Raw genomic sequence first — 72089 nt, 5'->3', positions numbered from 1 at the left:
TAAATGCATTTTTCGGGTAATAAATTGTGTCAACTGTTGTTATGGCAGATCAATTCAACATGTCATCAATTGTTGATGGCGAATCAACCCAATTAGGGAGCCAGCGCCGTACCGCGGCCACGGCTACGCCTACGGCTCCGGTGACTTTAATGGTGTTGCTGCTGTTTCCCTGCAAAATCAAACTCAAACTCAAACTCCAACTCCGACCACGGTAGTACTCGATGTCCCGGGGAATGAAACAGTGGCCGATGTTATTTCAGTTGTGGAGTATTGGAATCGACAGATTTCCGAGGTACAAGCCGACTATAACAACCGTGGCGATGCTATATACAAGACATTCACTATTTCTGTGGGTTTCCAGGGAGCGATTGTGAGTGCCATGTTTTCTTGTGCAAGGCAAATAAAGGAGTCACTTGGTTGTGATGGGTGGTGGAATAGGCTTATTCTGTCGGCCCTTCTTCTGTCAACCCTTGTTTCCTCGACAACGATTGTCGTTGTCGTTTTCGAGTTCGTGCAGCAATTCAAGCTGCTCGAACTTGAACGGCAGTATCAACAAGAACGCAATTCGGTACTAGACAACTGTCTTCAAGATGGAAGACAGACGAGGAGTGGGCGATTCGTGCTGTCCAACTATAGAAGAGGGTTCGCGGTATCTGGACATCGTACGGACTCGTCGTATTGGTGGCTACTACGATGTGCATTTATGCTCATCTTCTTCGTTTTCTCAGCATGCATCTTCGTCACCTGGACCCTTCTCCGATGCCCATCACACTTCCAGTTTTACTAGTTTTGTGGAGAATCACATTTCCAGTTTGTCTAGTTTTAAGGAGTCAACGTATACGTCTTGTCATTTATTGTTCGAGTCAGTATTAGGGTTTTTACTTATATGTGAAGTATGTGTCGGTATTAGAGTTTTACTACTTTGTAAATAAAAGTGGAGTTTTTACTTATATGTGAAGTATGTGTCGGTATTAGAGTTTTACTACTTTGTAAATAAAAGTGGGCTCCTGGATAGCTGAAATGGAAGTGGGCTCCTTGCTCGTTCGAGTCGGTATTAGGGTTTTTACTTCCAAATATATGTATAAATGTGAAGTAAAACCCTAAAATGATGGCCCCTCTTTGAAGACAAAGAGCCCTTCTTTTAAACTACGTCTAAAATAAATTCTATTTTGGATTTGATATGTACATACCTTTTCTGTTTTGTTTGAATTATAACGAAAATTGTATTCCATATGTATCTAAGTTTACTGGGATTTATTGCTTTAATAAATATTAAAATTTTATTTAATTTTCTATATATTTATATAATAATTAAAATTATAAAATTGAGAATTATAAAATAAAAATATATTTGTGTTTGTATAATAATTAAAATTATAAAATATAAATATAAAGCCGTAATTATGCGAGAACATTTTTTAATAAAATGTAGTTCAAGAAAACATAGTATTTATAAATAAGAAAATAAATTAATAAATAAAATAGTGTTTATAAATTTCAATTTTTTAAAACGTGTTTTTAAATATGTAAATAAATTTAATTCTTTTAAAAACTCTGCATTAATTAAATTTACAACTCCAAAAATGCAATCTCTACGAACAAAATTAAGTAGAAAAAACGTAAACAAGAAAACGATCGCTTGTCTGCCTCGCTCTGATCATTCCGCCGACAAAGTACACCCCCGCTGCTCTGGCCGTGAACGGTCTTTATCCGGCGGACGACCCCTGTTGTCCAAGATGCTGATGAAAATATAAGGAGTTGTTTTTTGAGATTCTTTAAAAGATTTTTTTTGGTTTTTTGGGTCTAATTTCTCTAAAATCTGACAGGAAATCACAAATTTGATAGATGAGTAACCCCTTCAAATAAAAATGTACTAGCGTTTTTCACAAGACTGAATTGACATATACAGTTTAAATAACACATAAAAATTTCACCTCAAATTTTTCAAAAAAATCCAAAAAATCTCACTAAATACAACTACATGGCAAAATAACAGTAACTTTGCGATTAGGTTGAATTCACGTAGTAGAATGAACACAAAACCCTAGAGATCTGCTGAAAGTGAAGCCGAGTGCAAGGTAGAAGAAGAGATTACTGAACCCGGATATGCCGTAAAGGAAATCGATGTCAACGGCAACGAAACGAACGGTTTCAGTGGAAGTCTTTTGAGCCACGAGGATGTGGAGGGAACGGAGTTAAGCGAAATGGTTTGGTGTGGCCGCTTCTTACATGGCATCCATAACTTGTCTCAGAAAGTTTCAAATTGTACGGCCTCTACAAAGTAGCCACCGAGGTTCCCTGCAACATTCCTCAACCCCTGCAACCCTCGCCTCTCAGGATCACCGCTTGTGCCCGATGGTTTTTAGTATTTACCCTAACCTCCTGTTTCTGAAGTTCTTTCTCTCTCTTTTTTCGATTTTGTAAGAGTTTCTTGTATCTACTCTTTTTTTCTCTTCGATATTGGGGATTTTGTATTTCTTTATGTTAAATTTATGCGAGAGAGGACTGGCTGTGGTCTGTTATTATTTGTTTGTAATATAGAGCCCGTGGGTATACATTTGGGATCAACTATTTGTTTCTGGCACAAAAGCAGGCGACAACAACAAAATCTGTATTAATAATTTAATTAGTTGTATTTTAAAATTAAATTTAAAAATTATTTTATAAAAATATATATATTAATGTGAATGAAAATATTTTTAATAAATTATATATTACTTATAAAAAAATAAAAAAATTTATAAATTTATTAAAAAAATTTAAAAACATTTGTAATAAATAAAAAATATCTTAATTTCAAAATAGAAAAAAATAGTTTTACTTTCAAAAAATTTAAAGATATCTATAATAAATAAATAAATAAAATCTTAACTTTATGAAAAAAAATAAAATATAGATAATTGCATTAAATATATTAATACTTAGAAATTTAAAAGAAACCATGTTATATAGATAATTACATTAAATATATTAATATTTAGAAGTTTAAAAGAAACCATGTTATAAATTAACTATGCGCCATAAAGATAGTTTCCTCTCAAGCCACTTGCTAACATTCAATGCCCTAAAAGTGCATTAAGGATAGTGGCCTCTTAGGGCAGGTGCATTCTTGGGTGATTGGGTCAATTCATATTTAATATACCAACATCTAGAACTATAAGTATTGAGTCATAGGGATTATGACTTCAAGTATCAATGACTAGGTTCAAAACAATAATTAAGAAATTAGTATGGAGGGGTTGTTGCTAGCAAGTTGAAATTACCAACTATGCAAAATAACAAGACAAATGATTTCATATTCCTCAACAAAGATGTATGGAATAAAATCACAAGAAAATTTATTTTTTTAAGTAGATTGATGGTTACTTACTTTTTTGAAGAACTTGTTATTTTTTGTGAAGATATGTCAAAAACAATATATGGTACTTCCTCTTTTGAAAAGGAACTTGTTAGTTTTTGTGCAGACATGTCCAAAAAAAGTAATCTATGTTTTCAAAATTAAAGACCCATTAATCTACCTATTATGTAAATTGAATGATAAATAATTCAAATGACAATCTTATTTCTAATTGTTGAAATCTTTCCAATGATATATTCATTGAAGTTATAAATGATAACGTTATATTTTCACTTACTAAATTTCAGTCAAATACATTTTTATATTCATATGTAATTATTGTGAAGATAGCTTTATGTTTTCAATGATGAAGAACAAGTTTTCAAGGAACATATGAAATGCACCATAATTAATTAAAATTTCAAAAGAAAATAAAGGTGTAATGTAATGGTCCACTCCATTAAGAATTAATGACAAATTCTATTAAAACCTGGCATTTTTTATTTAAAATTAGAAAGGAAAAGATGAAACATACTATTTAAATTAATGTGAAATAAAAGATGTAATATTAGATTATGTTCTAATATATATTATAAAGTGTACATCAATGAAATTGAATTTAACATATCAATCATTTCTAATATCTAAATAATTTAGCACAAATCAATATAACAATTACATCACATATTATTCATTCATAATAGAGTCTAATCTTTGTTGTTAATTTTTTTACAAATATTTATTTATTTGCAATAATTTCACCATCCTAATGCACCATTTTAAACAAATTAAAAGATAACCTCTCAATAAAATCTCTATATAAACTATACTTTCCCTTTCTTAAAGGTATAATACTACATAAATTCAACATATACCTAAACATTATTATCACTTAAGTCATTTAATTTTTTTAATGGAAATCATTTAATTAACCATAAAAATTAATATTATTAAAAATTTTAGACACTCCTCGATCAAGGTGTTGGAAGTAGTGTCAATCGAGGAGGAGGGGATGGGTGAGCCCACCACCTCACTTCCTTCCATCACATTTAAGAGGGGTGGATGGTGTGGCTATCCCACCCCATGTAGCTACACATGTTAACCAGTTTTCATTCCTTTCACATTAATATGGAAACTTGTATTTTGTTTGCAAGCTCTTGCTTGGGTAGCCTCAACTCTGTGCCCTTTTGTGGCCCCTGCGACATTCCCTTGCCACAGGTGGGATATTTCCTCCACAACATTCGCTTTATGGAGTCAAAATTTGTTTGTCACGACCCTATGTTCTACGGTAATATGTGTGCCTTGTCTCTGATACAAGGAGAAGATATCCCCCATGGCGCCAGTTCTGTGAGAAATTTATGACATGATGTTCTTGGCTCATGGGAAACTGGTCTTTAGTTCATGCACCTAGTGCCAACCATTCACGTGAGGAGCAAGGCAACAACGACCAAGGAGGTGATCCCTTAGACATTGGCAAAGACGATAACAGAGGAGAGAACAAGGGTGAGAGGTAGCTAACAAAGATTTATCCTTTGCTTAAAGCATTTTCAACCCTGGTAGGTCGGTCGTTACAGGGTAATTTGTTTTGTGTCCAAATTATATAGCCCTTTCTGTAGAAAATTGGATGTAGGTTAACATGATAATGCAATATAAATCAAAGCAGAATACTATAACCTACTTCTACTATCAATTTTGTGGAAGCTTAAAGATCGAGCTGAACAATATAACCAGAAGAAGAAGAATCAATGGCACAATACACATGAAAATACTTTGGGGAAAGCCTCAGCTAAAAACCCCACTATCTGTATTATCATACAAGGTGGAAATACATAGGAATTATACAAAGCCTTAGCTCTCACAACTAGTGTCATACATTGTGCTTATGTTTACATCTTGGGGATTGGTTCTTAGGATCCTTGGAGGATATGGGTTGGTATAGGATCCCTTGAGTTGTGTAACAAATTAGGTTCCCTGGAGACTGTGGGTTGGATCCCTATAGCATCTTGGGTTCCTTGGAATCTATGGGTGAGATGGTAGTCTGGGGAGCCCTGGACGACTTTTGAAGAGACCAATCTTGAGTCGTTTATATTGAGGGTAGAGGCACTTTAGTCTCTAGACACCCTTGTTGCTGATAGTGTGGATAGAGGTGGTTTACTCTATAGAAACCCTTATTGTTGATATTGAGGGTGGAGTTTGTTTGGTCTTTGGATGCCCTTGTTGTTGATATTGAGGGAGGAGGAGGTATAATATATGGATTCGCTTGTTGCTTTGGATGAGAAGAGAAGAGAAGGGACTGAGTGTTTTCCATGTTTGGGAATCGATCTAGTGTGTATGTGGAAAGGACAAAGGACAAAGGAAAAAGGTAGAAGAAAAGAATGATTTGAAAGATAAGTATCAATATTTTATTTCAATTTTAATTATGCACATAATCTAGGATTTTGATTTATGATGTTTGAGTTTTGAGCTAACTGGATATGATATGCGTATATATGATGATTTGATTAAGGATCTAATTTGACTTGTTGTGACAAGACGTAAACAAAATTGCAAGTGTACCTTGTTGAAGAGCTATCAATGAGGTGTGCTTTGAATTTATTTCAATTCCTTTTGAATCTAATGGAAATTATGTGCTTCACACAAGAAATCATAGAAAATGCCTAGTTTGGGTGGTTGGAACTAACTACAAAAGAGTTATAAACAACAACAAAAGGAATTGGAGCATGCAATAGTATGCTAGTAAATCACTTCAGGAACAGGGCCATTGTGGGACACTAGTACCCAATAGTGTCCATTGATTACCATAAGCATGTTATGACTGATATGATGGTTTTCAAGTAGGGGTATGCTTGGGTTTTGGACCTTCCAATGTGAGGAAACCTTGCAAAGGGATGGATTTTCCAAGGAACTAGAAAGCAAAGAAGGGGGTGTTGGGGAACTTTGAAGGTGAGTGACTGCACAGAAGGGGGTGACCAAATATCCCGAGAAACTAGAAGGCACAGAAGGGAAGGTTGAGGAATAAATTTTTTTTGGTCATTAGCATTGTCAGATGGAATCAAAAGCACATTGGGAATGTGCCCGTGAACAATGAGTCAATAACTGTTCACTGAGAGAAAATGTAGTGCAAGGATTTTAGTGCTAGACATTGTTGGAAGGCTTTGATTTTAGTAGTGCATTTTGGAATTCCTGGGAAGGAGGTGAATCCTAGTATTAATTTGGAGGCAGGAGGCATGAGCCTTTGGATTCCCTTGTTGATGATGCGGGCATTGTATCCTTTTATTTTTTGGTTAGAGAAAATGTGTATATGTATATATGTGTGTATATTATTGTAAATATTATATCAAGCTATGTTTATAAAGCTCCATAAGAAATATGTTTATTTGATGGTTGAAGCAAATGTGCATAAGTAGATATGTGTTTGTCATTGTAAATATTGCATCGAGTTGTGTTTATAAAGCTCCATAAGAAGTATGGTGATCATGTTTTCAACAACTTGGTACATTGTAAATATTGCATCAATTTGTGTTTATAAATCTCCATAAGTAGTATGTTTGTTTGGTCAGACATTAAGGACGATCTTCCCCCAAGGGGTAGGGGTTTCTAATAGCCTCAGGTTGATTTTCCATGTAAGTAAAATAAGACCAAGGTTATGGGACATGTATTCTAAGTTGAATGGTGGGAAACACTATAGTGGGCATCACTTGTGGTTTATTAATGGCTATGAAAATTGGCAAAGGAAGAGAGGTAATAATAGGCTTTTAATTATGAGAAATAAAGGAAAATAGGAGAAAAGGAAGGTGAAGAGACACAAATATGATGCAAGGGAAATTAGAGGAAAATTAAGAAAAATGAAGAAAAAGGAAACATCAATGATAAAAAGGCATTAGAGAAATAGATCACAATTTGGCTCTCATACACTCTAGCACACTTAGAGCATTATTGGAGACCTCTAGCATTCACTTGGATTTGGATAAAGGAAAGCAAGCAAGAAAAGGAATAGCAAAGGAAGGAAAAGGACAAGCAAAGGAAAGTAGGGGACCAAAAGGAGAAAGTCGGAGAAATGGCTTCAGCAATAACATTTTGTAGGTAACAAGTTTCACGTGTGATTTCCTTGTTGGGATGTGAATTCATGGTAAATGCATTTGATTTCTTGGTATATTTGTTGTCATTGGCATGGGTTTTGTCTGGTTTGATAGTGGTTTCAACCTTGCCTTTCAATTTTCTGGATAGCCAGGGTGTGATGGGATTCATTCTTGGTTGAGTTTTGTATTTTCAAAAGGTTTTGGATCAAGTTGAGGTGGTCTCAGGAAAATACCAAGAGTTGGGGAAGGATATGGTTTTCTCTAAGAATCCCTCAAAAAAGTGGGTGGAGACAAGAAAATTCCTCTAAGTATGGTGAAGAAATTTTGAGGCATCCAAGCTTGTTTTAGTTTTGTGATCTTGGTACTAGTTTAGGTGAGACCACGGTAGCTTGAGCTACGAGGTGGTTTAACTTTTGGAGTCCATGTTTGGTTATGTCTTGGTTTATGCCATGAGATCCTACATTCATTCTTGGAATATGGCACGGGGGTGATTGGTTGAAAGAGAGATTTGGTTCAGCCCAATCTAGGGTATGCTAGTACGTGGAAGTCCCTAACTTGGTTGGCTTTTTCATGTGTTAAAATATTTTATTTACCCTATTGTGATTTATGAGCACATGTAATGGTTACTATGTGATCTTATGGATGCTTTTTCATGGTTTCTATTCTAGTTATATACTGGTCATATGCATGGTTTTGTGATGTGCTCTAATTATGGCTCTTGTTTATGATGTGATAAGTTATTGAATGGTTGATGAATGCATATGATAATAAGTGTTGTTGTAGCTAGATTGAGAGGTAATATAGCCTTCTTGGTGGTTCTCTGATGAAGTTCAACAATTTATGATAATATATGCATTCATGACCTGTAGCTTCTATCTTTATCATATGTTTGATGAAATGAGTATCATGTATTAGGCATGTCTAGCTCAATATCTTGCTCAAGTTCTAAATGGTCAATATTTTTATCATCTTATTTATGTTTTTGGAAAGTTATATGTAGTTCTAGGTAGTGGTCTGGAGGCTAGCCAGAAAAAATGGCGCAAATCTCGTAACTGTTGGCATAAAATAAAGGAATTTGGGTCATAACCACTAGTAGGAATTCTTATGGGTATGGTTGGAGTCCCATAACCACATGCACGATGTTTCAAGGGTGTGTTTTGGGTGTTATGCTTGTGAAAAATTATTTCCAACTCAAGATCTGATCATTAGAGGTTGTGGACTGACTTTTGGGTGATCTAGTGCTATTGAGAGGTATCAATAAGTTTTCAGATTGTAGGTCCCACTTCCATAACTATAACTTGGAGGTTGGGTCATTTCATAGTAGCATTCAACTCATTTTTACCTTGAAGAGCTTGTGAAATAAGGTAAATGTGGGAAGGGTGTTCATAATCTCCCAGCAGCTAGGGCAGAGTATAAGGAAAAACATAAAAACCTCTACTCAAAACTTGTGCCACCTGAATGGTCACCTTCTCTAGCTCTTGTACATTCCTCCAAACCTCTACTATGCTCACTAACATCTCTAAAAATGGATCAAACACATATCCCAAGTGCTACTACCAAGTTGACCTAGAGGACAACAAACAAGAGTTGACATGACTGCCAACAAATCCTATACTCTCCTCTTACACCTGCAGAAGTTGCAACAAATATGAACAACACTAAAGCACCTCTACAACATCATCATCAAGCCAACACATTGCTGCAACAAGTCATCCTCTATTTCTTGCACTAGGTCATGAACAAGAACATAACCATCACTAGCACATGATAAACCATCAATCACATCAGTAGGTTGACATCATAAAGTTGACATTAATGCTAACATAACCATCTTAATTCCAACACAACCAGTTGCAACCATACTACAAGGTAATAATCAACATATCGACTAGATTGCCATAGAGTTGACATCTATGCCAACACAAGCTAGATGTCATGATACCAATGCCATCATGATCTAGTTGAACCATCAATACCATAATTCCAACAATATCCCCCTTTGGCATTGATGGAAACCACACACAATCTCCAAACCATCATCTCTTCTAACACTCCCCCTTTGAAAATAGTGACAAAGGGTCAACTCCATATAATAAGACAGCAAGAAATGAAGCATAAACACTAGAACATCTGATCTCTACATCCAACATCCATATGGCTGAAAACCTTATGCATATCAATGATCATCCATGCCTCTCAAATTAGTACAACAAGCATCAAATAAACCAATCATCAAGCAGTCTCCTATGAGAAGCACATCAAGACATCATCCCTAGCAGCAACAACAATAAGCTCATGAGTCAACCATAATCAGCATCAATGAAGAAAATTATAATAGCAACTATGAGTAGCATCAAGTATATGCAACAATATGCACATGAGGAATCAACCAACACTATCCATAGCAACCGCATAACAACAATACCAATAGGCACACATCCTCTCTACTCATATCATGAGGTCAAAGCACAACAATTAAGGCATAGCATGAGGAACATCATGAACTCATCCAAGCAGACCATAATTCCAACAATCAATGGTTCAAGTACATAGGAAAAGATAATGCTTCCCCTAAACATATGCCATCTCCAAATTCAGCTCCAGCCTGCAATGAACCACTTCCGCTGCAAACATTGCTTCCTTTCTAAGAAAGAAGCACCATATGGACAAAGAATCCAAATGACCATGAATCAAATGACATATATGTTGATAAATACATCGTTGTAGAAGCGACATAAGACCGCATACATGGATCACATATGACCATAATATGACCTCATGACTCATGACTAGATGATCCAAAGATACATATAATAAATCTACATGGGTTCATGAGCATTTTAGTTGGATATATCAATAAATGCATAGCTGCTATGAGCATCTCCTATGGACGAATGACTTAAATGCATTACAGATCATGACTGTTACATCAACATTAGCCCATACATTTTTCTGCAAAATAACTCGTAAAACTCCTCCAAAATAAGCCTATCACGATAATGACTCAATATACTAATGACTAGACCTTATACCAACATTGAAAGATGAATCAATAACAATACATGGATGTAATAATAACCATATAACAACCCATACATGGCTAGTCCATGTCTCAAGTCATCTCTATACATCTTGTATCGAGATCTCATTCTATTCATGATTGTACAACTTTTCAACCAAATGTTAGTGAAGACCAAAAGCATATATATGGTTGAACAATGTTCCCTTTTAACTCAATAAAAAAACATGTAAATATGCTACAAATAACTGAGTGAAAAACAATGATAAAAATATTTGAATGGAGGCTTCTGTGAGTAGAAACATTTAGATGATGGTTCAAAATGTGTTGGGAATTTTTTCAATTATGCAATGGATCCAGAATAAAATTATCTAAATGAAGGACATGTCAAATAACTCACGAAAACCTCATACCATGTATAGCTCCCCCTAAGCTCAATATACCTCCAATATGGGGGTTGATCCTCTAGACCTAAATGTGTATGATGCTCAAATTAACTCATCATAACTACTATACTTTTGTCATGCAATCCCCCTAAGGTTATGAACCTCTCATGAACTTTGAAATGTTCTAAAAATATGGGTGATGTAACCATGACCTACAGAGATGGCTTCTCTCCACTATTTAAAGAATTAATGCTCCTTCTTTCTCCACGTGGTCTTTGGTTGCTTATTTTCTTCCTTCATTGGTTTTCTACTACCTCCACTCTATTTTTCCCACTCTTACTGAATTTTCTTTGAATAAATAGGAAGCATGTAATCTCTCACCATATGGCCAAAATTGTGGCATGTATAACACTCCACATCGCTAAGATATGAGGCAAGATTATTAGTTCTCTTACTACTCATGCTAGATCTATACCTTGCCTACAATATACCTCTCCTCCATGGGTTAGATATATAATCAAATGCCTTGTGGCCAAATAGGTTACATGAGAAACAATAACCATAAAAGCCAAAATATACATGTTTTCCAATCTCCTTATCTGTTGATACTGCTGCAAACTTTTATGATTGAAGCTATACATTCGTCTCTTGTAGTTGGCTACAACATGTCCTAACGTATCAAAGTTGTAACATTCTACCGTATGCATGAAAGGAAAAAAGGTACTTTGATTCCTTTAAAATTTTACAAATCTACCACGATCCTCTCTTGGAACAAAGGATTTCTAAAAGCGAGTGCTCCTTGAGGTTTTCTTCTCGATTGTTGCTGGTTTTTTTATTTGATCTACTATTGATTTCTTTGATTTTTACTCTTGTAGATGGAAATTTTCACTACAAGATTCATTGGTTTTACTTTGCTAATTTTTCTTGCATGTGAACTGGACTCACCATTTTGAAATCCAAGGCCAGATCTATCGAATGGTGATATTTGGATATCAAGAAAATTTTCCAAGGCTATGATGCTCTTCACTTGATTTAGTTGTTTGTCCTCTTCTTCAAGTTTCTTTCTCAACTTAGCATTTACAGCCTCTAGTGCTTCAACATAATCCTTTTTCTCATTTTTCTTGTTGCACATAAATTCTTCATTCCTCTTCGAATCTATCAATTATGTCCTTAAGCTATTTATCTCCCCCTTGAGCTTAGCCTCCTTATCATCGCATATATGCAATAGTTTTTCTTAATCCTTGCATGTAGTTATTAGTCTACTAATCTCAGCTCTTAGAACCTTAATATCCTTCTCATCTTCACTAGGCACTTTAGCATGATCAAAATTTGAATCATCAAAATTGTAACTCAAAATAAAGTCATTAATATATATAGCTTTAGTTTCAAGATTTTCTGATTTCTTCTCATTATCAGCTGAGCTATTTTCATTAGGAAGATGGGACCCTTGTGGTTGGGCTTATCAATTTTGAAGGCCCTTCTTCTTGTTGCTCTTTTTCTCATTTTCTTTATTGTTGTTGGTACCATATCCAAATATCGAGTCTATCATCTCCCACATTTCCTTAGTGAAACTAGTTTGTTCAAATCATCATCATGGAGATTTCGGTAGATTATGCATCTGGCTTGTGCATCCTGCTGCAAAATTTTAGGTGCAAGTGGATCCTTATCACAACCTTCACATACCAATTTCCAAATGTAAGATCAACTACATAATCATTGAGATTTAACATTTTTGTTCCATTTCTTGAAATTTGCAGTAGTGAGGATAGACACTCCTTGAGAAGCCAAAAAAAAAAGGTCAAATTTTTCCTAACATACCCCAAATATACTCTCGAATGATCAAGATGCAGTCAAGAGCCCCACTCTGATACCAATTGGTGGAAACCTTGAGCACTACTTAGAGGGGTGTTGGGTTGTGTTATATTTTTTCCACGACTAGCCCACGTAGTTAACACGAGGTTAGAAGGGGGGCAGAGCCCCCCCTTTGTTGCGCCGATTACGTAGCGGGGGGCATCACAGGGGGTTTGAGGGGTGCAGGTAACCCCACTCCGCTGCCCCAGAAAATTTTGGTTTTGGACCCTATATTAGGTTGGGTAGACCTACCCATAGTTTTGTGCATGATTTTCGCACATGGTTTTGGATGTGATGGTTTTCGGTCCATGGTTTTAGATGCGATGGTTTTCGGTCCATGGTATTGGATGCTTTGGCATGTATAAATATGTATTGTAATATTGAAAGGAACATAATGAAAAATCAAGCTGGTAATCCCTGTTTTTGGGATCTAGGGGAAAATCTATGTGTATATGTGTTTTAGGTGTTTTGCTCTCGCATATTTTTTTTCTGTGTTTTAGAATTCGTATGCGGGTAATTTATGTATGGGGTTAAAACCTACATTTGGTATCGGAGCTATTTTGGCTTCAAGTGGATGCCTTTGCTGCTGAGGGGTTTCGCTTGGGCCTGTGGGAGGTCTGCGGGATCGATTTTGGTGGTGAAAGAAGATGGAAAGCAGTGGAAAGATAGACATCAAGAAATTTAATGGTCAGAGTTTTGAGTTATGGAAACTCAAGATGGAGGATCTGTTGGTGGATAAAGATCAGTGGATCGTGGTAGATCTAGGTACTAAACCAACGGGAGTGTCCGATGAAGAATGGAAGAAGTTGGATCGGAAGGCAAAGAGCATAATACGATTGTGTGTCTCAGATTCAATATTGTTGAATGTATCAGGGGAAGCTACGACGAAGGCTTTGTGGGACAAGTTAGGGACTTTATACCAATCTAAGTCTCTGGTGAATGAACTGTTCCTATGGAAAAAGCTGTATAACCTAAGGATGAAAGATGGAGACTCAGTGACAGAGCATCTGAACACATTTAATACTGTGGTAAGTCAGTTATCATCTGTTGCTATTAAAATTTCAGATGAAGATAAGTGCATCAGTTTGTTGTGTTCTCTACCAGATTCATGGGATAGTCTAGTTATTGCAATAGGTAGCAATGCAACTGCCTTGCAGTTTGATGAAATAGTCTCATCCTTGATGACGGAGTAAATGAGATGGAAAAATATGGAGAGCCAGAATGTTGATTCCTTCTTTGTACGAGGACGGTCCCAGAACAGAAACAAAAATAAGTCATTGAGTGGAAGGTCTAAATTGAGAGGGAGATCTAAATCTCTAGGAAAACCTGTAAAGGTGGTGTGCTAGAAATGCGAAAAAGAAGGGCACTACAAAAGGTACTATAAATCTAAAGCTCCTGATAAAGGAAAGGGATCTGATGATGCTCCTTCTGCAGAAGCAAAAACCACCTCAGATGAAGGTAGGGGTGTGTACTTGGCTTCTTCAAGTACACATGTAGATCACGAGGCATGGTTGATTGACTCGGGTGCATCCTTTCACTTCACTCCCCATAGAGAGTGGTTCTACGAGTATGAGAAATATGATGGTGGTGATGTATTCTTGGGGGATGACAGGAAGGCTAGAATCATTGGTCGCCGAAAAGTAAAGTTGAAGTTGCAAGGTGGAAGGGTTAGAACACTTCCAGGTGTTCTGCATATTCCTTCATTAGCCAGAAATCTGATTTCTGTAAGCAAGCTGGATGATGCAGGTGTAAAAACAGTGTTCGAGAAGGATACCCGCAAGATGGTTTGGGGAGCACTGGTGTTAAGTCCCTATAATACTACTGATTACCCCATTACTATTGTAGTTGTATCCCTTATTAATATAGTTGTGCCCCTATTGTCCCCATATTGTTATTACTGTACCCCATAAAATCCCTCTATTGTTATTTTTGTGCCTTTATATTATTATTGTTAGGTCGGCTTGGTTATATTGTGACCCCTTAGACTCCTATATATAGAAAGGAGGTTTTGTCATTTGTATCATCCAAGAATTGTTCATTTGTGTAATGTAAAGGAGGTTTCCCCCTCGAAGAGGCTGAATTGTAAGATGTTCATCTATCATTTCTATCTTTTTGTGAGCTAGTTTCATAACATTTGGTATCAGAGCTTTGGGTTCTAGGGTTTCGTTGCTCCAAACAGGTCATCGTGGCATTTGCGCTATAACTTTTTTTCTGCGACGTTTCAAACGCTGAAACAAAAAACCCACTTGGGCCAAAATCGTTCTGAACCTTGGGTCTAAATTTCAAAGCTTTTCATGCTATGTTTGCAGAGATATGATCTGAGGAAGTTGGCCTTTTTGCAGACTCCCGAATTACACTCCAAACAGGTGACCTAGGGAAAATGCTCATAACTTTTGTTTTGAGCATCATATTAAAATTTCGTAAGAAGTTACAGAAAGAGGACGAACTGTATTTTCCTGTATATATTTTTTAGATCCGAATGTCAAAACAGTGACACATGGCACTTCATACAAGTTCGCTCTTTTGAAAAGGTATATAATCAGGTCATCTTGGGAGATTGTGCATAACTCTTCCTTGGAGAATCTAAATTTGATTAGACTAGTGGCATTGGAAAGAGGATGCAAAGGGCTACTGCAGGTCACAATTTCAGAATTGGATGATCCCAAATTACAAAGATACATCATATTCAATATCGAGCTCCTACAAAGTGAAAAAAGGTGTGTAATTTTTTTTAAATTTTTGCATAAGCTTGGTTTGAAAAATTAGTTTGAAGGAATTCAAAGGGCATAGTAAAGCATTATTATCGGTAACTAATGCCCTGAGGAAAGAAAATGCAAACACCTAGTAAGAAACCTAAAAGCTCTAACATGACACATGAAGAAGAGGAAGAAATGCAACATGATATATCAAAATTACGAGACCAAGTGCAACAAATGTCACTCGCACAAAAAGTAACAGAATCTAAGATGGATGGTTTAAAGAAAGATGTAGAAGCTAAAATGTATGGCATGGAAGCTAAGATGAATGATGTGGAAGCTAACATGGACGATTTGAAGATAGATTTGAAGACAAGCATGGAAGATTTGAAGACAGATTTGACAAAGTTTCTACAAGAAATGCTTACTAATGGTGAAAGGGTAGTAAACGAAACTCACGATGAGAACAGAATAAATGTTAATCATGATTTCATAGACTCTAACATTGGATCGAAGAACCACCATATTCCAAAAATCGATATGAGGAAGTTTGATGCCAAGGATCCTGTAACATGGATACTACAGATGGAGCAATTTTTCTATCTCCATAATGTGCAAAACACACAAAAGGTACGTATTGCAACTTTATATTTGGAACCAAATTAGTTTGTATGGTATCGATGGCTTTTCTCTCGTAAGAAAATTATCACTTGAGCAATTTTTACGGAAGAAATGACAGCACATTATGAGGATACAAAAAGCAACACCTATTTTAGCCAATTGATAAGTCTCAAACAAAAGGGTTCAATGATGGATCACATTGAGGACCAAGGATAATTTTAGGGGCGAATGTTCGCCCTTTGGCGAAATTAAGGGGTTTTAAATTTTTAGTGGGCGAATATTTTGTATCATAGTACATTTTTACAAATCACCTCAAATAGCCCACCTTATTTTAAGGCAGAGGGTAAAAAAAGTAAATTTAGCCCTTGAAATTAGGACTTACAACCTTCCATTCGCCCATTTTCAAGAATAGGTTTTATTTAAGTGAATCCTATGGGCCAAATACCATATTTATAAAGAGGTATGGTAAATTAATAAAAATATAAATAAATGAGAGGTATGGTAAATAAATAAAACATTTTTTATATTTACTCCATAAGTCACCTTATATACATGTAAGGGTGTAAACAAATAAAAATATAAGTAAAATGGAGGTATGGTAAATAAATAAAACATCTTTTTATACTTACTCAAAAGGTATGGTAAATAAATAAAAATATAAATAAACTAGACGTATCGTAAATAAATAAAACCTCTTTTTATATTTAGTCCATAACCGTCGTTCTATTTATGAAGGCTCAAGAAAGAGGTTTTATTTAAGTGAATCCTATGGGCCAAATACCATATTTGTAAAATAGGTATGGTAAATTAATAAAAATATAAATAAACGAGACGTATGGTAAACAAATAAAATATTTTTTTATATTTACTCCATAAGTCACCTTATATTTACGAACACTCAAAAAATGGGTTATATTTAGGTGAAACCTATGGCCAAAATACTATGGACAAATACCATGGACTAGATTGTTATTAATACCATGCAAAAAACCATTATTAACCCTAATATTAGAATTAATAAAAATAAAAATGGCACATGGTATTGACCCATGGTATTCACCAAAATGGCACATGGTATTGACCCATGGTATTCACCTTGATTGTAGCCTATTTAAATGGGGGAATTAAACCAGCATGTAGCCTATGCTAAGATTCACTAGGACTTTACAAAGTTTTATTATTTAGTGAAGACTCGCCAAGATCTTACAAGATTTTATAATTGAGTAAAATATTCGCCATGCCTGGTGAGAGATTCGCCAAAAAATTATATATACATATTATATTATTGATAAAATCGCCTTCCATTTTTCCTATATACCATGGAGATTCGCCCATTTATTATATTTATAAATTTAGGGGGGGTTCTTAAAATTTTCCCTGTTGAGGACTTCCAAAAATTGAACATAAGGGTAAAAAATATTCCAGAGGAGCATAGGATTGATAGGGAATTTAAAGGATAATATCCAACATGAGGTTCGCCTTTGGGATCCTGATTCATTGGAGAAGGCATTCAGGTTAGCAAGAAAAATGGAAAGAAAAATTATGGCAACCAGGAAGCCTACCACTCACAACTATAAAGATGGAAGTGTTGTTGCCCTAGCCTTCCACAACCTATAAGGTTGACACCACAACAATTGGAAGAAAAAAGAGAAAAAGGGCTTTGTTACAGTTGTGATAGCAAATACACTAAAGGTCATAAGTGTGTTGAGAAGAAATTATTCTACATAGATTGTGAAGAGGAGGAAGAGAAGGAACAAGAAATGTCAAAAGAAGAGGATATACTCCAGGAACAAACCGTAGATAAAGAAGTAATGAATCCGACCATATCTTGTAATGCATTGGCTAGAATTACCACTCCTCAAACTATCAAGCTAGAAGGACATATCAAGAAGAAAAAGGTAATAGTGTTGATTGATTCAAGAAGTACCCACAATTTTATTCATTGTAAGATAGCAAAAGAATTGAATTGCTTCCTATATCCAGCACCAGAGTGTCAAGTGATGGTTGCAAGTGGAGGAACCATAAATTGCTCTGGAAAGTGCCATAATATCAAGCTATCCATGGGACAATATGTATTGAATAGCCCAATGCTTTCCATTCCAATGGGAGGTGCTAATGTTGTACTAGGAGTCCAATGGCCACAATCCTTGGGTACAATAGCTTTTAATTTTCAAGAACTTTTCATGAAATTTTCTGCGGAAGGAAAGGAAGTTGAATTAAGGGGTATTGCAGGGAAACTAGGAAAGATAATCAGCTCTAACGGTATGACAAAGCTTCTAAAAAAGGAACAATGAGGTGTAATTGCACAATTATGTTCGCTAGATGTTTCCACATCAAAATCATCTATTTCTCCAGATCTCCAAAAAGTCTTGAACAATCATTCCAAGGTATTTGAGACTCCCAAAGGTCTCCCACCTATTCGTGATCATTATCATGCTATTCATTTGATTCTAGGAAGTGTTCCTCCAAACATCAGGCCGTACAAATATCCCTATGCCCAAAAGAGTGAAATTGAACGTATGGTTGCAGAAATGCTAAAGGCTGGTATAATTCAACCTAGTCAAAGTTCTTTCTCTGCTCTAGTAGTATTGGTGCACAAGAAGGATGGATCATGGCACATGTGTCCGGATTATAGGGAGCTCAACGAGCTCACTATTAAAGATAAGTTTCCCATTCCCGTCATTGATGAATTATTGGATGAATTGCATGGATCAATTTACTTCACCAAGTTGGATCTTCGTTCAGGATATCATCAAATCAGAATGAATACTGAAGACATTCCGAAAACAGCATTGAGAACTCATGAGGGTCATTATGAATTTTTGGTCATGCCTTTTGGCCTTACCAATGCACCTTCTACATTTCAAGGTTTGATGAATTCCATTTTCAAACCCTTCCTTAGAAAATTTGTGTTAGTATTTTTTGATGATATATTAATCTACAGCAAGTCTTGGAAGGATCATGTTGAACATGTTGACAGGGTGCTACAACTATTGGAGGAGAAACAATTATATGCAAAAAGATCCAAATGTTTCTTTGGAGTACAAGAGGTGGAATATCTGGGTCATATTGTATCTCATGAAGGAGTTAAGGTAGACCCTAGAAAAATTAAAGCCATTAAGGAATGGAAAATCCCCACATCCATAAAGCATCTGCAAGGATTTCTTGGGTTGACAGGGTATTTTCGCAAGTTTGTTAAGAATTATGGGAGAATAACAACACCTCTAACAACATTATTGAAGAAAGATGCATTTTCATGGACTCCAGAAGCAACAAAGGCCTTCAAACATCTTAAAGAGGCAATGTGCCAAGCACCAGTCTTAGCTACACCAGACTTCACAAAAACTTTTATTGTGGAATCTGATACTTCAGGAAATGGTATTGGTGGTGTTTTAATGCAAGATGAAAGACCCATTGCTTTCGAAAGTCATCCAATCAAGGGAAAGTTTTTACACAAAGCTATTTATGAGAAGGAAATGTTGGCAATACTACATGCACTTAAGAAATGGCGACCCTACCTAATGGGAAGACACTTCAAGGTAAAAACGGATCATGATAGCCTTAAATACTTTTTAGAACAAATATTATCCTTTGAAGAGCAACAAAAACGGGTCACAAAGATGTTGGGTTATGACTTTGAAATCATCTATGAAAAAAGGAAGCAAAATGTTGTGGCACATGCACTCTCAAGAAAGGATGAGGATGTGGAAGCATTGTTGTGCACCATTTCTATTATCCAGCCAGATTGGATAAATGAAGCAAGGAAGGAATGGAAGAATGACGAAGAAGTGTGGGCACTTATTCGAAATTTACAGCAAGATTCTAGTACATCTGATACATTTAGCTGGAAAAATGATTCGTTATGGTACAAAGATCACTTATACCTATGTAAGAATTCCAAACTCAAACAAAATATTCTTATGGAATTGCACACTTCTCCCTTAGGAGGGCACTTGGGATTTTTAAAAACTTACCACAGGGTTAAGAAGGAATTTTTTTGGGATGGCCTTAAATCGAATATTCAAAAGTTTGTGGTGGAATGTTTGGTTTTCCAACAAAATAAAGTTGAAACAATTAAGACCCCAGGTCTATTACAGCCTTTATCCATTCCAAGCCAACGTTGGGAGGAGGTTTCAATGGATTTTATCACAGGTTTACACAAGTCTAAGGGAAAGAGTGTCATCATGGTGGTAGTTGACAGACTTACCAAGTATGCACACTTTTGTGCATTATCACATCCATTTAGAGCCAGTACAGTTTCTACTACATATATGGAAACAATTCAAAAGCTACATGGAAACCCAAAGATTATTGTAAGTGACAGAGATCCCATATTCACTGGAAATTTTTGGACAGAATTATTTTCTTGTCTTGGTACTCAGTTAGCTCATTGCTCATCTTATCATCCTCAATCTGATGGGCAAACTAAGATAGTAAACGAATGTTTGGAAGGATATCTTTGTTGCTTTGTATCTGATAAACAGACACAATGGGTCAAATGGTTGCCTCTGGCCGAATGGTGGTATAACACTTCCTTTCATACTGCAACAAAAATGACCCCATTTATGGCACTTTATGGATATCATCCACCATCCATCACATCATATTTAAGAGAAAATTCTAAGGCTCAGGCAGTGGAACATCACATCGAGCATCAACAACAAGTTCTCCAACTCTTAAAGGATAACCTCGTGTTGGCGCATAATAGAATGAAACAACAGGCAGATCAACATCGCAGCGAAAGAAGTTTTGATGTAGGTGACTGGGTATTCCTACGGCTACAATCATATAAAAAAATGTCCCTCAAGAAAGCTAAGAAGGATAATAAACTATCACCAAAGTATTATGGTCCGTACAAGGTGTTGCAAAAGATTGGTACTATGGCATACAAATTGGAGCTTCCTGCAGCTTCTCAAGTGCACCCAGATTTCCATGTTTCATGTTTAAAGAAGGTTATAGGCGACAAGCTCCCAGTTCAAACAATATTGATAAAACTTGATGAGGAAGGAAAAATTATATTGAAACTGGAAGCAGTCATAGAAACAAGAACTCGACAGATACGAAATCGATCAATTTCAGAGTATCTAATCAAGTGGAAGAACTTATACGCTGAAGATTCCACATGGGAGGATGAGAATTTTATATAGAAGCATCCAGAACTACTCAAGCATTGAGGACAACACTTTTTTTGAAGGAGAGGGGCATGTTAGGTCCCTATAATACTAGTGATTACCCCACTACTATTGTAATTGTATACCTTATTAATATTGTTGTGCCCCTATTGTCCCCATATTGTTATTACTGTGCCCCATAGAATCCCTCTATTGTTATTTTTGTGCCTTTATATTATTATTGTTAGGTCATCTTGGTTATATTATGATCCCTTAGACTCCTATATATAGAAAGGAAGTTTTGTCATTTTTATCATCCAAGAATTGTTCATTTGTGTAATGTAAAGGAGGTTTCCCCCTTGAAGAGGCTAAATCGTAAGGCTTTCATCTATCTTTTCTATCTTTTTGTGAGCTGGTTTCATAACAATTGGTATTGATGCGAGGATTTCGGATTGGAACTCTGTACAAGCTTCAAGGTAGCATTGTTGTTGATGGGTGCAACAAATCTGTGGTTCCTAAAAGTAGAAAAGAAAATCTAGTGGTTTCTAGAGAGAAGACCATGCTGTGGCATCAAAGGCTTGGACATATTGGAGAGAAGGGCCATCGAATACTTCATGGTGAAGGTATGGTAGAAGGTATGAGTAATAGCTCTCTCGATTTTTATTTCTGTGAAAATTATGTATATGGGAAGCGGAATCAGGTGAGTTTCCCCTTTGGTGGTAAGAGGGTGAAACAGATATTAGAACTTGTGCACAGTGATGTGTTTGGACCTGTGAAGGTTCCATCACTGGGTAAGTCTGTGTAATATGTATCATTTATAGATGACTTCTCAAGGAATACATTGATATATTTCCTTAAGAAGAAATCTGAAGTCTTTGACATGTTTAAAGAATTTAAGGCTCTGGTGGAAAACCAGACAGAGAAGAAGATAAAGGTGTTGAGGACAGATAACGATGGAGAGCTTTGCAACAAGGAATTTGAAGAATTCTGTGAGAATTTTGGTATAGCACAGCAAAAGACTACTCCATACACACCTGAGAAAAATGAAGTTGCAGAAATAATGAACAAGACGTTGATGGAAAGGGCAAGAAGCATGCTCAGTAGTGCCGGGTTAGGACAAGAATTCTGGGCAGAGGCGGTGGAGACAGCATGTTACCTAGTTAATAGATCACCTTCATCAATGTTGGAGGATAAGACTCCACAAGAGGTGTGGACTGGTAAGAAACCCTCTCTTTCACATCTGAGGGTATTTGGATGTGATGCATATGTACATGTTCCAAAGGAGAAATGAACCAAGTTGGATAGTAAATCTGAAAGTGCATCTTTATTGGGTATAAGGATGGTCTAAAGGGTTATAAGCTTTGGAACCCAGTAACAAGGAAGGTTGTGTACAACCGAGATGTGGTGTTCAGAGAGGTAAAATATGTTATTAAACATGAAGTCCAACCAAAGGAACCTGAGAAGATAGAGTTTGAGCTTAAGGAGAAAGAATCAGACTCTACAACAAAGGAGGAATTAGAAGATGAAGAGCCACAAACTCCGGGTTTGTGAAGATCAATTTGAGAAAGAAGGCAGCCGAAAAGGTATGGTCCATCTACTTTTTGTTCAAATTTTGCTTTATCTATTACTGATGATGATCCCAGAACTGTGAAGGAAGCAGTAGATTCAGAGGATGGAAAACTCTAGAAAGAGGCCATGGTTGATGAAATGGCATCTTTGCACAAAAATGAGGCTTGGGATTTGGTGGAGTTGTCGGCTGGAAGGAAACCCATTGGCAGAAAATGGGTGTTCAAGAAGAAGACAAATGCATAAGGAAAGGTGGAGAAATACAAAGCTCGGTTTGTAGCAAAAGGTTATTCCCAGGTGTCAGGAATTGATTTTGGCGATATTTTTTCTCCTGTTGCCAAGGTAACTTCTATTAGATTACTTTTATCTGTTGCTACTACTTTTTATTTTGAGGTAGAATAGATGGATGTGAAGACAACATTTCTTCACGGGGATCTGGAAGAGGAAATCTACATGAAACAACCTGAAGGCTTTGCGGTGAAGGGCAATAAAGAACTGGTATGCAAGTTAAAGAAGTCTTTGTATGGGTTAAAACAGTCACCAAGGATGTGGTATCAGAAATTTGATACATTTATACATTGACTTGGCTTCACTAGAAGCAAAGCAGATCACTATGTGTATTTTAAATTAATTGGTGACCGTGTTATTTATTTGGTCTTGTATCTGGATGATATGTTGCTAGTTGGAAATGACAAAGAAATTATCTAGGAATTGAAGACCCAATTGTCCTCCAAATTCAACATGAAAGATCTTGGTGCTACAAACTATATTTTGGGTATGGAAATTAAAATAGATCGGGCAAATAGGAAGCTCTGGTTAAACTAGAGGAAGTATGTCGAGAAAATACTGCTGAGGTTTAATATGCATGATAGTAAACCAGTGAAGGTTCCTATTCCTGTAGGTGTGAAATTATCTGTTTAACAGTGTCCCAACACACAAGAAGAGGAAGAAGACATGTCCTGTGTTTCATATGCAAGTGCAGTCGGTAGCCTGATGTATGCAATGGTCTATACTAGACCAGACATTGCACATGCAGTGGGAGTATTGAGCAGGTTTATGTCAAAACCAGGGAAGGAGCATTAGATAGCAGTGAAGCGAGTTTTCAAGTATTTGCATGGCACTAGTGATTATGGTTTGTGCTACCAAGGAAGACTAGGATTGGATGGAGTGTTGGATATTCGTGGCTTTGTTGATGCAGACTGGGCTAGAGATCTAGATCAGAGAATATCTACAAGTGGGTATGTGTTTAACCTATTTGGAGGTGCAATCAGTTGGATGAGTAAGAAAAAATATATAGTGGCACTATCAACTACAAAGGAAGAATACATGGCATCCACTCATGCAAGCAAGGAATCAGTTTGGTTGCAGAGATTGTGTTCAAGTATGGGGTTAGTACAGGGAGCTATAAGGATAGACTGTGACAACCAAAGTGTAATTTTCTTGGCAAAGAACCCTGCATATCATTCAAAGACAAAGCACACTGATGTTTAGTATCACTTTGTGAGGGATATGATAGAAGACAAAAAGGTGTTGCTAGTAAAGGTGGACACTTTGAAGAACACTACAGATGCATTGACAAAATCTGTGAGCTCTGAGAAGTTCTCTTGGTGTAGAGAAACAATGGGCATTGAAGGGCTGGATAACTGACTAATCTCTCTTGTGGCCCCCTGTGGAAAGAAAACAACAACTGGGAGAATGTTGGGTTGTGTTATATTCTTTCCATGACTAGCCCACATAGTTAACCGGAGGGTTAGAGGGGGGGCGGAGCGCCCCCTTCATTGCATCGATTGTGTAGCAAGGGGGGGGGGGTCACAGAGGATTTGAGGGGTGTAGGTAACCCCACTCTATGGGGTCCAGGGCAGCGCCCCGGAAAATTTTGGTTTTGGACCCTATATTAGGTTAGGCGGACCTACCTATGGTTTTGTGCATGATTTTCACACATGGTTTTAGATGCGATGGTTTTCGGTCCATGGTTTTGGACGCAATGGTTTTCAGTCCATGGTATTAGACACTTCGGCATGTATAAATATGTATTATACATTGAAAGGAACATAATGAAAAATCAAGTTGGTAGTACCAGTTTTGGGATCCAAGGGAAAATCTCTGTGTATATGTGTTTTAGGTGTTATGCTCTCGCATTTTTTATTTTCTGTGTTTTAGAATTCGTATGCAGGTAATTTCTATACGGGGTTAAAGCCTACAAGGGGGGGGGGTTGAATCAATAGTGTGCCTTATTATCAATTTTCACCAATTTAAAATTCTCTATTGAATCATGCATTTATTAACCAGCAACAAATTAATAAACCTTCACATAAACATAAACCATGTTGCTAAACAAAAAATGATGAGAGCAACAATAAACTACATAAAAAGGCACAATCACATCATCACACATGAGACACAAGATATATGGTAGAAACCTTTACAGGAGAAAAACAACCCTTTTTATTGTTGCACTACTCTGAATCTCTATTATGTCAAGATATGGTCTTTTACATAGATTTTCTAACTCCCATCAGCTAGGAGACTAGATCTGATACACTACTGGCTAGCATCCATCATACAGGAGACTCGATTCCACTAATGAATGATCCTCGCCCAACTCTGTTCAGACTATCCAAGACTGATTGGATGGAGAAACTATTCATTTCGCCAATGCTACGAAATTACTGCTCCACTCTCATGAAGTCACTACTCCTCTACTCTATGTGGACCTCATTTCATATATTTTCACACTGGATCCCAAGAATCTATACTCAACTCGATTCAGCTCTACAATACAAACTCAACAACAAGATTTTGTGCTACAAATAATCAAAAACACCACCAAAAACATGCTCTCTACTCAATAAAATAGTGGCCACAATACAACCATCAAATTTGAACAATATAATCACTAGCAACAAAACTCTCAACCATCAACAATGCTCTCAACAAAATATCTACTCCAACAACTATAAATTTGATTTATTCTGCAACATGCTTAAAATTTACTCATTTTGCAGCCATTTGCACTCATACATTGATGTATCTATGCACTCTAGTATGTCTGAAGCATTCTCCTCTTCTATAGCTCTCTCAACCACACTCTCACTCACTACTACATTGAACCAACCATCACCCAATTCCAAAATAAAGTATATAAAACATACAAGGAAAAATTCACTTTTGGATTGGGATCAAGGGTGCACAAAGTTGATGAAATCCAACCATTATCACCAATACTTGTGCACTTAAGGTGTTCACACTCACTAGAGAACTTTCTCAACCAATTTCGACCTTAACACATTAATTTAGAAGATTCCATGAACATACAAGTCGAAATTATTTGGAAGTGCATGAGGAATACGAAGAAAAATTTATTCTAAGCCTCAGAAGCACCCATAGAACTAGCAAATTTTGATCATAGTAGCATGCATAGGATATGATCCCTACATCTAAGGGCTTTCAACTACATGAAAAGGCTTATCTCCTAGCAGCTAGGGAAGAGTATAAGGAAAAACAAAAAAATCTATGTTGAAAACCTCTGCCACATGAACGGTAACCTTCTCCATCCCCTGTACATGCCTCCAAACCTCTACTAAGATCACTAACACCTATTCAAATGGATCAAATGTGTCTCCCGAGTGCTATTACCAAGTTTACCTAGAATCTAACAAATAAGAGTTGATATGAATGCCAACAAGTCCTATACTCTCCTTTCACACCTGCATAAGTTGCAACACCTATGAACAACACTAAAGCACCTCTACAACATCATCATCAATAAAACATACTGTTGCAACAATTCATCCTCTAATTCCTGCACTAGGTAGGCATCCTACACTAGGTCATGAACAGGAACATAACCATCACTAGCACATGAGAAACCATCAATCACATCACTAGGTTGACATCATAAAGTTGACATCAATGCCAACACAACCAGTTGTAACCATACAGCAAGGAAATCATTAGCACATTAGCTATATAACCATAGGGTTGAAATCAATGTCAACAAACGCTAGCTTTCATCATGATATCAATGCCATCATCAACTATCTGGTTCGTGAACACGATAATGACAACACAGAGGATATAGATGTTCGAACATCTAAGCAACACAATTATGCAACTACATGTTTTTGTCCCTTTTTAGTAATTTTTTCATGCTATTAGAGATTATCACCTTGTTTTTCTTCCCTTGGATACTTCTAAGCTCAATTTCCTTTCCTTCTAAGAGAAACATTATGAAAATCTCTTGGAAATTAAGGTCTATTTTTCCCAATGGTTGTCACCATTAGACCCCTAATACAACATTAGCACCACCTATTTTGATTACAATCATGGGACTAACCAGTAAATACTCCCTCATATTCATCTTAATATTATTACACTTCCCTAACCAATTTATGGTACCTCCATCTATAATCATCACTTGAAATTCAGGTGTTGTATATACAAAGAAATTAAGAAGTTTTTCCCATTTGTAATTGATGAATTTATGGGTACTACCTAACTCAATAAATACTATTACCCATTTCCTTTTGATATATCCTTCAATCTTGAGGGTTTGTGGAGTATTGATGTCATCAATGCATGACAAGAGATTGTTGGAGTAGTTTCTTCTAGGTCTAGATCTGGTGACGTTTCCACTTCTTGATCTTCAAAATATATGTAGAATAATTTCTTCTCATTGAATTTATGCATTTTACTATACTTGTTGTCACAGATGAAACATAATCCCTTTTCTCTTATTTCATTTGCTCAGGAGTCAACCTTGTCGGGTTAGGAAAGGGAGCATGATTTTCTCTATAGTTATTAGTGACAATTTTTCTAGTGGCCATATTTTTACTTTCAATTTTCCTAGCCAGATTGAAAGCATGCTCTAGAGATTTAGTCTCAATGAGACACACCTAATTTTGGATGATTTCTTTAAATTACCCATAAATAGGTCTAACAAGTTATCCTTTGAAATATTTTTTATTATGAGACTCAATTTTTAGAAGTCTTGAATGTTCTCTGTAAGGGGACCTTTCTATCAAAGATTTACCAATTGACTAAAGAATGTGTTTCTCTTGATATACCCATGATGTTCTATCAATTACTATGTCAAAATGGACCAAGGTATGATAGAATCCATTTTTCTTTCACAAATCCATTCATACCATACATGTTGGTCTTGTTCTAAAAACATGAATGTAATATTTACCTTTCATAATGATGCCACTTGGTGTAGATCAAATTATTGCTCCATTTGAAATATCCATGTTAGAAGATCATTACCATCAAGTTTCCTCACATTAATCTTCGGATTGTAGTATTTCCTTGGTCCTAACTTGAAGCCATACCGTTGTGGATCTTGGGTTGAAAATTCATGATTATTGTTCTACTATTCAAAAAAATTTCTCTCTAGTCGTGATAACATACTTCCCATATGAGATATTAAAAACAAGATGCTTCTTGTTATGTTCACAATCTCGTTGGATCTCCACATCCCTTTTAGGAAGCCTCTTCAAGAGAAGATTTTCCATGGAAATCATAAATTTTTGTATTTCTTCCTTATTTTCATTCCTCTTCATTTATATTCCTTCCTTATTTTCATTCATCATTTGCCACCCGCTGAAATAGCCGCACCTAATCTCATGGCACTCCTACCACGCGTCGTCGCATCTCCTATGGTAGCTCCTCTATAACCACCATAGATACTTGGTGAGTTAACCTCACCAGGTTTCTCTAGACTGCATGGAGGGTCCTCTCAGTCTCTGTTGTGGCTCCTTCTGCATCTTTTCCATGACGCTTGTGTCGAGGAAGTCCATCAGGTCTCATTGATCCAACATGTGTGTCATGATCAATACTTTTGTAAGTATTTTGTCTCATCAAAAACATTTTTAGTTTATTTATACTTAAAATAAATAAATAAAAAAATCTTAAAATTAAAAAGCATTTGTACCTATGGTGCCCCATGCTGCATCTGGTGGCAACACCAGATCTGGATCTCCTCTGAAGTCCATTCCAACATAAGGGTAGTCTTTGACCGCAATGACCTATTGTTCTCACCAAAGGAAAAATCATCATCAAATGTATTCCTAGGGACCTCACCGCCCCCTAGTCGTTTCATTAAGTCAGCCCACCTGCCCATCCGTGGATCTCTTGGGATGCTAATGGTGGATATTACCTTTGGATGAAGCCCAGGTACTCTCTCAAAGAAGAAGGAACACAAGATGGTTCCATATCCAAATTTTTTTGTATGAACCTTCTGGATAGAAGTAAGTTGTTTTTTCATATTGGCTAGTAGGGGTGTGCACCAATCGAATATTGTAGTGAGACAATCCACTACAAGACTCATTGAAACACGAGAGGCCTGATGTAGAGAAGCAAAACCATTTACCCTAGAAATGGTAAAAAGAAGGATTCTCAGTGATATACTCTCTACATATTTGATTGGAATCTGGGTTCCAATCTTCTCGGTGTTTCTTGGGCAATAGATGCGTACGTAGTCTTCCACACTAAGACTACCTCTTGTTCTTCCTGTTGAGTGGACCCTCTCTCCCCTCTGGGAAAGACTTGTGATGAAATAGATATCCTCTATTTCAATCCTCAGGGGCATTTGATCAATAACAAAAGCATCTTCTTCTGGACTCCAGTAGTGGATTAACATCTCAAGCAACCTGGTATTTGCCTTCATATTCAGCATTTTGAAAAATTTTAACAATCTGCATCCTCGTAAGGCATCTAATGCATTTTGATCTTCCATTAATTCATTTTCAATCGAACTATGCTCTCTTTCACACTAAGTAATCGATATTATGCAAAAAAAATTATGTTTTGAATCATTAAAACCATGTTTAAAATTTGAATTCACTCACACTCGGGTTAGGTATTAACACAATCGCATATAGGGCTTTCCTGCACATGGTTCACATGTGTCCAACCCACGTGTATGCAGAGTGAAAATTTTAAAATAATTCCCACAGTCAAATTTGTGACAAAACATTTAAAAAGCATTAAAACTTGTTAAAAGCTCAGTTAGAAGGTTACCTAGAAGATTGGAGGTTGTTTGAATGAATGAATTTGATGGAGGAAGCTTGCTTGGTTTTTCTCCACAGCTCCTTCACCCAATTGCTAAAAACACAAATGAGAAATTGTGAGTCAAAAAGTCCTTATATAAGTTGACATATGAAAATTACTTTTTCTAAAGTTTATTTTTCTTTTTTGTGGCCTTTTTGACCTTTTTGCTTGGAGTGTTGGGATGGGTTGTTTTTACAGGATACTTTGGAGATGTTTTGAGAGATTGTTTTGGTTCCATGACTGCAGACTTGTCATGGTAGGTATCGTTTTTTCACTAGCATATAGGTTAGGGATATCATTTTCCGCTGCATTTTGCTTACTAGCCTCCATACTGCGGTATTTTTTCCATATGGTCGACCCCATCATGTCTTGGTTCTAAAACCATTTTCACTCACCGACTTATAAAATCATGATATGATGGTAGAGCCAACCTTTACATGGGAATCTTAGTTAGATCCTTGCTAGCATATGTTTCCCATGTTGCTATATTGCGTAGGCTCGGGAGTCCTCTTTAGTCCTGCCATGACTTGTGCGTTGAAGACTCATTCTCTTACTTCTTCACTATTTTTCTGGATTTATACCCTAGAGGCTCCTTTGTGTTGAGTTGTACTATTGCATTGCATGTTGACCATTTGTACCTTTTGGCCTTAAGCCAACTTCACTTGGACTCATGTTTAAGCCACCTTTTGACCATGTCTTTTGTGAAATCAACCTTGCAATCACTTAGCCTCTACAACTTGACACCCTCTTACCCGTGGAAAGAACATTCCTTTGAGTGTCATTGACCAGTTTTGTCACCTTGCATTGAGCATAGGAATGTTCCCCTCCCAAGAACTAACGCATCTGTATTTGGACACTCATTCTTTCCACTGTACTATGGCATTCTTTTATTTTTTTCAGGCTTTATAAATATGAAAAATACAAAAAAACATATATATATGTTCCAAAAAGAGCTAGAACGGGACATTATTTCCATAATTGATGGCAGCTAGAGTCAGTTGTGTCGCCCTTGAACAAATCACTCAAAAATAAGTCTTTCCTCCCTTGGGATGGGCTTTAGTTTGACTTAGGAAAACCTTAACCTTGTGATTGAGTTAGTACTCCTCCGATTGGTTATCTCTTCCAATCATATGGAGAGTTTTCTTCTGCCTCCTACATGACAAGCTTATACAAAGTTATCATATGCTACCATGTAGTCACATTTGAGTCGTGCTCTTGTTAAAGGGAAGTAAACCTAAGTCAGCCTTTCTGCGGTGTCTCTTGACCTATTTTTCAGTCAACCATCCCTGGTTGTCAGAGTCATGTTCATTATCGCATAAGATATTTGGTCCTTTGCTCGTGATGGTTTGAGAAGGTCTCCATTGACTTCTTATTGGTGGGTCTTGCTCTTATCGACTAAAACAAATTGCTCTGAGAGTGGATCTAGAGCCGCACCCTGGCCCTATTTTCATTATTGATAGGTCACCTTGTACTCAACATCGATCAATATCATGGATCTTTGACTGAGTGGTTTCCCCTATGTTCGACATCAACTTTCATTTTCACACATTGGGAATCGTGCAGTACCTTGGTTTCCATTTGACCCTATTGGTGGATTCCTCGCCTCTGTGACAAATTTCATTATTGGTTGGCTAAGAGGGTTTCTATCGTGCACTAGCCACATCTTTAGTACGTCGGAAACTTACTTCGGTTGGGTTACTACATCTTTATTCCTCTGATTCCTTTATTAGCCTATGGGTTACACTCGCACTGGATTGATGAAGGATTCCTTAATGCCTTCCTTCCAACGGATCTTTTCCCATCGACTTCAACTCATTGCTCTGGGAACAAGGTCTACAGTTCATTTGGCAATACCTTATGGGTTGCAGTCATCAGTGGCAGACTCCTTCACTATCGTAGTGGGAAAACATCATTGTCTCTTGATTGATAGATTATTCCAAGTGTTCGATTTCAGCTCATTTATTCGCACTTGTTAGATTGTACTAGGTACCTTGGCTCTCATCATCATTATCGGTGAGTAGTCTCGCATTTGTTAACGATATACATCAACGACCGGTAATCAAACGATTTCTCACATGGTCAACTTCAAGTCATTTATTCCCATTGTGTAGAAATGTACCATGACGATCGGTGAAGACCTCGGGTTTGCATTAGCATTGGTTGGTTCAATTTTCAGTCCCTCCTATTTCTGTCAGTGACACCATCCACCTTATATGTTGTAGTTCGTTACAACGATATATATATATATATATATATATATATATATATATATATATATATATATATATATATATATATATATATATATATGTTGGCACCCAAGTTGCGTGTAGTACCATTTATTCCACCATTTGACTTGGTACTTTTTGGATCAACTTTATGACTTTAGTGATCAGATTTCTACTTCAACATCATTGATCAGTTCTTTATATGTGATATTGAGACATGTACTTCTATGGATATGATCGGATGATCCACTATGTATTTTCAGTCTTTTTATACTTGTATACATATTGGATCCGCTTTTGTACTTGACATGCGGACATGCTTTATTATCTCTGAGCATGGGTATGCCCACCTCAGACAACAGGTTTCTTTCTGATCTCTTTCACTAGCTTGGCAGGCTGAATTCTGGTGAACTCCTCTCAGGTCTCGGCAGGATTCCTTCTATACACTTAATACATTTCGGCCATCATGTACCCCTTCTAACCTCATATATTAGGGGGCATCTGTTATAGCACCATTTACCACTCTTGGTAGATTTGATGCTCTGGTTATGGCCTAGGGAAACCCTTCCTTTCCAGACTTGGTCCAAATTCTAAAAAATAATGTTTTACTTCCCATACATTATTTTTCCCTATATAAAAAGCGTGTACACGCGGATCAATATATACCCAACCTGTGTATATGTGTTAAAACACTAAAAAATAAATAATCTCTTTAAATTCGGGCAGAGTTTATGGGTTTTATCTATTACTTTCCTACTATAGCCCATGGCCCAATTGTTTCCCAACTAAACAAACTAATTTGGAGAACTATAAATAAACCTCCATGGGAATGCCTAAAGGGAGGAGAGATGATATATTGATATTATAGTTGATTACATCCCTGATCAAGTCTGAAGAAATCCCTGTGCCTCATGGACTCTCAAGTTATAGGAAACCTTTGTTTCCTTCTTTGAGATGTCCTTCATCCCTTTTATGACATCTTTGTGTATATCGATGGAGGAATATTGTTGAGGCCTAAGCAGGATAGATCTAGAGGACAGTTCTGCTTGGAGCTGGAGGAAGACTCAGGTTGTAGTTTTCCACATTTCATTTAGCTTACATCAATAAAGAAATGTTGTTTTGTTCCCGATATTTATTGTGTTTATGCATTAATCTATGTTATGCTTTTCTTATGAATCTTATGTTAATGCTCGTTTTCTCACCTAGTTATATGATTTAACACCTATATCATGAACATGATTTCTTTTACTTTTGTTGTATATGCTTTGCTTGGATAAGTTATAGGTTCTAAAGGCATTGGAAGGCGCAAAGGGTTTGGACCCTGCGAGATCGACCTCGAACGTAGGACCTCCTGCTAATACCACTTCTTCCTACTTCAGTATTTTAACCATTTAGACTGTTTTTCTACATTTTTATTTATGTTGTATTCCCTCCTCTCTGTTGACGTTTTCAACCCAAGACCCTAGGGTGTTTCCACCCGCCACAATTCCTTCCTTATTTTTCATTCATCTTCTTTTCCATTTCTCTTTTAAGTTCTTCTTGAGAACCTAAGAAATCCACCTTTTTCAACATACTACCATCCATTTCATTAATTTTATTTTCTAATTGAGATAACCTAAATTTTAAGTCTTCACTTTTTTCATGACTTGAGGATGGACATTTAGTAGTCTTAAATTGTATGTTACCTTTCTTTAGAGGCCTGTTGGAAAATAATAATAGCACTCCTCTTTATTACAACAAAAATAAAAGACATGATCTTCTAATGAATAGTTAGTTCACTAGTAAGTTACGTACCCTAATTTGGATAAAACCATAATGTTTGAAGCTTTATTGATATATCTCTAAGATTTGAGTCCTTTTGGACCTAAAAATTTGTTCTGCAATACTCTAATATGTATTTTCTTCAATTTCGCAAGTGTGAACTAAATATGATGTCCCAACTGAAAGTTATAGTAACTTTCCCAAAACATAGTGATTATTTTGGCCTCTTCCCACAAGCAAACTTGTATAGCAAAAATTCCACAATGACTTGTTTAAAGCAACAAAACCCTGAGATCAAGAGCTCTTATACCAAATGTTATGATCCTTGCACCTCAAAAATGATAAGAAACTAATAATTACAATGCACTTGAGGGGGAAACCTTATTTTATAATAAATATAATGAATAAGACAATATTTGATGATCATAAGACTAGGTCTCCTTAGTATACATATAGGAGACAAAGAAATACAATTATAATAAAATGGGACCATGAGGGGTTCTAGCCTACATAAAATATAGAAATAGAAATCTAATCACTCAATATCTAGGTCTTAAGAAGGGTTTTTTGGGTTAACATGGGGCTTATATAAGGCTTAATATAATGGGAACTTTGCTTTCTAGTAGTGTCTTTATATGAAGATGATACAGTTGACATCAACCCAACCATTGGGATAGAGAACCAAGATTCATTATTGTTTTAGTAAAATGAAACAAAGAAAATGTTCTCATACCTTTTAGTTATATTCTCTATGCCATTTCCCATTTTATTTTATTTCAGTGAATGACAATAGGAGATAGCTCCAATCACTATACATGTAACATCCCCAAACTACCCAATCGAGATGATGCCACTCACAATGCTATTGATCTCATAATTAGAAAAACACAAATATAACATAACTAGAAAATAATAAAAACATTCATAATAACTATAAATAACATAAATACATTTGCAGCACTCATCTGATAAAATTTTTCGATTAGTTTCAAACTTCATATGCACAACCCAATCGTAGACCACACTACTCAAATTCTCTCAACAGTCGGTCACCCCTGAGCTGAGGCCATGACTCCATAATTCCAAATGCTACCCAATCCAAGTGCATGTTGAGTACCAAATATGAATGGGGCCAAGGTACCAAACCCTAGAATCCTCCAACCAACAGGCTCACGACCCCCATTAGCCCCACACCTAAGTAGTACACCCCCTTCTCTTTCCTCACAATTCCTCGGGCTACGCCACTACCTCCAAGGTGTCCAACTTGATCATTCAAGGATGCCTCAGAGCACTATGGCTTCTAAGAGTTCCATCTACCCTCAGTGGTCTCCAGGTACCCTCAAAGGCCATATAGGGACACCTGTCCCTACACTTCTCTCTCTAAGGATCTATCCTTCCATGAGCTATCCTAAGGAGAGGCATGCTCGTATCTAGACACACCTAGGTCCTTGGTGAACAGTAGCCAGGATCATCTGGTTCTCCCCAAAACTGGTTCCACAATGATCTGCAGGCAAACTCTAATTGAAAGGGAAGTTGAACGTGTCATATTCACTTCCTTTTTTATTTTATTTACAGTTTAATATTATAATATTTTAATCTTATTCCTTAAGTTAATTTTAGGAGAATTATACAATTTGGCTTAGGAACCATGTCTGGGTTCTACCACCTCACTTTTCTCTCTTTGTGGAGTCCTAATCATCATGTCCTTTATTAATACACATGCATTTAAATGTTATATTTGAAAATCTTTCTAGCCTTTTGTTACATAGGCTCTCTGGTTGACCACACAAGCATCTTTACCTTAAAACATATTAGTACACTAGCCCACTAACCGAACGCATTTATACACATAGAGGTATGCACACCTCAATAAAACCCAACTCACGAGCCTAGGTATTATATATACATATTAATTGCAATTAATGGACTAATATGGGGGGTATTATAATATAGGTCTTGTGAATTTCCTACGTCTTGGGGGCTCTCTTCACAATCATATTCACTTTCTTTTACTGCACACCAAAATTGATTTTTAACACTCGAGTGGGAAAAATTAGTTCTAATAGAACCAAATAAGGAGATCATTTTTGATGATATTGTTGAGAATGTTGTAGCCCAATTTGACCCTCTTTAAAAACTGGGCTACCTCTATTAATTCTACCTCACATGAGCCTTTATCTAGTTACTACTAGCCTTGTTCTACCTCTCAAATTCATTTTCGTCATTTTAACCTACCCCTTACATTTAAATTATACCTTAATCTTTTAAACTTTAATCAAAATCATTCTCCCCTCACAAAGTGTACTTAGTTATAATATCATCTACCTTTAACTTATTATACACCATATATAAGCTTATGTATCTAAATATACTTATATATCTTAATACTTATACATAATCCTAAATTAATACAAATGGTATTCTAAGTTAAAGAAATAAAATAACATGATCCATAAACACATAATAAGGTGATAGGGATAAAAAGTAAATACATGATGATAAATTCTTAAAATATTACCTAAAAATGAATTCTATTTTAAAGCATAATTCTTTTATATAATGATAATAATCAACCACTTAGAGATATAACTATTTATGTGTTTATATAACTATTTATGTGTTTTAAGGCATTCACATGTGTAAAATACTATCAATATTCAAAACAAGAATTAAAACACATGCACATCTTTCTACCCAACGTGTTTTACTATCATTAATCTCATTAATTTTCAATCCTCATATATATCGGGCTCCAAAATCACATTTCCACATCCCCATATCTTTTTATTCGATATTAAAATTAAGCATCCATCTTTATCCTCCTAATTTTTCTCCCTCTTTTTAATTGGTTTAATAAATTGGAAAACAACTTATATTAAAGTTAAACACCAAACTTGTTCCTATTTTTCTAGGGTTTTCCACTTTTCCAAGACTTTAACATATATGAATTAGTTTAATATAAAACTTTAACGGACCCTTTATCCAATTAAAGGTAAGGAAATAAATTTGTTTTATTTTACATTGAAATCACTATGAAAATATTATGAAACTAATCCTGATTTTTTAGATATGATCTAGGTAGTTTTATTGAGGATGTATTAATTTATTTAAGCGAATAATGGAGAAGCATAACAAGAAGGAAATTAAAAAGCAACCAGAAACCAAGGAAGATGTAAAAAGAAAAGCATTGTAATTTTAAAATATTTGTTATATAAGGGGAAAGTTAGAAAACTAACTTTCTAGGAAATAGAAGGAGATGAAGTTATGAAATTAGTCTTATCATTAGATCATCAGAGGGTAGCGTTGGGAGGTGAAACCTTATTGTTTTGAAGGAATAGTGTATATGTTATGTTGGTCTGCATCATTATGATGGTGAGATTTTAATATATGTTATTACGATTCATATTGTTTTTTTTCAGTGTTCTTGTTTTTTTTTTATTTACTTATAAATGTGAATTATTTCTGATTTGACATAAACATACAGTGAATATTTCATATATGGCTGATTTAATGCTTCTTAAATATTATTTAGAGGGTTTAAATCAGATTTGAGTGACATGTTGCATATAGGAATTATGTTGATACACCATATCCTTTCCTTGCACATTTCATTTTAATATTAATACATACCAGTTATATTTTAGTTTTCTTATTTATTTTGTTGTAATGTTCTTTTACTAGCATACAAGAACAATTAATGATGATATGGCATCATCACATTGTTAACCCTTCATACATTATTTTATTTAATATTTCTTAAAAATATACTATTTAGAAAGGTTTAAGTCAACATTCTCATTTATTTGTTGCAGATTGAATTGATATAGATACATGATATCGTATGATTTTACTGCACATTTCAATTGGATATATACACGCCAACATGTTTTAATTTTTCTTATTTCCCCTTTATTGTTATTTTAATTTTAATTTCATTTCTAACCATCATGTTAGGTATGGATCATGATGCATATTTGGAATTTTCATTTTTAGTCATTAATGATTTATTTATTTAATAAGTTTCACATATTGTAAGCCTCACCACCTATATTTTCCTAAAACATTAATTCATTTCTAATCTGGTCTATCTTTAATTAAAGGATATTATAGTCACAATATTTCTATTCTTTCATAGATAACATGAAACATAGGCAATACCCCTTATGATTGGAGAGGGCCAGTCTCCAACCTAAGGTAGGAAGCTAAATCCTCATTGATGCCTTTCAGATTGTTTCTTGTCTCTAGGAACAATTCAAGAGACAACATCATTTTTGGCATCATTAGTGGGGAATGAAGTCTGAAGATTACGTTTCACTCGTAAATGATAAATGGTTAAACAAGAGCACAACAAAATGTGCATATGAAGCTTCAAGAAAATATTTCTTTGTTTCATTTTTCACTGACTGACTTCATTTATTTGTATCATTTATATTGTTTAAATGGATTTTTCTTGGGCTTCTTTGGTAGCTACATGATTTTCCCATCTAGATTTTTCTAACATACCTAGTTTTCCTAATGAGATTCTTAACACAGATGTATGGTATAAATACCTTCTCCACTTTCGACAAGATTACGATGACGACCATGTTCAACATATACTGGAATTCTACAGTTGCATTTTTAAGATCTGGTTTTATCACAAGGATATTCTTGTGAATTATTTGTGATGTATTTAGAAGGAGGTGTTAGACGATGGTATAGAGCACTTCCTCCTTATATCATTTATTCTCTAAAATATTTTCATGTAATATTTCATGAGCATTATAAAAGTAGGTATCCCTTAGAATCACTTAATAATTATTGTTGCGATTTAGAAATTTTTTATAATGAAAATACTCTAGAAAATCAATATGATGCAAGTGGTGGAGAACCTAAATTCGAATTTCCTCATAATGAATCTAAAGTTGAAAGTTATTTTGATGAATCTAACCTTGAATATGTTAAAAATACTGGGGGGGTGAATCAATATTTCATGCCCAATCAAATTTTACTTAGTTTATACTTTCTTTTTCAAATTTATCTTATCCATTATTTCATTAGCAGCATAATGTGTTAGGCATATTCAATCAACCATGTGAAGCATTAAATATAAGAGCATATAAACCATAAGAACACAACATATCATCAACACACCAACACATAAGGACACCAGACTTTTAGTTGGAAACCAAATTGGGAGAAAACCACCATTGTTGTTGTCTTATTATTCTTAATATTATTAAGAAATTCTTCTATTACATCTTGAACTAGTGTAGACTCTTATCAATGCACAGGCTCCTGACTATTGGAAGGCCACCACCTTGTCCTATTTCTCTAGCTCCGACTGGAAGGAAGCTACTACTCCATAATAAAGATTAAGAGCTACTATCGTAAGGAAGCTCTTACTCCCTCACTGAAGGCTCCAACCCTTAGTTCCTCTGTGGACCATGTTTCAGAATCTTTCACACTTGATCCACCTGAATCAAAACCAACACAAAACCTATAGGTCACATTTTATCCAATTTTCAAACTAGACCCACATCAACCATTATGCTCAATCACTGAATAATTGAATACCAAGATACCAATAACATCTCTAAAATAAATCACTGATCAAACAATTATATTTAATAGACCATCGAACCCAAGTTCATCAATTCTATCAAATACCAAGTCAAAACCTTTCAAATACCAAGTCAAACTCTTTTCTCAAAACCAAGCCAAAAAAATATCATGTTCATCAAAGCATTCCTTATCAATCAAAAACTATCGTCAATGCCAAAACCCTCTATCAAAACATAAAAGGTCTCCTCCAAGCAACACCATCACGAACTCAACAATAGACTCATATTTATCAATGACAATCAACAACATAGATCTAAAATAACATTAGCCATATAAGCAATAAACTCAAAATAGAATCATCAATAGGAAGCCATGAAGACAATCGAAAAGACAAATAGCAACATATAATTTATAATCCTTTGTCATCTACCCACATACAACCTTTATCACTCAAGACTTTACCAAAGTCATTGATTACTACACATACTGTCGACCCTCTATCACATATCTCTATATACAAATTAAGTCACTTTTTCAAGGTAATCTCATCATATCAATATACATTCACTTACTGCATACATATGATAAAAACTAGTTGGTGTACCACAACACATTATGCAACATAAACAATCTCTAAATGCAAATTGTCATACTAACAATGATCATAAATCTTTGTCACAATACTCTGTTAACTAGGAAAAACATTGATCTTAATTCACCAAACATCATTCAATTCACTGGCATCAATCAAGCAAGTATAGGCCTTGTTTGAAACTAGATCACTACTGGGGGGGGTGAATTAGTAGTGTGGCACTTTTAAAAAAAAAATGCAATTACTTAATATTTTACACCATGCACAAACTGAAACACAAAACCATAGATCAAAGCACTAAATAAAAACATGAAAACATAAAAACAATCAACACAATAGACAAAATTATGTTTGGTGGAAAACCCTCTCTAGGGAAAAAAACCACATGTTGCTGCTACGCTGCTCAAATTCTATTATGTCAACAAAATTCTTTACATAGAGTTATACATATGGCTACTATCAAATGGAGATTGTTTCTCAAGTGGATTTATGAACTACCATTCGTTGAAGGCCACCATGATCAACGATCCTCGCCTGGATACCCATGAAATATCAATGACTCTACATACTCTGATATGTTGGAAGTTACTATGACCAATGCGTCTCGCTCAATTTCTATCGAACTATCTAGACACCATTGGATTTGAGAAATCCGCTCTCTTATATCAAATTCTCTTGAGTCCTCCAACTCTTCTCCTCTATGTGGTTCTTGTTTCATATATTTTCAGACTGGAACTAAGAACTACTCAACATGAGCTCTGCAACAACATATCGTCAAATCACAAACAAAAATTTGAATCTCCAAACTCCAAATACTAGAAATGCAGCAATACCATCTCTCCAAACACTACTCCAATCAGTAGTTCAACATTTCACACACTGCATAATCATAAGGCTAAAACAAGATTCATCTCACTACCACTACAACTACAATCTGCTTCATAATTTCTACACTAGAGAACACATGCATCTTGCAGGCTTCTTCTCCACACACACACTCTCACAACTCAAATAGACAATCAACCAACTCATAATGAGCTTCCTCCAATATGTATATGAACTCAAGTGCTCAACTAAATAATTACTCAGAACTACCGAGCATCACAACTTTGTTCACATGTTAGATTTGATTTGGATTCATCTCTTTGAATCTATCAACCACTAACTCCATTAGCATTTTTTATATTTTCAGCATTAATTAACTTCTATAGGTCCCACGAACTTTTATGACCATAAATAGAAACGTTCTGATTAAGGATGTTGCCAAAACACAAAAATTAGCTCAACAACGCGAGGAATGCAGAGTAATTTTAGTGAAAATACTATAGTGGATCCCTTAGCACTGTCATGCATGCGACTAGAGCCATAATGACTCCCTTGGGCCTATCATATGAGTGACTGGAGCCTAAAACCGCTCCTTTGACCCATGCTCCATGCGACTGGGGCTACAACTTAGGGAAAGCATTAGTTCTTCAATCCAAAACCCCTTCCACCTATTAGAACATCTTCTTCAACTCTTGAACACACCTCAAAACCTCTATAATAGGTCTGCAAATGATGAAACAATCTAATAACAAGTCAGTGACATGCTAGACCTATTTTTCTAAACTTAGCACCAAGGCAAACACCTCCATCTCCTCAAGCATCAACCTTAACCTATCTAACACCTCTGACATCTGTAACAACATATCTGACACCTGGAGCAGCAAAATCAAGTCATCCAAATTCCTCCATCACTGATAGATGCATCTTCAACACTAGTAGTCATGACTCAACACATAACAGCATATCCAACATCTAGAGCAACACTTCAACTACCTACAACAACAATATCTATCATAAACACAACTTTCCCAACAACATCTCCAACATCACTCCACTAAGTCTGCCACAACCAAGCTGGCATTAATGCCAAATATAAAATACCATCAAACCAAGCATCCATCACACATACACATGAAAAACAACACCTCTAACTCATTGACATTAATGCCAACACTACAATGCTAACAAACTCCCCCTTCAACATTGATGTCAATCTCCATCCAATAAGTGAGGTTGATCTCTAACCACCAAACCTCTCCCCCTTTTACATCAATGGAAAAGTACCATATCAACATTGAAGAACAATGCTAATAATGTATGATGAGAGTAGGACTCCCCCTATAATGCACAACACCATGCTGATGCAACCCATGAAGTATCTCCTGAAAGATAAGCATGAAAACAAGGAAACCAACTACCAAACAAATATTTTCCAATGACATGCCATCTATATTCTCAGGAAATTATATATGTGAGTCCTCCTATTTAGTAATTTGATCTTTGTATAATTATGTTCTTTAGGAGGTCACCCTTTTCACTCTACACACAACTCTGCTTAGTTCCCTTAACATGCAATAGTCGATCTGCTCCTTCTTTTAAACAAATTTTTCCACTACTCCACTACCTACTCCATTAAATAATTCACACTTCAATCTTCATTATAACATATTTATTTAGTGAATTAGAACCTTTAATAAATATTCTCAAATAAGATACATCATAAAAAACAATTAAATCATCTGAGTGTGAGTAAACTGGAGAAACTTCACCTACAATCATAGTAGCTCACACAGGCCTGAAGAAAGTCGAATGGAATTCCTCGTCATTCGCATAGGCTGTCCTCCAAGCGACTAGAATGCTCCAGTTGCTCTGATGACCCACCATCAGTGCGACCGGGCAGAAGATGATCAAAGTCAACTTTCTTCAACTCAGAACATGCCCAAACTTGTTTCGCTGCTTCTAAACCTTCTGTAAGACCTCAAGGACTCATTGTAGCCATTGTAACATTTCAACAAACCACTGATCCATCTCCATCATCAACACAAGTCAAACTAGGTTGAATTGAATGTCATCAATCAACTACACTAGTACATAAAACATCAAACTTCTCCACAACTTCTCCAACACCTGCATAACTATCAAACCATCAATGATAGGACTGAACATGCTAGCCAAGAACCATCTACACATATACCAAGTAGCATAAACATGACTTTACAATCTCCATCACTGTCAACTAGGTGAAGTAACTCCTCATCCTTCCAAAGCATCCACACACAAGCTAAATACCTGAACTAACATCATCTGCAGCTAATGCACAAGACAAGTGTCTTTGTCTCACCTGATATTAGCAACTCATGCTGCTAGGTTGACATCAATGCCAACCAACATCCACTGCAACACAACAACATCAATGCCTCATCACAACATCAATGTAGCCTCCAACACCATGCTACTAGGTTGACATCAATGCCAACCAAACAACTCATCACAACATCAATGCCAACAATCTCCCCCTTTGGCATTGATGTCAACCCCAACTGGGTCAACCAAGCAACCTCATTCACTCCCCCTGAGACCATGCAAGTCTCATGCATATTGTTGCAGTAAAATAGATATAACATGTAAGAATGGAATACAGTAGGGACTTATCTAATCTAATTTGAATCTGATGAGGAAGAGTACTCTCTTGGTATCTTCTTACTCTTCTCGATTCCCTTCAACACATGCACATTATTTTGGGTCTTGATTCCTCTAGCAATCATACTCTTTGATCCTTTCTTCTCGATGGTGCAACCTTTGGAATTGAAGATCACTTCTTTTCCTCCATCAATGATTTGGCTCGCACTCAAGATATTATGCTTTAGAACTTTAATGAGCCAAACATCTTCTTCATTTGTTCTCTTCTCACCAAGATTCGCTTTACCACTTCCCAACACGATAATAGTTTCACTACCTTCAAATGCAACATGACCATCCTTGTCTTTATTGAGAAAATGAAATTTTCTCCTATCCCCTGACATATGGTGTGAGCATCTACTATCTATATACCACATGTCATCCTCATCATGAGAACAAAGTGCAATGCCACATCTTCCTAGTTGCTTCTCTTTCTTCCATGTGCTCCTAGGATGCACATTCTCCCTTGACTATTGCTTTTGAACAAATGGCCTCAATGGTTTAGGAATTTTACAATCCTTGGCCATGTGCCCAAAATTATGGCACACATAACACTCTATGTGACCAAGATATGTAGCCAAAGGATCTAATCTTTTGCTGCTCATATTAGACCTCCATATTTTCATGCTAGATCTGCAATCAATGGCTTTATGCCCAAAAATGTTAAGGGCAAAAAAATGACCATCAAAATAATTTATATACCTCAATGTAGGTCCTCCTTTTAACTGATCAAACTAATGCACGGATGAGTGCATTGTCCTCCTACAATTAGCTTTCACACCACCAAAATCGTGACAGTTGAAGCACTCAATCTCATCCATCAAGGGGGAAAAGGAGTTTTGACTTCTCCTTTGAAAACTACTACCTTCAACCATAGAAGCAAATGATCTTTTAGATGTGAAATCACCTTTTGCTTGTCTATCTTTCTATTTCTTGTGAATCACATTATTTTTTGTAGGTTTCTTTAGTTCTTCTTTGTCATTCTTTCTTGCATGAAAACTTGTCTCACCCTTTTGAAGATTACTGCCATTTTTTCTCAGTGGTATGGTGCTCTTTACTTTCTCCAATTGTCGGTTTTTTTCCACAAGGTCCTTTCTCAATTTTTCAATCACACGTTCAAGCACTTCACCATAATATTTTCTATCTTTTTTCTTGTTGCAATTGACTTCTTTTAATCATTTTTATTATGCGAGCTGTTTTCTCAAGATATTAATTTCTTCCTTGAGATTTTTCTCCATTTGATCACAATCCTGCAATTTCTTCTTATGATCCTTGCATACATTTGTTAGTCTACCAATTTCACTAGAAAATTCTTCAATAATAGCCATGGAAGATTCATATTGAGCCTTAAGAAGCATACAGTTGTGATCATCATCTTTATCACTAAAAAATCATGAATCATTGTCATTACTGCTATCCAAAATATAACTCAAAAGAATATCATCACGACTTATGCCTTCATATTTGTTGTTCTTCTTCACAGCTGGTTCATGTGGAGCTTCCTTCTTCTTTTTTTCTCTTCTCAATTTCTCCATCACTATTATTTCTGCTAGCTCCATATAGGATATGCAATCTGTCCCAAATTTCCTTTGCAAATTTTAAATCTCCAATTTTCTCTAAATTTGCACTATGGATATTTTTGAAAATAATTTTCCTTGCTTGAGCATTTTTCTTCCGTATTTTAGATGCAGGAAAATATCCATCATTTCCTTAACAAACCAAATTACAAACATTAGAACCACAAAGCAATAATTTATTTTTCATACTTTATTTCCATCCTTTGAAATTTGCAGCAGTAAGAACCAATTTCTTTGGAAAAATCATTAGAGGAATTTTGAGGTATAAAATGGGCCTTCTAAGAAAATTATAAAATAATAGTGAAAATAATAAAATAAGATTAGATTACATCATCCAATTTTAGAGGGAAAAAAGAAAAAAATATTTTTTCAACTCGTATTTTCGACTTATCTCCCTATGGGTTTACTCAGATGCATTATTTGATTCCTCATCCAAGGAGTACCCATGTTGCATACTTTTGATGGACCCTGCTACACGAAAAATGAGAAATACATGAAAAACGTGATTGCAGTCACGTTTTTTCATGTATTTGTCATTTTTCGTGTAGCAGGGTCCATCGAAAATATGCAACATGGGTACTCTTTGGATGAGGAATTAAATCTTTCATCCAATGAGTACTCCCACTCGAAATGTGAGTAAAACCCTAGCGAGATAAGTTGAAAATACGAGTGGAAAAAGTAGTTTTATTAATTTATTATTTTTTTATCTTTTTACTTTTTTACTCCATAAATGGTGAATCATCCCCCATGGTTGACATCATCATCTTGAATCCTATTGGTTCTTATAAAGTTTATTTTGGTTGTACACTTTTCTTAGGAGGCCCATTTTAGACCTAAAAATTCCCCTAATGCATTCTGAAAAAAAATATGCAAATTTTTGTGCAAAACTCAAAGGCCCACTCTCCAACGATTAACTTGCACTTGAGAGCCCCACTCTGATACCAATTTTTGGAAACTAGATCACTACTAGGGGGGGAGGGAGGGGTGAATCAGTAGTGTGGCACTTTTTATTTTTTTTTGCAATTACTTAATCTTTTACACCATGCACTAACTGAAACACAAAACCATAGATCAGAGCACCAAATACAAACATGCAACCATAAAAACAATCAGCACAATAAACACAAGTATGCCTGGTGGAAAACCCTCTCCAGGGAAAAAAAACCAACCGATGTTGTTGCACAGCTCAAATTCTATTATGTCAAGAAAATTGTTTACATATAGTTATACATATGGCTATTATCAAATGGAGATTGTTTCTTAAGCGTATCTAAAGACTACCATACATTGAAGGCCACCACGGTCAATGATACTCACCCAGATACTCTTGAACTATCAACGACTCTACATACTCTGATATGCTGGGAGCTACCACGACCAACGAGCCTCACCCAGTTTCTACAGAACTATCCAACCACCATTGGATTTGAGAAATCTACTCTCTTATATAAAATCCTCCTGAGTCCTCTAACTATTCTCATCTATGTGATTCTCATTTCATATATTTTCAGACTGGAATTGATAAATGCTCATCATGAGCTCTGCATCAACATATCGTCAAAGCACAAACAAAAATTTGAATCTCCAAACTCCAAATACTACACATGCAGCAATACCATCTCTCCAAACACTACTCCAATCAACACCTCAACATCTCACACACTCCATAATCATAAGGTTGAAACAAGCTTCAGCTCACTTCCACTATAACTAGAATATGCTTCATAATTTTTGCACTAGAGAACACATGCAACTTGTAGGCTTCTTCTCCACACACATTCTCTCACAACTCAACTAAACAAACAACCAAATCACAATGAGCTTCCTCCAATATGTATATGAACTCAAGTGCTCAACTCAATAATTACTCAGAACTACTGAGCATCACAAATTTGGTCATATGCTAGATTTTATCCGGATTCATCTCTTTGACTCTATCAACCTCTAAATCCATTAGCCTTTTCTATATTTTCAACTTTAATCAGCTTTTGGAGGTCCCACGAACTTTTCCAACCATAAACCAAAAAGTTTCGATCAAGGATGTCACCAAAACACAAAAATTAGCTCAACAACGCGAGGAATGCATAGTAATTTTAGTGGAAATCCCATAGTCGCTCCCTTAGCACTGTCCTGCATGCGCCTAGAGCTATAAATTCTCCCTTGGGTCTACCCTTCATGTGACTGGAGCCTAAAACGGCTCCCTTGACCCATGCTCCATTCGACTGGGACTAAAACTGAGGGAAAGCATTAGTTCTTCAGTCCAGAAGCTCTGACACCCATTGGAACATCGTCCTCATCTGTTGAACTCACCTCTAAACCTATGCAATAGGTATGAAACTGATAAAATAAGCTAAGAACAAGTCAGTGAGATGATATACCTATTCTGCAACCTTTAGCACCAAGACCAACACCTCCAACTCCTCAAGTAGCAACCTTAGCATCTCTAACGCCTGTGACATCTATAGCAACATCTATAACACCTGCAACAGTAGCATCAAGTCATCCAACTTCCTCCATCAGTGATAGAGGCATCTCCAACACTAGTAGTCATGACTCAACACATATAAACATATCCAACATCTAGAGCAACACTCCAACTACCTACAACAACAACATCTATGTTATAGACAATTTTGTGCCTTGCAGCATCAGGCATGAATTGTCAATAATCCAAAGGATCCAAAGTCCCTAAACATGATGTTCCTACCCCTAGAGGAACAAGGTCAGCAAACCAACAGCTCTCAGATCAGTTCTCCACCTGAAAACACTCAAAAACAAGCAATCCTGAAATCAAAGCAGGTGCTCCACTAGGCTTCTGCGCTGAAACTCAACTCCTCCATGGTGTACCTGCGTTGTAAAGCAGGTAGAACAAAGGCCACCTGCGCTGAGCGAGATGGGACAAGTGGCACACTGAGTCATTGCTCTGGAATCTTCCAAAAATGACACTTGGATCAGGGATTTCGCCTTGTGATGAGTCAGAGGCTCTGTTTCTCCAAGTGGAAGCAAAGTTCTCCAAGTGGACTCAAGAACTGAAGATCAACTGAAGAGAGAGAGGACACAAGGCAGCTACACATCAGTTGCAAGCTGACTCATCCTTTCTCAATTCATCTATATATTGAGCTCTCTCCTATGAGCTCAGGAGGCTGGAATTTTGTGCAAAGTAACGATATGTTGTTGGTTTCACTAGAGAACTATTGGGTGATTGCTTGAAGGAGGTGAAGAGGAGAAATTCTTTCTGCTGGGAGGTGTTGCTGGATTGGGGCCTTCAATGGTTGTAACACTCTCAGAACTTTACTTCTTCTATTAATAAAAGCTATTGAGGTTCTTCTATATACATTTGTTTCAATGATGTGTTGTGATAATTGTATATTTGATTTATGCTAATCCTTGAATCAGTTATGATTGCATGCTTCTTGTAGTTTCCTTCTTTGTTATTTTACAGGATCTCATTGTAGTTGGGCCAGTAAAAGAGCAAGGAGCTGGGAGCAAGCAAGCAAAGAGAAGAGTTTGGATTTGACATTAAGCGCAAGGCAACGGTTAGTGCATTTCTTCATTCTCTCTTGCTTTCATAAAGAAGTAAACCTTAAGTAGTTTTCTTTACAGTTGTTGCTGAGGTACTATCACCCTTAGAGTGGGATAGGGTCATCCGAATCGGATACTTTTCCCTACAACAAACTGGCGACTCCGCTGGGGACCGTATCTGTTTGATTGTTTGTAGTATTTTTCTATTCATTTCCTAAACAAAGGGAGTACCGAATCGAAAAGCATTTGAATCTATCAAATGCGAAGTAGAGGGCAGCTACTCTAGCTCAGTTCTGGGCATGTTTATGATTTGAAGAGCTGGTCTACAAGGACTCTTGTAAGCTCTTAGTGATAGCTTTTCATCCTCCTTGTCATCCCTTAGTGTGTACTTGACTGATAGCTTCTGATTTGAGCAAAAACTGTGAATTTTTTAGAAATCTGTGACCCGGAAACTGAGAAAACGTAAGTCTCATTTTCCAAAGCAGGCTGTACACAGGCTACCTGCTTTGCAACGCAGGTAGCCCCTTCGGGACCTACGCTGAATGTCAAACAGGCAGTGTACTACCTGCTTTGATCCAGTTTTGCCTAGTGCTACTGGGGTTTCCTCCTGTTTCTTGCCCTGTTTTCACCATTGTTTTGCAGCCAGTTACCAGTCCATGTACCTATCTGAAACCAACTTTACTTGCCATTATTCCGCCTCAGTTATATAAAGAAACTGTACTTGTTCTTTTGTATTTCTTACATCATTTACAGTTTCCCATAACGAAAAGTGAACTAGTCTTGCTGTGGCCTCTTAGATCCAAACCTGTGTTAGGCATTTTTGCTAATCTTAAGAGTTAGTTTGTTTGCTGTCCATAGCTGATTGGTCTTTTGCTTTCGTCATATGGTTTGATTTCATATATTTCTAGTGTCGAAACAAGTGAATCTTAAGGTGTCTTTTGATTTTGGACAAGCTTGTTTGTTTTCACTTGAAATTGATCTCAAAGTTATATAACAGCTTTCTTTTTGTAATGCATCAACATTAAGAAAGAGAAAAGAAATACTTGCATTGTGCATTTTGCATCTAAAAAGTTTGCATGTGATTTAGGAGAAAGTGCATTAGTTTGTGCTGTATGATCTGTGTGAAAAGATATGTCTTTCTTTTCCCTCAGTAGTTAAGATTTTCATCAGTCAAAAAGATTTGAAAAGTTTGCTTCTCATCTTAGACTGCATTCAGGAATTTGTTACATACATCTCGTGGTGATCCTTAAAGGCAAACTGCTAAACAAGATCAACATTAAAATAAATTCAATTTACATAACAACGCTTTGTAACATAACGCAAACACATAGAGGTCTAGGTAGAGACGTGTTCCGGCGTCGTTAAACGTAGTGACTGTCGATCTCTACGAAGGTGGGTGATTCCTCCTGAGAGTCGGTGGCACTAATACGGACTTGTGCTCCCACGTATCGTCGCGTATATATTGGGAGACCCCTATAGGAACAAAGCCTTTATCCATAGGAAGCCGTGTCGGCCGCCCTACTGATCGCGATGCAGTGAACACAGCATTCACGAAGATCGACCACCCGTACCGTAAAACGTATTCTGTGGTTTCGCGAAAAGTTTGGCACACCCTCTGCCTAGATCTCCAGAGCAGTTTCTTTTGGCCTTTTTCAAACTCTATAACTGAAAAAGTCCAATCGAGCATTTGTCACTTCGGGCTCGTTAATACATCGAAGGAGACTAGAGTCATCTTTAGCTTTTTCTCGACTCTTAAAACATGAAAAAGCAAAGTTGTGTCTAAAGCGTCGTTATAAAATTTATTGTAAACGGAATAATCATCACCTTTCCCTCGTTGATCTTCGAAGTTAGTCCACCACAAGTGGAAGTTCCTGTAGAATCACTAAGAAATCTTTTGGATAGACTAGATATGTCTGAACAACCGTCGACATCTAGGACTGTGTCGTCTGACACGGCAGCAGCAGAGCCTCCTACTGCTACTCCAACGATGTTCGCTGGTATACCATCTGTCCCGGCAAATTGTCAACAACAAGCCGGAGTCCCATCAGGGACGACGACATGGTTAGTTCCTATTTCTTCATCCGGATTATCATCTGGTATTTCTTATGTTGAAACTCAACAAATTGATCCAATGTGTCTTCAAAGGCCAATTTACCCTTTAAGTACTGGATTTCCACCATATGGAGGGCAGTATGCTCTTTCATTGTTCCCTCCCAGAGAACAACCATATAGGAGTTTACAACAAAGTTCAGGTCAAACTGGAATTACATCCAGCGGTTGGGTACCAATACTGCCTCAGCAACCAGGGGTTGTATATTCAATGCAACCAGTACACCCTGTGTCGAATATTCCCACCATACCTGCTATAATGAATGTGTCGCAAGTCTCAACGACTCAATCACAATCTCAGGGTAGTGCCTCCTTATCTGGAGCGACTCAGGATCAAACAAGTACTGTGACTCCTCATCCTGGTCAATCATCCAGTATTGGTCAACAGCAAATGGTCCAACAACCAGAGCTGGTTCAATCTCAACAACCGCCATTCCAGCAATCATATCAAGGACCTGAGCAACAAGTCTTTGTAAGTAATGGGCAACCATGCTATAATGGTTATGCCCATCAACCTTGTCAAAGTTGTCAACATTATGCTGGTCTGCAAAGACCCATTGCTCAGGCGATACCATCTTATCCTGGATATGCTTCGCCTAACCTAAACCAACAGTTGCCCTTTGTAGCAACTCTAGAACTACCAGATCTAAACCGGCTGACGAATGATCCAATTGCTTATGCCCCTTGGTGGCCAGCGATTCCGCATAAACTTCCGTCAGACATTCCTAAATTTAATGGAAATCCGGGTGAAGATCCATCGAATCATGTGATGACATTCCATCTATGGTGTTCATCAAACACCCTGAATGATGATTCGATACGTCTTCGCCTCTTTCAGAGGACGTTAACGGGTCCAGCGGCAAAATGGTACATTGAATTGCCTAGAGCTTCGTTCGACAACTTCAGTACCTTAGCCACAACCTTTTTAACCCATTTTCAATTACCGATAAGGTATGAAACGGGAACAGAACTCCTTACCAACTTCAAACAGACGACTGCCACCCATATATCTGATCATATACATGAGTGGCGACGTCGTCGTAGGATGGTAAAAACATACGTTCCCGATCAGCTATTAGCTGAATGGTTTATCAAGTCATTACTTCCTGCCATCACGGAAGATGTGGCAAAGGGGGGAGTCGTAACGGAAGAGCAAGTTATCGCTCGTGCGCAATATCTGGACTTAGTTTATACTCAGTCCGGCACGCTCTACGACAAAATACCTGACGCCCCTAGACCGGAATTCTCAATTCCTCCTCCTCCTAAATCAAACAATGACTCTCGTGCCGGCGATGGCGTGTTTGGCAAACACAAAATTTCTAGTCAAAATGCAAATGAAGAACTTCTTGCCTCGGAAGTAAATGCCATGTCGACCGACAAGGGAAAACAACTGAAGCAACCAGGGGGCAAGAAGAAAAAGACGGGGAGAAAAAGGAAACCCCCGGCAGGGTGTCATATATGCGATGAGGATCATTGGACAAAAGATTGTCCACATATAGCTGAAGTTAAGAAACTCTTCAAGAGTTCAAAAACCCCAGCAGTATTGACTGATCCGTTTCCTAATCCAGGTCAAAATCTGGTTGCTAATCAAAATGTTTCCCGATCCCAAGTGCTTATGTTGTCTACCTCAAAGCAGCAGAATAATGCTTTGACAAGGAATAAAGATTACGGGAATCCACGGCTGTCGAATAACAAGGCTAATGAACAACCTAATAGTTCGACGACAACTTTGACCAAAGTTGTGCCACCCATCATTCCTGAACCAATGATAAAGTCGCCAAAGGGAGTAGTACACAAATCGACATTTAATCCTCGTGCAAAAATAGCACAGAATTATAATATAATAGAGGACCTGGCCCAATCGTCGTCCGCTATGTCGACACTTGAGGTACCGCAAAATTTCCCCTCCCAAGAGCAAGCTTTACTATCAGCGATAAGTGGGATTGGCCCAATGGATTCCAATCTTGTGGCCTTTGATCATAAAGGATATGACCCTCAGTTACCAGCTCAACTAGCTTTCCTTATTCAAGTGAAAGCCCTCAACAAAACTGTTCATCGAACAATTATTGATGAGGGGGCATCTACATGTCTTATGTCGATGAGTTGCTGGAAAAATTTAGGCTCACCACCCTTGTCAAAATCGTCAACGACATTAAAAGCATTTGATGGACGATCATACACTCCATACGGGATTTTAAGTAACTTGCAAGTTGAACTGGGGGGCAAAACAGTAGAAGTTGATGTTGAAGTAATCGATGGAAATCTCGATTACAACATCCTACTGGGAAGGCCCTGGATATATGCCATGGCCGCAGTTGTGTCGACCTACTTCAGGAAGATTGCATTTCCCTTTCAAGGAGGGATTACAGTCGTCGACCAACAAACTTTCCTCCCCGACAGTTCACAAGTTACGGGAAGCATTCCAATGATCCATGGAAGCGATCATTCGCTTCGAAATGTTGGAGTAGGTCTCCTAAAAGACCCTGCCTTAATGGGTACTTTTGCCCTACCGCCGGCGAGTAATCTGGCGGAAGTAGCCACAGTGGAAACCTACAATGTGAAATCTTCTATATCTAACGGATTCAGAAGATTCCTAAACATTTTGTCAGCATGGATCATCGCCCTAATGGAAATACTGTAAATACAGTGGGCTCCGAGGATTGTTCTTATCTCGTGTCAACCTCGTTAAAAAATGAAACAAGGAGTCAAAGGACGGTTCTTATCTTGTGTCAACCTCTTTAAAAAATGAAACAAATCCCCTTTCTCAAAGGTAAACCTTCATTCCAACCACCGAGTTGAATGCAATGAAGCTTGGGGGGCATGCACCTCGATTTGCGTTATTATGTTGGGGGCATGTGAACTTATCTTCGAGCAGTTTTAGCACACAGTTCATGCTCGTTAAAAAATAAACGCAAGATCCGAGCAGTTTTAGCACATAGTTCATGCTCGTTAAAAAATAAACATAAGTTTGAGCAGTGTTCAAGCTCGTTAAAAAACGAACCCATCCCGGTAAATAACCTTGGTAAATGTAACCTTTGACAGCCATATTAAAGCCCTTGGTCGTGTTCTTGCAGTCTCACCTCCATCCGTTCATTTGGCCAATCATTCATCTCCATATGATTGTTTACCTTCTTTTGAGGAACAGCTGCGAAGAGTGATTTCACTAAGCCATCCTTGTGACACTGCCGTGATTGGAATATTCCAACCTGTACCTGGAATCTGCTGCTGCCCTGTTCATCACTCGTTCCTCGAAAGACGATTCGTCTTTAAGCTCTTTTCACTGACTCGTAAAATATGAAAAGATTGCCGAGTTTTGGCCTTCCAGCTCGTTAAAGCGACCGGAAAGCTATCCCTCCTCTAGATTTTAATCTTTTTGGGCCTGAGGGATTATTGCACAAAAAGATCGAGCGCTTGTTTTGTTCGGCTCGTTAAAGCAATCGAAAATTCATCCCTTCTGTATTGTTTTATACTTTTTCGGACTTAAAGGATTAGATGACGAAAAAGGAATTTTGGAGTTGACTTTATGTACCTTTTCAGACTCTCTAAAAATGAAAAGGACCGAGTTATCCTTGTCGTTAGACTCGTTAAATTCATTAAATAGCGACAAACTTGTCTTTAGACGAGAACGAGTTTCCCTATCGCTAGGCTCGTTAAAACATAGCGATGGGCTTGCCCGAAGGGCAAGTTATAGAACAAGCATATGTTATCCTCCTCAAGCTTGACAAAAATAAAGAGGTACTGGTCAGCAATGACTGGGGAAAAATTGGGAGAACCTCACAGCTTTAATGGTAGCAAGTCACTCTTGAACATGACACTTTGTCCTCCGTATCACATCGGGTTGGGTTGTTTCATTCACCGGTCTCATCGCCATGGTCCTCGCCACACCATCCACATTTGGGGTAATGCTACCGATCCATCACATCAGTGTCGTTATATGTTCAAGAGATGTTGTTCGGCAAAGAGTCAACCATGTCCCATCCGCTGCCATACATTGTCCTTCATCCATTTCATGACCGCCACCCTGAATCATACATCACAGTTTGTTTTCACCTCATCACAATCACTAGCTTCGTTCCGTGTTAATGATGTGGGATTCATTAAGGCCCTCCTTTGACGGATCGCTCCTTGTCGACATCAGCTCATTATCCAAGGAGTTGATCTAGGAACAACCCCTTCAGTACTTTGAAGCTTGCATGCCTCAATGGCAAGTTTCTCACTTCCGGCGACAGGTATACATCAATGACCTTCGACCAGAGGATTTTGCATGGTGGTCGACGCCAAGTCCTTTATTCCCACCATGTGAATTGTACTGCTGTACCTTGAGGGTCATCATCCTTATCGGTGATTCCTCTCGCGCTTGTTAACGGTTTACATCATTGACCGGTAATCAAGCGATGTCTTTCCATGTTCGACTTCAAGAAATTCTCACATGGATCGACTTGTACATCGAGTGAAGATCGGAAGAGATTGAAGACCCTGGATCTAGTTTCATCCATCCGGGCTGCGATATATATTCAGTATATAAAGACATTTGATGTGTACATCATTGCAGCAGATGATCATCCTTCTCAAAGGATGATAATTTCAGCAGAGAATTATCAGTCTACCATCAGACAATCGTCTGTTCTATGTACCAAAATGAATTTATAAAGCTGAGCATGGGAATGCCCGCCTCAGCTAGATCATGAAAAAGTATGAAAAATAATGTATTGTATTGTATCTTATTACAGGACACTTCTCAGCAGATTGAATGAACTTCGGATCCTCCTAATAAAGCATTTCACCCGATAAACGACCTCATACTTTAGGGGGCATCTGTTATAGACAATTTTGTGCCTTGCAGCATCAGGCATGAATTGTCAATAATCCAAAGGATCCAAAGTCCCTAAACATGATGTTCCTACCCCTAGAGGAACAAGGTCAGCAAACCAACAGCTCTCAGATCAGTTCTCCACCTGAAAACACTCAAAAACAAGCAATCCTGAAATCAAAGCAGGTGCTCCACTAGGCTTCTGCGCTGAAACTCAACTCCTCCATGGTGTACCTGCGTTGCAAAGCAGGTAGAACAAAGGCCACCTGTGCTGAGCGAGATGGGACAAGTGGCACACTGAGTCATTTCTCTGGAATCTTCCAAAAATGACACTTGGATCAGGGATTTCGCCTTGTGATGAGTCAGAGGCTCTGTTTCTCCAAGTGGAAGCAAAGTTCTCCAAGTGGACTCAAGAACTGAAGATCAACTGAAGAGAGAGAGGACACAAGGCAGCTACACATCAGTTGCAAGCTGACTCATCCTTTCTCAATTCATCTATATATTGAGCTCTCTCCTATGAGCTCAGGAGGCTGGAATTTTGTGCAAAGTAACGATATGCTGTTGGTTTCACTAGAGAACTATTGGGTGATTGCTTGAAGGAGGTGAAGAGGAGAAATTCTTTCTGCTGGGAGGTGTTGCTGGATTGGGGCCTTCAATGGTTGTAACACTCTCAGAACTTTACTTCTTCTATTAATAAAAGCTATTGAGGTTCTTCTATATACATTTGTTTCAATGATGTGTTGTGATAATTGTATATTTGATTTATGCTAATCCTTGAATCAGTTATGATTGCATGCTTCTTGTAGTTTCCTTCTTTGTTATTTTACAGGATCTCATTGTAGCTGGGCCAGTAAAAGAGCAAGGAGCTGGGAGCAAGCAAGCAAAGAGAAGAGTTTGGATTCGACATTAAGCGCAAGGCAACGGTTAGTGCATTTCTTCATTCTCTCTTGCTTTCATAAAGAAGTAAACCTTAAGTAGTTTTCTTTACAGTTGTTGCTGAGGTACTATCACCCTTAGAGTGGGATAGGGTCATCCGAATCGGATACTTTTCCCTACAACAATCTACCATCAACATCTCCAACATCACTCCACTAGGTCTGCCACACCTAAGTTGACATCAATGGAAACTATACAATGCCATCAAACTAAGCATCCATCACACATACACATGACAAGAAGCACCTCCAACTTGTTGACATCAATGCCAACGCTACAATGCCAAGATATCCAACATGTATGTCACTATCACTGCAACAAAAGAATTCATTACATTCTTTGCATACACTATCAAGACAACATAGTGATCTTTTCATACACACTTCTATGCAACAAAATGAGTGTAAGCCTACTCCAAAGTGTGCACTGGTTTAATCTCATAATTATATGTAACATATGAAAGCAATATGAGATATCATTAATCAGATTTCAGAGACCTACAACACATGGGTTAGTCTTTGCAAATGACAAATCAAACTATGCCTCACACTGTCTCCTTGATATGTATCAGATCAACTATATGATCTCGACAAATAACAATTAATCTCTAACTCATTATTCAAATCAATCAGATCCTTAGTAAGTCTTAATGAACCTTCTTCAAAAAAATCAAAATACTAGAAGAAACTCCATTGTACTATCAAATCAACCTCAGACAATTAATGGATCAAATATGTAGATTACACAATAATTTACTATTTATAACCCTTGAAAACAAGTAACCACACATATTAAATGAAAAACCAAGAAAAGAAGCATCCTCATCAATTCTCCATCAGATCTCTCATTGAATAATCATATTTGGCCTCATCCTTGTGCCTTAGTGCACACTTATTCCAAAAACAATCACAACAAATAACTCTTCAAAATGCACACTCTCGTTGATCAAACCCCTTGTATTTTTATAGCCTCTTTTCCTTTCCAATAACACAGGAAAATCCAATGGTTTTATTGATGTTAACCTTTGACAGAATCAAATAGATGTTACTCAAATTTCTACACACAAATACCTTTGGAAAATACATGGTCTAGCCAAAGGTTTTTCAATTTTTCTAAGCTTACAAGTAGTAACGCACCTCTCCCCTTCGGGAAGTGAGTTAGTAACACTAGTATTGAACTACGAACCTATGTTACCCTAGGCAGTAACGCTCATCCTACACAGATAACATGTGTTACCCTATATCCAAGCCCTAAAAGCAATCAAATCTCAGTCAAACTTCACTCAAAGTTCTTCCAACTTCTAACTTGCCTTCTTCAACACCTGTGGGTCTTGTCAAGCATTGAAAAGGATTCAACAACCTCAGCAAACCTTATTCAATCAATAACCTATGTCTCCTCAATTTCCTTCTCTTCCAAGCATTGTCCATCCTCTTGTAATTGTTCCAGACCTTATGCAACCTTTTACAACTCCTATGTAGTCATCAAAACACTTGCAAATATTCTGCGATCATTAAGAATCATCATCCATCCATGAAAAATCAACGTGCATCAATTTTGCATGCTTACCAACATTGTCCTAGTGTGACAAGGTCACAATGCCAATGTGACAAGAGTGTCATAGTGTGACAAAACCATAATGACATGATGTGACAATTTGAAATCTAGGTTGACATCAAGGACAACACATTAGCCATAATTCCAACAAAATATTTTCAAAGATTATATTTATCATGTTTAGGCTCATATACTGATGAACAAGATATGCTCCCATTGAAACAAGGATGTGATGAAGAACACACTTCTCCTATAAAGAATGATCATGAAATGTGTTCATGTTTTAAAATTTATCATGATTCTATAACTTCTATTGATTTTCACTTATATTTTGTTTCATTTTTGGAAGATAGTAATAATGACATCTATGAAGGAGGAGTTTCATCTGAGGTGTTTGATCTTTATGAAGAAAAATTAAATCATGATTTAGTTCTAAATTTTTATTTATGATCTTAATGTGATTCAAATCCTTTTGGACACACTCTTGGTACATATAACACTTGCGAAAATGATGATTATTACAACATAACTAAAACAACATCTTTACATTATCATTTTGAATGGCCTAATTATGATACCTATGAAAGAGATGAATATGGAAATGAAAATGAAACTAATAGTAATAGTTTTTACCTTTCATCTTTTTCTAGTTATGGCAATTATAATCAATGTAAGGGTTCATAATATAATCATGGTTTTAACCATAAATTGGAACTTTTAGGTCACAAATATAATAAAGAAGAAAATACAGTTTCCTTTATATCTAACAATGAGCCTTTTACTAAATATTTTGAAATTGTCATATCATGTAACGATGGAAATGCTTTTCGTCTTCTTGAGCATAATTTATAATGTTTTTCGTATTCTGAGCATAATTTACAATGGTTTTCGTAACACATTGAATTAACTAAAGATGTTTGTAAGTGTCCTAAATATAAATTTATATCCCATATGCATAAGAATGATATTTCATTTTCTCATGGAAGTCTTGAAAATTTGAATTACATATTGAAAACCTTGAATATGAATCTAAGGGATGTTCCTCTAGTTGACCTAGGATATTATACATGGAACATATCTTTCTAAGACTATTACTTTTGCACATTCTTATCTTAGTGGCATACCAAAAAATTATTTTACATAAAGATATTTCCGACAACTATCTAGGTCCACTAAATTCTAAATTTGATAACAAGTCAATGACTAAAAATTCTATAATAATTTCTCTTGATGAAAGGACTAAGATCAATACACAATGTCTACACGGTTTTCAAAATGACAACGCATTTAATAGTATATGACTCAATAATATGGTACCTTTTACTTCTCTAATGCAAAAAGTTCCTTTCATCTTTGATTTTAATTATCAACGTAATGATAACTATATTATAGAGAGGACATATTACGTGTTGAACCTTATGGCTATTAATATGTTCGACCTTATTTCTATTAACATTTTCAAACTGTAATGTGACTAACCCAAAAACAGTACATGATAGCCATGAGATAGAAACATACGAAAATTGTTCTCATAAATAGGTTATTGGTATTAAAAGGGTTTTTCTATCATAGGTTCACACAAAAGAGTATGATTTCGTCGAGAAATGGATGAGCAAATATTTTTTAAATTTTTCTTCATATTGCATGTTAAATATTTTTTGGTTTATATATATATATATCATATCAATGAGTTTGGAAAATATCATTAAATATATTTTTCATACCAAAGGTTGAAGGGTAATTAGTTTCGTTGAAAAGGCTAACACATCATCCCTCTCATAGTTCCAAATTTCATACCAAAGGTTGAAGGGTAATTAGTTTTGTTGAAAAGGCTAACACATCATCCCTCTCATAGTTCCAAATTTCATGTTGAGTATTTTTTGACCACAGCATTTTTTTATTTGTACTTCTTACACATGAATATCATGATAGATTATATTATTTATGAGTACTAAATTTATAAACACGAGATTTGATATTTTCACAATATAATGATGCTAAGGCTATTTGTCGTACTAGTTATTTATAATTACACTCCATGCATGTGACGTTCCTTGATAAGAAATATTATTCTTAATTAATAGAAACTTATTTTTTTCCAACATGGGGGACACAAATAACTCAATCGGGGCTATGAATTCTCGTTGGAAGTGGAGCAATATGTATTCTATTTGGTTATCCGAGTGCATAATCATTCCATAATCATTCAAGTTGCTGCAAATGGGGAATGTTGATATCTCTAATGGGGCTATGAACACTCGGTAGCAACAGAGCAAGGTCAATGGTATTAGGTTAAAATCCCAGTGCATAATCATCCCATAATTATTTACAATGAAAAAATCGAATCTCTTGCAACATACGCTTATATGTGAATGAAAAAGTGATGAAATTTCTTTAGTCAGGATAGTGAATGACTCTATCTGGGCTATGGATGTTTGCTAGTAGTGGAGCAATGTCCAATTTTGGAAACTCATGTAGCAAACACAAATGGGAAACAAAAATCCCTAATAACTAGTCTCAATAGTGTTAGTTGAACTTTACTCTGAGATGAATGTCATACTTGTGCTTCTAAAACTAGTACCATAATTTTTACAATCTCTTAATCAGTAATTGTAAGAATGAAATCATTTATATATGGTTTTGAACTGCCTAAATGAAGAATGAGACACATATCAAGCTATGATCATTGTAACCTAATTCATTACCTTAATGACCCTAGTAGCCTTAAAGGGTATGAAATACAGTCATATATATTAATAACAATTGGGATCATCAACCTTTGTACTGGGAACTTATATGATTAATCATGATGTCATTCTTGTTTTTAGCTAGATAGGACATTAATATGCAAAGGATTTTCACTCTTTTTCTAGGATGGATTAGAGTTTGTTCCTTTTTTGCATTAAAAGTATCATCTTTTCTTCTTCCTTGCTAAACAAATAAATAGTTTTGAATAGTAAGAATGGTTTATTTATTTTATAACAATGAAAAAATGCAATCATCCTATAGAGATAAAAAACAGATAATACTAATATTTTTTGCTTTTTGAATTTTCAATATATTTTTAATTTTCATCAAAAGTCAATTGAGTATGCGTGAAGTTTTGCAAACGCCGTGTGAAATTGCTTTAAATTCTAGGCAGTTTTATGGGTAGATCAGAATTATCCATCTGATATGATCAAACAAATAAATTTTTTCCAATCCAACAATGTGTGTCCAAAATCAGATCCGGAGAAGTGCAAAATCTAGCAAACATCATGCAATCCATTGTGATTGGATGGTTGAATTTTGTTTAATCGAATTGTCAATAAGCCCCATCATATGATGACTTATGGGAAGTCTAAATGCATATTTGTGATTCGATGAGATCCAGCGATTAACAACTGTTTGATCTAACTACCATTATTACGTATTAGATGACAACATATAGGCATGTTAATGAGCATCATATGATCTTATGCGATCTAACAGTTGAGACACAATTAGATCAATGGTATTTGTATAATTTCAAAAATAAATCAGCAAGATAGTTAAGGCAAGAGATCATCCTGATGCATATGATGGCGAAGTTGATCATTATAGTGAAAATGTTGCTCGCATCTCACAAATTTCTAGGACAAGGGTAAAGATAAATTGAGTGATGAAATGGGTAAGTCTCCAAGATTTAATAGACTTTAACAGTGTTGCGAAAATTTCGAAGTAGAACAATCTCTCTCGCATGAATATGAATATTTTGTGAACACGGTAGATTTTCCACCCATTCACTTGGTTGTTGGTAGATATTTGTTGAAGTTTCATCATTTATAACTATCTACTAATACGCTACAAAATATTAATGCATTTCAAAAAGATATTTTGTTCTTGATATATACAAACTCCATGCCAAATGTTTGAAGGCACATGACCTATAGTTCATGCTACCTCACAGGGAAGCACTATCCCTAGTAAGAGCCGAATGTTGTAGCCCAATCTGACCCTCTTTAAAATTTAGGCTACCTTTATAAATATACCTCACACAAGTCTTTATTTGGTTATTGCTAAGCCTTGTTCTACTTCTCAAATTCTTTTTTTTCATTTTAACATACCCCTTACATTTAAATTCTACCATAATATTTTGAAGTTTAATCAAAATCATTCTCCCCTCACAAATTATGCTTAGTCATAATATCATCTTCCTTTAACTTATTATACACCATATATAAGCCTATGTATCTAAACATAGTTATATATATCTTAATACTTATACATAATCCTAAATTAACACAAATGATATTAAAAAGTAAATACATGAGGGTAAATTCTTAAAAGATTACCTAAAAATGAATGCTATTTTAAATCATAATTGTTTTATATAATGATAATAATTAATCACTTAGGGATATGTTTATTACATTTTTTTAAGACATTCACATGTCTGAAATACTATCATGGTTCAAAAAAAGAATTAACACGCATACAGCGTTCTACCGATGTGTTTTACCATCCAATCTCATTAATTTTCAACTCTCGGATATATCGGATCCAAAATCACATTTATCTCTCCATCTGATACTAAAATTAATCATCCACCTTTATCCTCCTAATTTTTCTCTCTCTTTTTAAATGGTTTAATAAATTAGAAAACAACATATATTAAAGTTAAACCGTGAATCTATTCCTATTTTTTCTAGGGTTTTCCATTTTTTCTAAGATTTTAACATTTATGAATTAGTTTATGATACAAATTTAGCATAAGCACAAACTCAATATAATTTTATTTGTGTTAAAATAAATTTTTAATTTCCAAATAAAACATAATGTAATTATCATAAAGAGAGGTGTGTAAGGCATAATATTTGCCTGGAAATGTTTCTTCCAAATGTATTTCAAGAAAATGGCCATGAAGCTAGATAAAAATATAAAGTGAGGAAACAATTTTGTTTTATTTTAGGTTGAAATCATTTTGTAGATATTGTGAAATTAATTCTAATTTGTTATATAGGATCCAGGGATGATGATTGAGAATGGATTAAGCTATCTAAACGAATAAGGGAGAAGCATAACAGAGAGGAAATTAAAAAAGTGACCAAAAACTAAGAATTAAAAGTAAAAACAACGTAATATTAAAAGATTATTTATATAATGAGAAAGTTAGAAAACTGACTTTCTGGGAAATAAAAGGAGTCGAAGTTATGAAATTAGACTTATCATTAGATCATTGGAGGGTAGACTTGGGAGGTGAAACCTTAATTTTTTGAAGGCATAGTGTACATGTTGTGTTGGCCTGCTTCATTATGACACTGAGGTTTTTGATATATGCTATTATGATTCATATTGTTTTCTTTTATGTGTTCTTGTTTATTTTTATTTACAAGTAAATGTGAATGATTTTTTGTTTGACAATATCATACTGTGAATCTTCCATATATGGTTGATTTAATTCTTCTTAAATATATACTATTTATAAGGTTTAAATCAGATTTGAGTGACATCTTGCAGATAGAAATTATGTTGATACATGATATCCTTTTCTTGCGCATTTCATTTGAATATTAACACATACCAATTATATTTTATTTTTCTTATTTATTTTAATGTGTTGTTCTTTTATTGACATACATGAGTGATTAATGATCATATGACATGATCACATTGTTAACCTTGATATGTTATTTGGTTTAATGTTTCTTAAATATATATTATTTAGAATGTTTTAAGTCTACATTCTGATTTATTTTTTGCACATTGAAATGATATAGATACATGATAACATATGATTTTACTGCACATTTCAATTGGATATTGATCTGTAAACTGTCATGGATATTCCACTGGACAATTTTTCATAAAATATTTGAAAATAATATATTAAAATACTCAAATTTTATATTATTACAGTTTTATTTAATTTCTAGATATGTAGATTTTACTATAATTAGTGCATGCATGCGAATGGATATTATGCAGAAAAGTAGAGAACGAAAAAATAATCTCACACACACATAAGACACAAGATATGCTCTCTGGGAAACCCTTTTAGGAGAAAACCCAGCTGGAAGGTAAGACCACTTCTCTCTCTTTCTCTATCTGAAAATATGGTTGCAGGTACAAAGAAGTAATGTATGTGGCCCATGGGCTGCTACAATGCACAGATCCTCTCTGTGTGATCTACCTCCTATCTCTCAAGGCTATCTTTGCTCAGCTATGGAATAAAATTCTCTCGAAAGAATGGAATGTCTCTTCCTCCTAGTGGACCAGTTATAACATAGCCCGATAGCCTACTAGTGGTTAAGTTTGACTACATCAACTCTTAACTAGAGTTACAAAATATACTCTTCTAGAGTATTTTACATCACAAAAATGTGGCTAGATCCTTTTCCATGAATAATGGGGGTTGACGTGGCATCCTTCCGAACTATAGGTGTGAAAACAGGAAGGTCAACGTCTGAGTGCCATAACTTTTGCATACAAAATCTTATTGACACACTTCTTGCACCGTTGGAAAGGTCTCTATGTGTAGAATAATACAAAAGGATGTCAATTTAAAGAAGAAAATTTTTACCCCAAAAAATGTTGTTTGATGCCTCAAAATGCTCCTAGAAGGTTTCAGACCTTGTTTCACCAAATTGGGTCTTGCTAGCAAAAGCGGTCCCATGAGCTGATTCCTCCACTTTTTCCACTCCAAATGCATCGAGATGGATGAAAAACAATATAATGGTCCAATTCGGATCAGATGTCTCTCTCTCTATATATGTATATGTATATGTATATGTATATGTATATAGATATATGCCACCATGTTTTAACTTTTCACATATTGTAAGCCTCACCACCTATATTTTCCTAAAACATTCTTTCATCTATAATCTGGCCTATTATTAATAAAAAGATATTATAATTCTAATAGTTTTATTCCTTCATAGATAACATCAAACACAAGGAATAACCCCTATGGTTGGAGAGGTCCAACCTCCAACCTAAAGTGAGAGGATCATTAGATCCTCATTGGATGCCTTACAAATTGTTTCTTGTCGCCAAGAAAAATCTAAGAGACAACAAAGCCCTATGTCAAGGTGATCAATGACCTAATGGGGAAGATAAAGCACATAATGTTTGTATACTATGATCTAGATCATATTAATGTTTTACCAAAGTTACACTCAGATGCCTATAATAACGAACACATCCTTAATAATGGTAAATTATAAAGCATGCTTAACCATAGAGTGAAAGAACCAACACTCAAGAGTTGAAGGGTCAAAGACTTTCATTAACCAACAATGAACTCCCTTCACTAGTTTGTGTTCCTTCATTCGACATCATTTTTATAATGTGCATTGAATAATATATAAATAATAATAAAAAGCCTGAGTTGACCTAAAATAAGCCTTGCATGTTATTTTCCTCTCCTCTTATAGATGATGAAAAATACTAGTTGCACTGAATTTCACCAACATGAAGTTAGTAGGAGAAACTAAAGCCCGGACTAGAATAAGCACTTGGATTTAACATCCAAATGATCACCAAATAGAAATGACATAGAAGGATATTTTATAACGAGAACCCAAAGCATCTTAAAATTGCAAAAGGGAACAATAGTCACCTATGTTCTCTTGTTTGTCAACATTGATTTGTTATTCATAATGCACTTTGGATTTGATAAAATTCCCACTTTCTTCAACATGTAAATGATAAATGATCCAAGATCTTTTACTTACAGATGCATCAGAATTACATATAACGTAATTAATTAACAATGGAACTTAAAAGCACGTAAACAATGCGAAAATAATCTGAATAAAACAAAAACCATGACACAATGATTTGATTACGAAGTTCGTCCAATTTGGACTATGTCCCTGGGCCCTGCTCAATAGTGGGGAGGTCTTCATTCATTAGGTGGCATAAAAAGAGATAAAAGTACAAACAACATTCTTTACAATCCTTACAACTCCAAGCTAGAAGATGGACTAAAAACAGAGAACCCAACTTCAGAAACAGACAGAACCACTACACTAAACCCTTGGCGAAAAATCGTGCAAAAATGCCTATCCAAACACCCAATTTGGATAATCTTGCCTTCTGCAACTTCTCATAACCTCCCTACTACTCAAGGCGAGGTCCCAGCCTACTGCCAGGGTCAGGGTCTGTTGTACAATACTTCTAAACTATTTTGTTGATCCTCCCTCCTTCTTCCGACTCAAAAATGGCCTTTTATAAGCATCGCAGTAATCTCTCAATACTTTGGCAGTTCAAACAATCGACCAAGTTAAGAAAGCGGGCGTATTCCATAGAGGTTCTCAGACCCCTAAATAGTATGTGGTAACAACCCTTACAAACATGGAAAAATTCTTTTAACTGTGCGTTTAAACTTGCAACAAGACTATCATCGTTTCCAACCATTGGTGGACAATCCCAGGCCCAAACAACATGCACTGTGCGATACGGCAGACCCACCGGGAATATAAAACATGATATATAACATATCACATCTGAGGAACCCAATCAAAATCGAAATCTGCAGAAGACCCATGCTTTGTGATGATTGCGGACCCGCCGGGATAATAGAATGCAATTTATAAAATATCGCATCCATATCCTCCCCGCAAATCACAATCGGTGAAAGACCCACGCTTTGTGATGATCGCAGACCCACCGAGATAATAGAATTCGGTTTATAAAATATCGCATCCAAATCCTCCCTGCAAATCACAATCGGCGGAAGACCCACGCTTTGTGATGATCGTGGACCCACTGAGATAATATAATGAAATTTATAAAATATCGCCTCTGGATCCTCCCCTCAAATCGCAATCGGTGGAGTCCATCGGTAACATGTATATCAGCATGGTACTTATGCGATGTGCGATCACGACTATATCGCATCTCAACCTAGCTTCGCCAGGGGCTGATTCTTAAGTACTCGCTCCTCCTTCAACCTGTGATATGTGATATCGCAATCGTAGCTGGGATCCTGTCAGGGCCAATTCTCCTTAAGCGCGACCTCTTTTTCTACGATAAGCAAAATTTGGGACCAATGGAAGCATGCCACTTGGCACTTCCCTATTTTTTGAGAGTGTCTGCCACGTCACTCCTCCTACCACCTGGACAAGTCAAACATCAACTTTGACTTGCTCTAACTTCTTCATATGAACTCAGATTTGAGTGTTGTTTGCACTGTTGGAATCAAGATGACGAGCACTTCGATCTGAGGGTAATTTTATCTAGATTCTTCCAGTTTGAGTTTTGATCCTTTTACCATGCCACTTGTACTTTTTGAAGATCCACCTGGATCAATCCTTCCCACTAAGAGCTTTTTGACCACCAAAAGACTTTTTAGTCAATTGGGAAGTGAGGAAATTTCTCCCTCACTTTTTCCTTCTCCATCCATCAAGCTTCTCTTGGATCCATTCCTTTGAAGCCAACACAGATATACTCCACATCTCCCCATTGCGAATTTCTGGTTTTCCGGTCGAGTATGATATCTTCGGGCAAATTATCTAGATACTCTGTGCAAAATCATCCATTGTAGGAATTTGTGCAACCTCCTCAGTATCCATAGTCTATGGAGGTTCATAAAGCTTCAATTTTTCAACATTTACCACTAAGTACATCTACATATAAACAGGAAAGTCAAGATGAAAAGCATTGTCTCCAATCTTTTCCAATATGGTGAAGGGACCATATCGGATGGGTATCGACTTCTTCCCTTCTCCCTTCATTATATCCTTGCTGATATGGAGACATACCTTGTCCCCAACTTAAAACTGAAGGTCATCTCGGTGCTTATCATGTCGAGCTTTATATCTAGCTTGACTCTTCTCCAACTACTCTTGCACTGCTTGATGAATCACCTGTATCCATTGAATGAAATTTTGTTCTTTGTCCCTATCATCTCGTCCATTGCTATCCTCCTCTTTCCCAAAGACCATGTCCAAGGGACCTCTAGGTAGAGAGCCAAAACATGTCTCAAACAGTGAGCTCTGTGTAGATGAATGTGTTGCTTGATTGTATGCATGTTGCACATAAGGAAGATGTTCATCCCACAACTTGGGATGCTTCCCACAATAGCCTCATAACAAGTGTACCACGGTGTGGTTGAAAACCTCTGTCTATCCATCGATTTGTGGATGAAATGTCGTACTTATTTTTAGCTTAGTGTCCATCATTCTCCACAAGCTTGCCTAAAACTCCCCAAGAAAGTGAGAGTCTTGATCTGACACAATAGATGTAGGCAACCCAAAATGGACCCAATCATGCTGAAAGAAAAGAAAAGCAGTCTGCTCAATAGTGACTTTCTTTTTACAAGGCATTAAAATGCACATTTTATTAAATCGATCCATGATGACATACAAATAGTTATGACATTTCCAAGACATAGGGAAACCTACTACAAAGTCCATGGACACACTTTCCCATGGTCGAATTGGAATAGGGAGTGGTGTGTAGAGCCCAATTTTTCTATTAGAGGGCTTTGAAACAAAACACAACACACAACCCTTTACAAAGCAAGTCACAATGTTTTTCATGTGAGGCCAAAAACAAAACCTCTGCAAATGACATAAAGTTTTCTCAATTACAGAATGACCAGAAACCAGAGAGGTATGAGCCTCTCTGATTACATGAACCCTTTCATCACTATGTATGCACAGTTTGCGAAGGTGGTATTTCCATGCAAGTAATAATTGTCCACCTGCGATCCACGAGTCAATTTTGCATAGATTTCTTTGAAATCACTATCATTAGCATACTATTCAACCTAACTTCTAACGATAAAGAAACATTTTTCAAAACTACATTTGCATAAATAGGAGGCCGAGAAAGCATCTCTGCTACTTTTTTTTTAGCGCCCTTCTTGTATCTTATCACCAAATGAAATTATTGGAGGAATCCCATCCATCTGAAGTGACGGGCTTGCTGAAGCTTGTTCTGTGACTGAAGATACTGCAAGAGCTGATGATCCGTATGGATGGCGGTCTCCTTTCTGATAAGATAGTGTTTCTACTTCTTTACACTCTTGACCAAGGCATACAACTCCTTATCATACGTGTGATAATTCACAACATTCTGGGAGAAAGTCTCTGAATGGTAACATACAGGCTTGCTTTGTTGCATCAATACAGTGCCCATGGCATATTTGTTGGCATCTGTTTCAATTTCAAAAGGCTATTGAAGGTCTGGTAAGGCTAGCTTTGGTGTTGTGCAGATCTTCTCTTTCAGTGTGTCGTTGGATTTCTGATGTTTTCCTCCCCACTGAAAGGCATGCATCACAGCAGTCAAGGCGTGCAAGGGGGTTGTGATAACGGAGAAGTTCGCAATGAACCTTCTCTAATATTGTACCGCACCTAGAAAATTTCGTACCTCTGTAACATTCGTGGGCTCGGGCTAATTCATAATCACCTCCAATTTATAGGGATCTATCTTCAATTGTCCATTGCCGACAATGTGGCCTAAATAAATCAGAGAAGTCTTCCCAAACTCACACTTTGACAATTTCAAATACAAATTTTCACTTTTCAGAACATCAAGCACTTTCTTTAGATGACACACATGTTCATCCCATGTCCTACTGTACACAAGAATAACGTCTAGATATATAAGAACAAAATGACCAAGAAAAGGCCTTAACAAATAATTCATTGCCCTCATAAACGTGGCTAGAGCGTTTCACAGTCCAAATGGCATCACCATCCATTCGAACAACCCCTGTTTGGTTTTGAACGCAGTCTTCCAAACGTCCTACTCTACAATTCTAACCTGGTGATAACCACTACGCAAATCCAGCTTTGTAAAATAAACAACATTTTTCAACTGATCTAACAATTCATCAATGTGAGGGAGAGGGTATCGATTCTTCACCATGATCTTGTTCAACGCCTTGTAATCTATGCACATTCTCCATGTGTCGTCTTTCTTGGTCTCCAACATGATCTGTGAGACACAAGGAGAAGAACTCGATTTGATGACTGCCTGATTTAACAGTTCTTGAACCTGTTTCTTGATCTCCTCCATCTCAATAGAAGCCATCATGTACATGCCAACATTCAGTAAAGGAGAATCCTGTTGTAAATGGATCTCATGTTGGATTTCCTGTTTAGGGGGAAATCCTCTCGGTTCCTGAAACAATCCATCATAATCAGAAACAATTTCAAATAATTCTTTCTTATGATCAGGATTACAACCTTTGAAAGTGTTAGCCATCTCGGCCTCTTTCGCTCTCACTATCATGAGCATGCACCCTTTGCTGGAATTAACTAGTTGTTTAATATGTCTTGTGCTTACAAGGCTAGCATTAAATTTTGTATGATGAGCTCTGACTATATACTCTACCCCATCCTTTGTGAGGTGGTATTTGTTTTCATGCCGAAAGAAAACGACCTTTCTATCATATAGATATGGGCTTCCCAAGATGATTCCACAGATGTCCAAAGGCACTACATCTAATTCTACCTCATCAACTAATTTAGAAGAAATAACAAATCTGGCCCTACACTGGTTAATGACCTACAATTTGGCTTTATCGCTTACCCAACCAAGTGGGTATGGACTCAGATGAGGCTTAGTTTTAAGGTCTAACTTTTTCACTAAGGACTCTGAGATTAAGTTTGTTTGGGAACCTAAATCAAACAGAGTTTCCACCTTTGTATGTTTTATGACAACTATAATGTGGAATAACTCAATTCTCTTCCACTCATTACTTACAAGCTCATTCAAATAACTATTACTTGCAACCGAATTGGAACTATCATTAATAGAAAGAGTATCTCTTGCACCCACATCTGTGATCATTGTCTCATCGTCGAAATCTGATCCAAGGTCCTGCATTGTTGCCACTATCTTCTGCTTCCCCTTTCCACTGAATCTCTTCGATCTCAACTCCGGATGCAACTTATAGCTGTGGTCCTCGTCATGACCATATTTCTTACAATGAGTGCAAGACGATGTTGCTTTGTCCCCTTTCTTGGTTGCAACAATCTTCTTATCCTTCCCTTTTCCTTTCTTCTGGAATTTTCCATGCTAAGGTTTGAATGGTGCCTTTTTGGCTTGATCATCTCGATCATTCTTTCCTCGGATTTCAAGATGAAAAGCCTTTACGCTAGCTGCATCAATTGCAGTATGCTCAAACAATAATAATGAGTGTCTAACTATGTAGCGCACCTATATACTTAGTTACAGTCTCAGGCGCATCTAATGAGATGCCCAGATTCAGTGCTTGTTTCTGAAATTCTTCAGTGAAGCTTTGCACATTCTGGCCCTTACCTTGCCTTAGATATTTCCAGTCCATAAGTGCCCTTTTCTTATAACCCAGAGGGTATAATTGGTCTTTCAATGCAAAAATAAAACTAGACCAAGAGGACAAAAGGTTACCTGACTTTGTGTTTCCCTTCTACAACTTGCTCTCCCACCAAACGAGAGCAGTGCCGCTCAGCCGAAGAGATGCTAACTAGACTTTCGCCTCATCTTCTTTGATCTACTGGATCCGGAAATAAACATTTATCTATCTTATCCAGTTATTAAGTTTTTCTACACTACACTCTCCATTGTACATGGGCAACTCAAAATTTACATCTAACTTGAAGAACGGTTTCTTAAATGTCTACTTCGAATTTTGATGAGAGTGATGAGAACCATCACTTGAAGAAGGAGAGGGAGGAGGCTCTTCTCCACAATATTCATGATTTTCTGACCCATGGTCATCGGCATCCTTCTTCTCATGTCCAAGTGCCTACTCATACTTTGCGAACAACGTGTCTACTTTCCCTGCCATATTGTAGAACACCTTGCAGAAATTATGTTCCTCTTCCCAACGCGCTTCTTCGTTGTGCATGTCCTGCTTCAGGATCAAAGGACTCGAGTGTTCCTTCTCCTTTTTGCAACTTGTTTCGGATTAGAATAAACTCATGCAATTCGCATCTACAAAGACTTGCTCTGATACCAAACTTGATCCAAGATATTTTACTTACAGATGCATCAGAATTACATATAACAGAGTTAATTAACCATGGAACTTAAAAGCACATAAACAATGCGGAAATAATCAGAAGGACACAAAAACCATGACACAACGATTTGATTATGGAGTTCGTCCAATTTGGACTATGTCTCTAGGCCCTGATCAATAGTGGGGAGGCCTTAATTCATTAAGTGGCATAAAAAGAGATAAAAGTACAAGAAACATTCTTTACAATCCTTATAACTCCAAGCTGGAAGATGGAAAAGGAACGGAGAGCCTAGCTTCAGAAACAGACAGGACCAC

This window comes from Pinus tabuliformis, chromosome 7, assembly GCF_031772625.1.
Source record: "Pinus tabuliformis cultivar Carrire ecotype Pingquan chromosome 7, CPIR1, whole genome shotgun sequence".
Taxonomy (NCBI): domain Eukaryota; kingdom Viridiplantae; phylum Streptophyta; class Pinopsida; order Pinales; family Pinaceae; genus Pinus; species Pinus tabuliformis.
This window is presented reverse-complemented; position numbering follows the sequence as displayed.